The sequence below is a fragment of the Fistularia commersonii genome, chromosome 4 (assembly GCF_037954325.1).
Source record: "Fistularia commersonii isolate RoL2024-O1a breed Wild chromosome 4, RoL_Fcom_v1.0, whole genome shotgun sequence".
NCBI lineage: Eukaryota > Metazoa > Chordata > Actinopteri > Syngnathiformes > Fistulariidae > Fistularia > Fistularia commersonii.
Genome location: NC_141287.1, coordinates 19,840,392 through 19,912,480, shown reverse-complemented (window position 1 = coordinate 19,912,480; position 72,089 = coordinate 19,840,392). Strand labels below are relative to the sequence as shown.

General features: G+C 43.6%; 1 protein-coding gene across 3 annotated transcripts; it reads right to left on the bottom strand.

Annotated features, from left to right (window-relative positions):
• Positions 1-49,215: 49,215 nt before the first annotated feature.
• nr4a2a (nuclear receptor subfamily 4, group A, member 2a) lies at positions 49,216-53,751 on the bottom strand. Of its 3 annotated transcripts, none has more exons than XM_086144674.1 (8): positions 53,412-53,751; positions 52,933-53,028; positions 51,920-52,791; positions 51,358-51,487; positions 51,112-51,200; positions 50,540-50,742; positions 50,238-50,416; positions 49,216-50,089 (listed from the first exon to the last, which is right to left on the bottom strand). In XM_086144674.1, exons 3-8 carry the CDS (start codon positions 52,787-52,789, stop codon positions 49,833-49,835), a joined length of 1,728 nt encoding a protein of 575 aa, XP_086000800.1. In that variant the 5' UTR covers positions 52,790-52,791; positions 52,933-53,028; positions 53,412-53,751; the 3' UTR covers positions 49,216-49,832. The 3 variants fall into 3 exon arrangements, with proteins under 3 accessions (XP_086000800.1, XP_086000801.1, XP_086000799.1); XM_086144673.1 differs by having other exon boundaries at positions 49,219-50,089; positions 51,037-51,200; XM_086144675.1 differs by lacking the exons at positions 52,933-53,028; positions 53,412-53,751 and having other exon boundaries at positions 49,218-50,089; positions 51,037-51,200; positions 51,920-52,789.
• Between the last annotated feature and the right edge of the window lie 18,338 nt (positions 53,752-72,089).

Below are 72,089 nucleotides of genomic sequence, written 5' to 3'. Positions count from 1 at the left end.
GAAACGTGTTTCACACTTTGAATCTCAAAGTGGTATTTAGAATGTGCACGGATGAATATTTGGCCTCCTAGGATTCCGAGCTCTTTGAAACAACGCCATCGGGATCTTCCGCGGGCGGATCGAAATTACGTCGAGCCTTTATATAGCGATCGCCTCGATGTTGAGTACTTTGACTAACAGATAGACGCATAAGATGCTCTGCCCACGAGCGAATGTATTACCAAACAAAAAAGCTGCTTGAGGTATCCTGTAAATACCTAACTACTGCTAAAGTAATAGGCTATAAAGTGATCTGTAAGTGGAGTTTTAAGCACCCCCATAATGGCTTTGGCTGCCTTTTAGCAGACCATGTGACTCCCCCAGAGTAGTGATTATGAGTCACGGATGAAGAGGTCTTGTGTGCAGGTCAGCCCGTAAGCCTCACTTTCACCTGCCAATCTTTACTTTCCTCAATACTCAGAGAGCCTTGTTCTTTATACAGATAACTGTCATACAGCAGGTGGTAGCTTGTAAATTATGTCTACAAAAACACTCGGACAAAACTTGGATGTAGCCCGGTGACTCCACTACGGTGCAGAAGCTCATAAACAGACATTAAATAGCCACATTATCAAGCTCGCTCTGGTGTATTTTCGCTTTGACTGTTCTGTAGATATTCACTGGAATTTTTCCATCCATGTTTCGTGGAGATATTTTCTGGAAACCTGTTTTTTTTTTTTTTTTTCCCCTTTCCCCCCCCCTTTCTTACATATCACAAGCACACTGATGCATGGTGCATTTTGAACGTTGTATTATGTTCGGGGTCCGGGGGGGTCAAGTTTCAGGAAGTGTCCTTAATTTCACAGGGTTAGGGCGCAGAAGATTCACAAGGAATACAGATCACTTAGCACGAGCCCTCGCCCGCCTCCGAGCCGGGGAGATTTCTCCTCTGTTTGTTAACCACATCCTCGGGGCCGCTGAACCGTTGAGACTGGCAAGGTGAACTTGTGGTCCCAGAAGAAGGCTTCGGCGTTACAGATCACTGAAAGTTTGGGTTGGTTTGTGCACGCCGTGTTGGATTCACGCCGCGGGACGGCACTGACGAGCATCCCCGAAGCCTTGATATCACGTTTATATCGACGCCGGTTTTGGAAATCGTATGAGCTTCGAACGAAATTAAAGGTTGTTTTCTTTGTACGCCGGAATGATAATATTTGAGATGAGATGAGAACAACTTTATTTATCCCGAAGGAAATTGTTGTGCCGGAGTTTCAAGTAAAAACATAACGGTAATAGATAATGGTAGAAAGGAGGAAGAATAAGAAATACAATATTTCTGTGCAATATTTCATCTCATAACAGCTACACTACAATTTTACCTTCCATCATACTATTGTGCACTCCTTACCTCACTTGTTACTAAGACACTTATAGTTTTATCACTGTTTACCAAGACACTTTATAGTTTCACTGAGACACTTTATAGTTTATTTTTATTTCTAATTCTGCCTTTTCTTTTATTATTTATGACTGTTATATTTTCTGTAACTCTGGCACAGCAATTTCCTTTGGGATTAATAAAGTTGTTCTTATTCTGATTCTTATTCTTACAATGCAATATAAATTGTCTTAACTGTTAACTGTAACTACAAAGATTTGAAGATTCCCTGCGGCTGAGGGAAGAAGATTTTGGTTATTTATTTTGGCATGTAAAGTTTTTAAAGATAGTTGTCGTGCATTTCAAGAACATTTTGTTTTGCTGAACAGCGGCGCGTATCTGACAAAGCTACCGTCCTCTTGTGACGTCTCCCGCCCGGGACCGCCGTTTTCATCCGTTTGCCGCGCGATTATTTACCAAATCCAGGAAACGTGTGTAAAATTGTTCCTCGGTGAAGAAAAAAAAAAAAAAAAAAAGAAAACGCACATTGCGATAAAACCTTTTGTATCTCTCAGCAAAAGCAAAGTGAAAGCGAACAATAACATGTTAAGCCGTTTGGTTTGATCGCGCCAGAATGCGACCATTATTTCCCCAAACTAAAAGGAATTGTACATGTATCGGTGATAATCCGATAATCACGCGGCTCCTAAGCTTTTAATTTGATTAAGTGTGTGAAAATTGAGGGCAAAGAGTCTCTGGGAGGATAACAACACGGACCGCCTCGCCTAATTGACGCTGTAAAATTTACATATGGCTTCCTTGTTTAATGTTTTACCACTTTTTAATCCGAACGGCTCTGTGATGTCCGCCGTCAGAAATCTGCGCGCCGGGATCGCGTGACGCGCGATTATTCCAAATGCTCCGAGGCCTCTTTTGATGAAATGCGGTAACAATTCCCGGGACGGCTAGATTTGGAAAGCGTCTCTCGTGAACAAAAACCGCCTCCGCAGGATTTGAGCCGAGGACTTCTTTTTCTTTCGCTTCTCGCCATCATTGTCTTCTTCCGGCTCACGCTTTTCCCCGCCGAAACACGACGGACTCAAGTTAATCGAGATATTCCTCGTCCTCGTGTCTCACGCCGTATTAATTGGAAAGCTGTTAATTGACGACGGACCGCTCCATCTCGAGGCCCTTCGGCCGGACGTGGATTCACCGTAACCGGCGGCATATGAGGTCATATCCAGGTTTATTACCTATAAAACTGTTTTTCCCCTTTTGTTTTTCTTCCTCATTTCCCCTAATCCTCGGCCCCACTGTTGTTTGTTTACCGCAGCCTTATTCCCCCCCCCCACCCCACCCCGTTTTGTTTTTTAATAGGCCGAACCAAACCATTTTTCTTCTTTTTACAGGCGGCTTCACTCTTTCTTTCCGCTGTGAATAAATAGCGACTTTATTTCCATGAAATTCTCAGATGACATAGATTTTACTTTTGCATAAAAGCATGAAGAATGTGCCTAATATCTGCGGCGCTCATCTGCTAAGTGGACATTTGCATGGGTGCGAGGGGGAGAGGGAGAGAACCGCTAACCTCCTGGGGTGACAGCAGTGCAGGGGGATGACATGTGACAGCTGTGACAGTACTGAAGGGGGGTGGGCAGGCGACTTGCTGCGCCCCTGATCCAATTACGCCACACGGCCCCCTGTCAGACCCAGCAGCTTGACTCCAGCCACTCCGAGGACAGTATTGATCTCTTGTCAGGAGGACCGGTTGCCCTCCCCGATAAATCCGGCGCCGCTGAACTTTCCGACCATCCCGCCGTAACACCCCCGCTTACACCCTCCGCGCGAGCGGCTAGCCGCGCTCTCCCCGCCGCCGCCAGCCACCCTCTTTTAAAAGATCGGCAAAATGGGGTTACAGCGTTCAGGTGAGGGGGGGGGGGGGATCTGCTAAATATCCCCCCGCGGTAGGCGAGATGTTCGTAACATCCGGGGAGCGGCGGCGGCGGCGAGCGTTTCCACTTACAGTACCTCGCTAATAGTCCGAGCGGATGCCGCCTCTCCCGGCTCGTACCGGAGTGTTTGATTTGAGATGATGAAAAGGCCATTGCAATTAGCGGGCCCCGGTTCATTTTGTCGGGAGCCGGGACGGAGCGGTTCAGACAGTGGCAGCTGCCAATAACATCAGCGAACCGAGAGCAGACAATTAGGCTGAGTCCTGTTACGGCTACGAGTCCCACATCTTCAGACCTTTGCACCGGCCCTATACCTCTTGAGTGCCTGCAGGTCAATAGACAATGATATTGTGCGGCGCAACAGCTCGGAGCAGAGGTTAATCAAAGCACAGCCATTCACATCACTTCCAGTCAGCTTATTATTCTCACCACAAAGGCCAAGAGCGGGAGAGGAGGAACCGAGCGGGAATAGCTGTGAATTCTGCACGACCGGCGGGGAAAACCAGGCCGTCGAGGTTTCCTTTGCCGTACGGGATTATGTTATACCGAAAAGGAGTGAGTAGAATTTAAGAGTCAAACTTACTCTCAAATGTCATCGCTTTGCCCGATAAGGCTCGGCGTCGACGGTACAAAACAAAACAGCCAGTATATGGTGAATCAGTGTGATCGAGCCCGTGCCTCGTGTGAATTGCACCATGAAATTGGGCACAATCTGGAAAAGAAGCTCAGAGTCACTTTCATGGTTACACGCGATGTGTATCCAATGTGGAGTGTGAACATTATCCCGGTCGCTCATGCGTTCACTTGTGACACCGAAGATGTTTAGTCAGAGGTTATGGAAAGGTAGGCTGAAAACCCCGAGACGAGGCATCGGGAGGAGCGATCCGTCCATTTCCCAATCTCTAGCGCCTAACCACCATGGGTTGTTTTTTTTTTTTTTTTGCATTCAAATAAGAAAATAAGTCAGTAAATGACAGTAAATAAGAATCAAGTGCGATTTCATAAACGGCGCCGGCCTCATCTGCAGATTGATGCGCGTTCGTTAGCTTCTCCGTTTACGACGCGGCGCTGAAATGGAGCCGATCGCAGCTCGGCATCCGACACGCGGCGGAGTTTTTCGGCGACGCGGACCGAAATTCCGACGCAATACCTTAATATTGATGAACTGAACATCCATCGTCTCAAAGCACAATTGTTATCGACATTATTTCAATGCAATCGCAGCATTTCCTTCCCTCCCATGTTTCTACGGTTAGATTTTTCATGCAAATGTGAATTTTGAAACCGGGATAATTGGAAGGTTTCGCTGAAATCTTGTCAATTTCAAGGACGACGCAGTTAAAATATAACGTATCGCTTTGTCGCTCTTTCCAATCCGACGTTTGTTTTTTGGACCGATTGGAGTAGCGTTGTGATTTTCCTGTATCGCCACTTCTTCGCGTTGCCAGAGAATGAGCTGGAATAAGCCGTTACAATCATCTGTGCTCACCGTTAAATACATACGGACACTTTTACACCTCCAAAAAAAATAACAATTTATTTCGCCCATTAAAACAGGTAGATTTTGAGGTTTGACTTTTGTTTTGTGATCCACTCGTCGGGATTCGATTTTGGCGTCGAAGCGAGAAAAAAACGGCCATTTTTCAGCAACGATTCAGAGCAAACTTCAATTCCGGCCTCCGTTTTCTTTGCTTCCCTCCGAAGCGGTCCTCGCCGTGTCGTGCGAAACTCCCGCGTTTCTAGCAGACTTACGTTCTGCACAAGTGTCGCCTTTTTCAAAGCAAAGTAATCATTCATGTAATTAATCCACAGGAAACTCGTGAAGGGGGAAAATGACCCAGTTCTATCACGGAAGCACCGAGAAACCCCCATTGTGATATTTGATCCGAAGCATTCGGGGACGTGAAAAGGGGGATATTTCTGCGCCGCGTCTTTTCTTTGCAGACATCTTGGATGTAGGTTGTCCGAGGGAAACCAGAGTTGAAGTGAATCACAGGATGTGGACGGATGTCCTATCAAACACGTTTTCTATGTTTGTTTAAAATGCGACTGCTTACTTTTGGTCAATTCATTGAAAATCCTCCTCCGTTGTGACGCAATTACAACAATAGACTCTCGGGGGAAACACCGCGGAGCAACTCGGGGCGCGCTTTCCATTTCGGGGAGCGCCGATGCGAGTGTTTTCAGGCGCCCGGTGACACGTCATCTCGCGAGCCAACACACCAATGGCGCCTGTAAACGAAAAGATATGTGTCACACCTACTGAGCACCATCACATCGCTTAAAAATTGGTGTCCTCCAGAGGGGCCCAGGAGGGGAATCAAGGAATCTGTCGAATTAATACACACAGCGAAGATTCCCCCCCTGTCATCTCGGCTCCCTTTTTACCAATGGCTTTTAAAAGCCATTTAAAGGCAGCAAAGTGAACAGGACAGACAAGCTTGACAGCGACTCTTAAAAGAGCATCTGTCTCCTTTAACACTTAGATAAAGCATGATACCATCTTTAACACGGGCTTAATTTTAATTAATGAATTGATTTGTTTTGTCAGTGACAAAGCCAAATTGTTTGAAAAACGCCAGAAGCAACGGGCTGCATACATTCCTTTTCCTATAAGAAATGTGCCAGGCTTCGCGTCAATCTGCCCCAATCCTTTTACTAATTAGACGTGCATTTGAGAACATTGTCAGCATCATCGTAGGTGTTGCTCTACGACGGGATTGTTTGTTAAGTTGTTTTGGGGAACGCAACGGGAGCACGGGATGTTAAATCGCCGCGTCTACTGGTAAAATGTAACCAAACGGCGTCGATAGAGCGAAGAGATCTTTCTCGCGTGAGCGTTGCCTCCAGCCAAGAAGGAGCCCGACTCGCCTCGTTATTTTGTTCTTCCTCGGCTGGAAGTCGTCGCCGCGTTGCATCTAATAAGAACCTAGAAAAAAAAAAAAAAAAAAGTCCTCCGATACGGGAAAAAGATATCTATATTTTCCTGTCTTCTCCGCCCGCCGTAAACTTCCTGACAATTGTTCATTAAGGATTCCCAGTAAATTCCGTAAAATGGTAATTTGTCATCCTGTCACTTCATTTGTGACCCAAAATTCCTCACTAGAGGCATCATCAAATAAATTAATCACTACCCAGGATCCATTTCTCCCTCGTGTGTGCTATTATACCCGACTCTCTTGTGTTTCTCTTCATTTACATATATTTAATGGCCCAGTTGCAGTCGGTTGTGCCGCGCGACGTGCACAGTTCACATCAGATGAAATATTCCGACCGCCGGAGTCCTTAACCGTGCAAAGCGTGTCTTGTTCATTGTCCCGGAAATACCTGGAGCACCAGAGAACGGGAAATAGATAGATAAATAAACGAAACTGTAAAATCGAACCTGCACTTTACGCACTTGATTTAAGAACCCTCGAGTCAAATCTTAATCCGCCGTATTCACTTCGTGTTAGACGCTTTATTAAAAGTCCTTCTAGCAACAAGAATCGAGTAGATGCATCGAGTTGTCGGGACAATTTGGTTTGATTTGATTGCATCTCATTATGGTACATGTGTACAGTACATTACCCACCAGACAGACTGCTTCGCCGCAGACCTTCGGGGAATTGAGATGCTTTGTGCGAAGAGCTTAACGCAGACATCCAGCCACGTGGCCGCGCCGACTCACGACTGCACGCTCCCAAATTATGAAAAAAAAAAAAGAAAAAGAAAAAGGGATTTCCTCTAATCATAATCGCGTCGCTTAACAAAATGATGCTTTTCTGTAACAAAAATGAAAGCTTCTCCCAAAATGGTGAAACCCTTGAGTGTATTTTAGATGTCATTTTTAATTTTTAAATTAATTACTTTATTCCTGCATTTTTTTTTTTTTTCATTTTTTTTTGGATGGGTAAAAAAAAAAAAAAAAAAAAAAAAAGGGATCTCCTCAAATCATCATCCCGTCGCTTAACAAAATGATGCATTTCTGTGGCAATAATAAAAGCTTCGCCCAAAATATGACGTCATTGTTAAAAACCATTGAGTGTATTTTAGATATAATTTTTAATGTTTAAATTAATTACCTTATTCCTGGATTTTTTAATTTTTTCTTTTTTTTTTTGGATGGGTAAAAAAAAAAAAAAAGAAAAAAGAGATTTCCTCAAATTATCATCCCGTTGCTTCACAAAATGATGCATTTCTGTAACAAAAATAAAAGCTACGCCCAAAATGTGACACAATTGTTAAAGCCCTTAAGCGTATTTTACATGTCATTTTTAAAGTTTATATTAATTACTTTATTCGTGTTTTTTTTTTTTTTTTTTTTTTTTGGATGGGTAAAAAAAAAAAGAAAAAAAAAAAGAGATTTCCTCAAATTATCATCCCGTTGCTTAACAAAATGATGCATTTCTGTAACAAAAATAAAAGCTACGCCCAAAATGTGACGCAATTGTTAAAGCCCTTAAGCGTATTTTACATGTCATTTTTAAAGTTTAGATTAATTACTTTATTTGTGTATTTATTTATTTATTTATTTTTTTGGATGGGTAAAAAAAAAAAAAAAAAAAGAGAAAAAATAAAAGCTTCGCCCAAAATGTGACGCAACTGTTAAAACCCTTGAGTGTATTTTAGATGTCATATTTTTTTTGGCTTAAATTAATTACTTTATTCCTGGATTTTTACATTTTTTTTTGGATGTGTTAAAAAAAAAAAAAAAAAAAAAAAAAAAAGCAGCCCAATTATTCTTATGAGCGGAGAGCATGTCACGTATGAACTTCCGTCCTCATTAAGGGTCCCTGACACCAGAAGGGATGTGAATGTGCTAGAAGCATTACCACAGAAAACAACAACCCCATGTCGCCAAAAGGGTCCTCGCTTACCCGGCCACCCTATTAGAACCTCGCACGCTGTTTCAAATGAAATTAGCATAATTAAGAATTAACATCCATTAATTGTTGCACTTAATAGAAACTGTAGCCAAAATGTGTCACTTGCTGCGGAGGAACCGCTAAATGCTTCGTCACCTTTTGCTTCGGGGAGTCGGGACGACGGGCTCCTCGGCCGCGAACCCGGCATGGCACGCAGTCGTGGGAGTTCAAGGCGGCTACAAGCGAGGTTGTTCCTCGAGGAAGTTTGTGATGTTCTCAAAGAGGAATTCAGGACAGGTGTAGATTGCCCGAACCTCTGGGTCCACCCGGCAATAAAGTCTGGCATTTGCAGAGAGCAAAGGGCCAGCGGGTTCTCGCGCTGTGGTACTCTTGATGGAAGTGGAAGTATCCCTTTTCGGTTTTACCCGCTGTGCTGTCAGATGGAAGGACAATCATGGAGGATCAAAAAAGGTGTCGCTTCGAACCTCAGAAGAAGACGCTTCGTTCCTCTGCGGTAGAATTTAATGGGACTTTCCAGTCGGACTTTCTGGCATTGCCGTGCAGGGAGAGGCATGTTTTGCAGTGAGATTGCTCTTCCTGCTGTTTTGGGTCGTAATAGCACCTTTAAAGCATTCCTCTACGTGTAGGTGTTGCCTGGAAGAAGGCCGGAACACGACGTCATTCAAAATTTACAGGCACGATCCTTAGGTTATTGAAATGTAAATGTATTTTTCCCTTGTTTACTCCAACCACTAATTTTACTCCAACACCTGCCAATATCTTGGTTGGCAAAGTGTTAATTTTTTTTTGTTTGTTTTGTTTTGTTAGCGCTCATGCTTTTTACTCACATTTCCTAAGTTGGGAATGGATCATCTTGGCGTGAAGTACAAGACTTATCACATTTAATACCGTTTGTTATCTTTACATTCACTATCTGGTGCAACATCTCCAACAGTACTACTCTTTCTACTCAACGTCTCTTTATTTTAGCGGTATTTATTCAAACTTTATACTTCACTTTTTTGATGCTATATAGTTGATATCCATCCATTGTTTGTGTAGTTTTGGAGTCATCTGGAACAAGAATTTCCCTCAGGCTAAATTAATTGTTATCATTATTTTTTTTCTATTAAATTCATTTTAATTGGAATTTGAGACTTCAATCATTATTTAAGTGCTTTGCACAAAACAGACTCATCGTGTTGCAATGCAGGAAGACCATAGGTGGGAGAAAACAACAAAAAAACATGACCGTGGATATGTATGTCACCTGAAAAAAATACAAGGAGGATTCCGATCGGTTACATTTTCATTTAAATGATCCCTTTATTAGATATTTCCTCATCGTCACGTGGGCTTTTTTTTTGATCCTTTGCTGCTGTTTCTAACAAAGAAGTCAACATTTGTTAAAGACCTGGGCAGTTTTCCGCACCAATCTAGATTAAATGCTCATCTGGAAATACATTTCCCCTATTAATTAAAAGTAAACCATGTATTGTATGGTACATTATCCTCTCTAACGGCCCCATGTGGAGATTATGAAGTGGAAAACTAATGGTGTAGATTTTAGCATTTGTGTATGGCCCGAGTCATTTACATATCTGCGCGTGAATGTGGATGTATGTGCAAATAAGCAGAACTCCGCGGGCCCCTCGCTTTCTCCATCACCACCCCCTTCCCGCCTCCCTCGCCGGCTAGTTTACGGAGGAAGTCAAAGAAGAAGTGTCGCCTCTCTCCCCTCAGCTAGAGAAGGTAATGAGATTCTGCGTACCCTCTATTACGAGGGAGGATGAGAAATCTGATTATTAAGGAGAGGCATGTGGCAGTAAGAAAAATCTGTTTGTTTATTTTTTTTTCTTATTGTATCACCCGCAGAAACAAAGGTGACCCCGCGTTCCGTTCATTAAATCCTGCCTCCTCTAATTTATCAAGGTAAACTATCACAGGTTCTGCTGAGCTAATCAGAAATGGGCAAACTTGTTAGGTGTGTCTCAAAAGGACATGTCACCGGATTGGGATGTGGCGTCCGTGTACTGAGCGGAGACTAATCCGCGCGTCCCGTTGTAGCGATAAAGGTGGGACGTTAACGCGGGCCGGGGTTTTGTTTTCAGTCGGCAAAAAGTTCAACCGGGAAAGTTCAGGGCGAACGGGGTGAATTATGACCCCTCCACCGCCTCCACCGGCACGTCGCGTCAGAAAAGCTTTTAATTATTCCAAGGACACGGAGTGGTTGCAAATGTAGCTTCTCAGCAAACATCACACGCACATGTAATCCACGACCCGCAGTGCTTTGAGTTATCCAACTTCTTTACAAGCGTCACAGTCTCTACGTGGAGACTAAACACGTCAAAACGGCGCAAATTCCCGGATGTGAATTATTTGCGGGCGAATAATTAAGGACGTTATTATAGGGCGACAATTTTTTTTTTTTTTTCAGAAAAACACGGAGCGTCACTCTTATCTGAGTAATTGTTCCGAGGTATTTGAAGTTGTTTGGTGCGAGGGGAGTTTGCCTAGAGAGATGTGAGAAATGTCCCACACATCAGCGAGCTGAGTCATCGCCGCTCGCCTAACCAGCCTCGACTCACGCCAGTCCCCCCGCCCGGACGTCACATACGCTCACGTCAACCGGCTCTGGTGACAAAAGGCACGACGGGCCGGGCAAATTGAATAGATGGGTGTTCGCGTTGCAGCCGGGAACATGTTGCAACGCTCCAAAATACAAAAACCGAAATCGTGCATTTAGTGCTTTTGACTCAATCTGACAACGGTGGGTCGGCGCGTTAAGCATGCCCAATAATCAGTCGCCGGAACGTGCTTATCCGGAAAAGATAATCCCGTCGGCGTGCTTAGATACCAAAGCTGCGCTCCCACTTCAAATGTCCCGTCTTAAGCGGCGAAGCCCAACCCCCCGACATGACAAAGCGCTCGTGTAATTAACACGCGCGGTGAAATGCTCCCCACACGGCCACTAAAGGGATAGAAATCATGCAAAGACAAATATGATTGTTGATTCTGCACGGTGAATATCTTAGCAAAGTGGCATGTGATTGCTGGCTTTTTTTTTTTTTTTTTTTTTCTCCCCGAGCCCCATTTTTAACATCCTTTAAGAACAAAATTAAGACTTTCCTCTCAAAGATGCAAATGAATCTCTAAAAGGGACATTTTCCAGCACGGGTAACTCAGTGGGGTGACACCGCGGGGCACCGAGTTCATTTTCATCCCTATGGGCATTTTTTACTTCCAAATGATATCCTGAAGTTAAATCATGTTGACTCTTAATTAATTGTAACACCACATTTAAGGCCCGGGAGTCTCTTTGTCCTCCTGGAGACGGCGCCGTTCTTTCACAGGACGCAGTGGTCTCGCTGATAAGGACGCTTTTGCTTTTGTATTAATTATGTACTCATTGTGTTTTGTTGTTTCATGTTCTATCTGGGCGGCTCTGCGTGTGATGCGCGGGGACTGATTTCGATAAGATGAATTATCATCAAGTAATACATTCTGATGACATTTCTTTATCTTTTCACGGAATATTTCATGTTTGGGCTTTTCAAGCTCATTTTCAAGCCGAAGATAGCGCGATGAAAGAGAGCGGGGGTCTGGAGATATTATTCGTCAATGAAATCTACATTCCTACTTTTTCGGATTTGACAGCAGAGTCCGTCTGATACCGAGGGGGGGAAAAAAAAAAGGATTTTGGGGAAAAACTGACTAAAATGTGAAGCAAATCAAGTCATATAAGAGATATAAAGATAAGATTTGAGAAGATACGTTATCCAGCGTGGCTGCCTTGAAAGTTTTCCCGAAAAGACCGGTTTTGAGATTCTAACTATCCACATTTTGTTTAACATAATCTAAATATATAAGCGGCTTGTTATTAAATGTGCTTTTAAAATGATAGAATAAGGCCGCGGGGATCACGTCAGACGTCTCCAAATACTTCCTGTAATTAAGATCGCTTTTACAAAAACCGGGTAATACTTTTACACGGTGTAACTGTTACTTACCATTATTTTTTCGTGTTGACAATAGGTTAACCGGCAATTATGTACATGATTTCAAGGACGGTCTTATATTTACCAGCAGGCCTCCTGAGGGAACTGTTAACGTGGCCTATTATATGATGAAATATTTTTCCGTGTCCTCCCTTTGTTCACTTTCCCAGAAAGACTCGATATGCGGTGTATTGGTCGACAAATGCTTATAGAATTTTCAACGTTGAATTTTTCCCATTTGCTTTGGTTTCAAAGTGCACGGCAAGGAGGGAGGAACTCATGACGCACATAGATGTTGGTGAATTGATCGCATTGACCACTGTGCGCTGATATAGTACATGTTTACCACCCTCGTTATGATGGGGATATAATATTTTTGCAATAGACGCATTTATGGTGGCAAACATCAAATATAGTTTCTTTTGTTTCTTAGTGTGTGGCCGAGATTATTTACAGCACTGGGGTTGCTGTGTGTTGTCTTTCCTAAATACTTTTATTAATGATGTGTGTGTGTGTATGTGTGTGTGTGTGTATTGTTTCTCATTTTTGTAATGAATGTATTACTGTATTGTCACTTGGAGCATTTTGACAAATAGGTGGGTGGGTGGGTAGATAAAAAAAAAAAGAAAAGAAAAAAAAAAAAACATACATTGGTCGCTGCCAAGGGGTTAGATTTTGAATTAATTGAGGGAAATGAATTCAGCAGTAATAGGCTCTGACAGCAGACTGTGGCAATTCTGATGGCAATGATTGATGCTTGATACACACACACACACACACACACACACACGCAGACAGGTTTATGACAAATAATGCTTGTTTAGCTCCTGGTATATTTTAAATCCTACTTGTGTGTTCATTAAAAATACATGCATCAAGTGAAAAATAAATAAGTAAGAAGAAACGAACGGGCGAGATGCTTTGTTTTGCCGATTCCTCGCCGCTAAGAGGGTGTCGAAGCGCCGGAAGGGAAGGACGGCCACCTCCGTCTTTGACCCATTTGCAAGAGGCGGCCCCTATCGCAGCTCTCGTCACGCCGCTGCAGTCGGAGCCGCCTGACAGCGGCGTAATGCTGATCAGATAGCCGTGTGGAGTCACTGCTTACATGTGTCACAACGGCCGTACATGATCATGTCAGAGTCATGCTGGGCGTTAGACCCAGACTCGGGGCTCGGCGGACCCGGCTGGTTTCGTGGCTGACATTTCCCCAGCATGACCGGGCTAGCGGAGCTCCAGTCGCGGCCCCGGCTAATGCGGCTCTCCCGGGCCCCGCAGCACAGCGCTGGCAGCTGCAACGTGGGGGCACAGGTGCCGCCAGTCCCTGTTAGCTTTACAGTACCTCCCGGAGAGTCACAAACAATCCCAGCACGTCTCTGCTCTGATACCTCAGTTTATCAAGAGTCTAATGAATAAACAAGGCCTTCGTGTGTTGGAGCCGGATGCCGATCGCGCCGCGAAAGCGCTCTTATTCAAGCCCGTCCTTCGAATCGAGACGCCAAGCTCTGGTTTTGACGTGCATGAGTAGAATCTAATGTGTCACACTTGGGATTAATGTCGTATTTTGGAGCGCGCTAATTTATTTTCTTTTTCTTTACCCTTACGCTCCTTCCCTGGGACAAAAATATACGGTAACAGTGACAGTAGTCACTTTTGATGTTAAATAAAACAGGCGAAAAATAAGGATTACACTTGGGGCTAAATTCATTTTTTGGTTACATTTAACTTTCCTTTCCGTTGACGTGATCCGCCCAATGTTTTGGCGAACGGAGGCCCGACACATCGGTTCAATTGAACCGATGAATCGGTTCTCCGCACCGGACACGATTATCCCGGGATCAACTCGTGTCCCGACAAGAACCCGGTCCCGCCTCGCCTTCATGATGGGTAAACTGTTTCATTCGAGAGGTTTCCCCCGCCTCCCTTACCTTTACCGCTTGGCATAATTGCACCCCAGAGGAACTCCAAAGTATTACGAACCTCTCTATTTCACGCTTCTTTGTGGCACCTAAAAGTGAGGGGGGGGGGGGGGATGGGAGGGTCAGCGGTGGAACATGCTTTCATAAAATGGAGCGCTGCTGAGCCGGCAAATCAACAGCTCTCTGTTCATTAATTGTCGCCCATTAGTCCCGGTAGCGAATGAAATACTCAGATGTCCGTGTAGAAATACCGTAATCTTGAAAGTCCAAAGTGTGTTTATCATCAGGCGTCGTATGTTAAAAGAATAACATCGTACCTATTAATAAAAATGCATTTTAAATGTACTCCGTGCCAATTCGGAGGCCGTGATGCGAGAGTATAAACCGGTTTTCGGCAGATGCGATCTTTCGACGTCTTCGGCGGAATCATCGATATCCGTCGCTAATGAGGAAATATTAGCTTCGATGGACTAAAACAGATCTATTTAACGCGTATAAAGATTCAGCTGGATGTCAGATTTAAATAATACATCATATCCTCCCAAGCCGTATCATGTGGTTCATTAGTTCCCCTACCCAGAAAAGACGCCCGTGTTATGACAACTCCCAGGCCAGAGACTGATACTGAACCTTTCCGTGAACTGCTTGAACTTATTAACAATTATTAAAAGGTTAATCACCTGCATAATTAAAGTCCTTTTCAAGGAAAATTCCCTCTCAATCATCACTTGGATGCTCAGAAGCTGCGCTTAGCTGTTTTAAGCGCAGGTGTATATGTTGGAGAGGATCTCTGAGCGGCTCCTGCGGCGCCCGCCGTGGTGTCACGGAGGGGAGGGTTACTCGCCGACCATCGGCTACATCCTATGGCCTGTCGGCTCCGCCGCTAATGTGCGAGGAAATAACTCTATTTCTTAACCCGGTAAAAATCACCTGCGCCGACACGGCTCGGAGTACGCATTGTTCGGATCGTAAAAAGGGGGGGATTTGTCTCAAAAGGCTCGTGCGGACGCCGCGAGCACGCCGTAATCGCTCCATGCGATTAACCCAGGCGCTAATGTGTTTTTTGATTTTTTTTTTTCTGTTTTTTTTTTTTAAAAAGTGAATGGGAAAAAAAATATATAAGCCACTCTGAATTTGCAACATCTTTAACTATAACAGTAATGTCGTCTCTGTATATTTATATGTGCACAGTAAATCATAATGGAAATGTAAACAGATGGCAACAGATTATTATAAACAGATTATTACTATCACATTCCAGGACTCAATAGCAGAATAGCGATTGGGTTTCTGTTTTAAACGTATAAACAAAAGAGAAAAGAACTCTTTTCATGCCAAATGAGTTTTATACGGCCATGGCGGCATTTTCATTTATCGCTACGATCAAGCCATCTCCGAATTCAAATCCGCGCATGCGGAAACGCGCCCGGCCATTCCGACTAAAAATGTAATAATCTTTTAAACGGGGACGCTTTTCTAAAAGCGACTTCTCGGAAACGACGCTAAATACGCGGAGGGGAGTGTAACATTTTTGCACAGCTCCTGCGTCAATTTGCCACGAAATAGATCTCCAGCGGCGAGTTCTATTATTTATACTGGAGTGTACATTTTAATCGATGTATTACCGGCTTCTCTTTGTATACGAGTGCGTTATAAGGCTTGTTACCGTGCGAATTTCCCCAATCGTGGCATTTATCGGATCCAAAACCGGCAGTACTTTTCTTGTAATAACGCGGGGTGTTAAGTAGAACTAATAAATGACCCTCTCCACGCCCGTGCAGCGTGTTAAGAGGCGCGCAGTGGGTGGAAGAGGTTTGCGCTGAGGGTTTAACCCCTGCTGTTCCAGGCTGTCCATCCACAACCGGCCCGACCCAACCCCCTTTCTCCCCTCTCTGTGTTCCTCTCCAGCACAGAGCCAATACAAACAGCATTATTTATGCTCGGCAAAACACCTTTAATTACTCATGAAGCGGCGCCTGCTCCGGAGGACCGTCGCTCCCCGCCGCCCGGCGGCAGCCATTAAACACTCCCTTAAAAACCCTCACCATTTGATATTAGCACATTTGAGCCTTTGAGAAGAAATTAAAACATAAATAAATACGCCGGCGATTTACATATCGCGCGGCGGGCTGATATTTCCACCCCGCCACACGTCCCCGAAGGGATTGTCTGATTAGCTCCGTCCTCAGGTCTTTGCTCTGAGACCAGGGAGGCGGGCGGGTGATTAATTCGGTACCAGGAGCCGCCGCCGCCGCCGCCGCCGCGTAAGCAGGGGAGGATTTTCCGCCACGTTCTTGACTCTTCCTCCGTTGTCTCTCTAACCCTATCGAGCCCGGTTGACTTGTGATTTAGCGACGTTGAGGAGCACATGGAGCTCCTACGCTGCGTTATATCTGTTGACAAACATTGGATTTATGGCGAATCGGCCGATTCGTGCCCGAGGGTTCGTCTGAAACGTCACGTATCCCGCGCCGTCTCCGAGGACGATTTTGAGCGGCCGCCATCCTTGACGCTGTACTTGACAGGGTTCGTGACGCGGCGTTACTTCCGTTAAAAGAAAAAGCCCAACGAAAAGACGATGCGTTTCAATACAAACAACTCGGATCGTCGAATTTCACGACGCCTTTGTGTTCTCGGGCTGTTTGTGCTTCAGCGTAAAACTGCACTTTACTGTTTAATTTGCACTCTTTTATTATTATTCTGTTAATTTCATGTCCCCGCGGGATTGTCAGAAACGTTTTGATTTGCATGTCCAGCACATGTGGAGAAATTGACAGTAAAGCTAAAAAAAATACCAAAATAGAGTCCAACGCCGTGGGAGAAGAATTGCTCCCGATACTTTGGGTTTGCTGGAATTTAAATACTTTCTTTTTGCACGACTTTGTCAGGATTTTGGTGATTCTCCGGCCTTTCCTTTGTAATGGCTGTGACTTTCAGTGTGGTAAATGGTCCAATTAGCCCGGACCACCTCCCTGTGATATTTACGCCTTTTCAATGAATTTTCCGAGATAATTGATTCCGAGAACTGAATTATCTATCACAAAAAATTAATCTTAAAAACATCCGCTGTCCTTTGGCGCGTTTTTTTTTTTTTTTTTTTCTAAATAATGATTTACATAAAACACCGTCAAAAAGGATTTTCTACATTTTGGCCACGAAGCCGCGCGGCGACCCGGAAAAGGTCCGGGATTCGTCCGGTTCGTCCTTGAAAGCGGTCAAAGTCTGGCCCGTTATTAAATAATCAAACCGGAGTTGTTGAGCCGTCAGCTGATCTACTCTTTTAAAATCCCTGCGTCTAATTACTTCTTTACTCCCATATCTCCCGATGACATTGCGGTGATAGATCATTATTTTCCCCCGCAATTTGTTACATTCTTCGGAATATAATTGGATCGGATTAATTATTATGATTAATGGAGTTGTGGATTTGTGTGTGTTGCCATTAATAAGGGAGTTTGAAACACAGATTTAAGGTGCCAGTGCTTTACAAGCTGTCACGCCGAAGCCTTTGGAAACCTTTCACAGAGAGCGTCGGCGTGATGGATATTTCCATTAGGTATCAACAACGTGAAGGTTTTATTTTGCCCGATGCATTTTTTTTTGATACCGCGATGAAATAACACAGATATCGCGTTTTGTTTTCCCGCTAACTTGGAGAATATCGCACGGACGATAAACAAAGCTTTGTTTAGCGGCCGACATTATTGTTTATTAACGAGAAGCGAAAGTGTTATCTAATATCCGTAATCCGAGCCCGGGCTGCAATTTAGCTCTCCCAAAAAATACTGTCCGGTTATGGCGGACGGACACTAGTCAATTCCCTGTGCATGGGAATGGCTCATTAACGGGGCGAGGCGAGCGGGTTGCGTTTGTATATGGCTGCCGTTGGCGGACGTGTAGAATGGATTTATGGTGTCACTCAGCCCTGGAGAACGACTAATGAGGGTGCGCCGGCTCCGAGCGTCCGAGTGGGGTAATTCCGCCGACCATCCATCCAGCGGAGGGGAGCCGGAGCGAGGGAGGAGGAGGAGGAGGACGAGGGGGAGGGGGTTATGGAAGGAGGACACATCCCTCATTACGTGAGAGTGTCTCAGGAGCTTTCTTTAATATTTTAATAAATAACATCAGCCCAACAAGAAATTAATGAATAGTATCATTAATAATGAGCCCCGGCCTTGTACTGATAGGACAGATATTAAATTGAACCACTGTGGGTAGATCTCCTGAGACTCCGGGGTTTTTCCAGCAGCAAACAAGGCCGGCGTATGAGGCGGCCGTCCCTCTGTGCCAACAGCTTTTACAACAGGTTGAAAGTAATAAAGGAGGATTTTCCCGGCGATATCGTTAAGCCCTTGGAAATCTGCTCATGTAGATCACCGGGAGAAGCGCAGCCAAATGTGATCCTTAATTAAACTTTAATCATGATAATGCTGTTTGCGGGCGGGGGGCGGGGGGGGAAGTAGTTTAGGAGAGGCGTCCCCGACCCGACGTTTTCCGGACCACCGACACCCGCCGGCCCGCCGTTCTGCATCGTCACGGTCGGGACCCCCGATAATCCGCCTCTCAAACCCCGTGCCTTTCGCAAAGAGTGTATCTTTTTAGTGCCGTTTTGATTGGGCTCGACGACCGTCCGAATTCCCGTTTTTTTTGCTTGTTTGCTCGACTTAAAACTGACGTTTATTCATTTCTGATTTCTTTCTGACACCCGCACGCATGGTTCCCACCTGCTAAAAGCTCGAAATTACCGAAGAGACGGCTGCGCGGCGGCGTAAAGGCTACGGATGAGTAATGGCGGTAGTTTTCCAGCTTAAACGCTGCTTTTATGAATACAAATTATAGTAATAATTCTTTTTTTTTTTTTTTTTTTTTTTTACATTTTAATCACTTATACGGGGAGAATTTTCTCTGATCCATCTCGCTGAAACGTACGCCGCTTTTATCTGAATCTGCTATTTGTCCTGCGAACACGTCGCACAGATTGACTCATGGATACACAACGTCTTACACAAAAGGTAAAATGCATTAATTTACATCGAGCAGATTTAGGTCATGTTCATTTACATAATAGTAAGGTGCCTTATCAAGGCGGGTTTAATCCAGAGTGAATCTAAGTGCTTATACTTCATCATTAGAGTATTGCTTTATTACCTGAAGAGTTCATATACCATTCTATATCATTTGCAGTGTGTGTTCTTCGCTGGCGTATCGTTACAGATATGTGACTATTTTTTTTTTTTTTTTTTTTGCAACAAACCCACTCAGTTTACAAAAAAAAAATAATAATGATAATTTTCCCCGCACCGATCCAAAACCATCCCCCAACCGAACCGTGCTTTGAATATTCTTGAACATTTGGTTAATATCTGCTCTTTTTAAGACCATATGTCCTCACCAAAAAAGAAAAAGAATACCAGTATTTCTTTGATAATAAAAAGCGGATTTACTGTGAGTCGCAGGAAACCGTCGCCAGCTGTCAGGCGGAAATGAGAGCGTGCCGGCCAGCATCGGCGATGGAAACAATAAGCGATTAATTAGCAGATCTGCTTTTAAATGAAGTACAACAGTATTACCACTCATTTCCAAGGTCTTTGAAATGTCTATTACAGTCATAAATCATAATTATTAGAAACCATGTGAAACGTGGCTATGCGTGCAGCGGCGCCGCCACGCTTTATATTTGCTAATATTTACAAAAAAATGTGCTAACTTGCCACCCGGCCCTTTTCGACGACATGTCTAGTTTAAGAGTCGGATAGAAAAGCTTGAAAATATATATATTGTTTAAATTTCATGAATTAATCCACCGTAACAGCCGATCCCAGTTCGCCCATTTTACACCTGAACAGGGATTTAATTAACATTTACATAATGTAAATGTTTTTTCTTTTTCCTTTAATAAGTAAACAGGAGCGTTGTCATGTTACCTGAAGAATTAGCGGTCATATATGACGGATTATAGCGCCGTGGTGCTTGTTTTCGGTCGGCTCCCCCGAAAGTGATACTCAGCAGAACATGGTTTTTTCTTCATGTTCACTCGGCGCTCGCTTCGTGAGTAATTACAACACGGACGTCTGAGGAAAACAACAAAAAGTGGAGGGAGAAAAAAAAAAAAATCTAGGATTGATACACGGTTTTAAAATAAACACATTTCGCCGCATCGAATAAAAACCAGAAGAGGAATCCAATCTTAACGTATGAATAAAGTTTAGCGTTACCCGGGTGATCCGACGCCTCGCCTGGCGTATAAAACCCGCCTCCGGCATCAGTTTCCGCAACTTGCGTGGAACGCTGAGCCCCGAACAGACAAAGACAAATCACGAGCTTTCTGATTTCCATAGCGCTGTACATCTTTTAAAACATAATGGCGAAACAATGAACCGCACCGGGCTGGTGGCATTAGATGAGAGGGAAGAGTGGGGCTACCTTCCCCACCCTCCCTCTCCGAGCTGCTGGGGGAATGACTAATGCAGGGAGGGTCATGGTGTAAAACTGTTGCCCTCGGGTCAACGCACTGACACTTAATTGTTTGTCCTGTCATGTGTCACTTCCTAGAAATTTCATATCTAACCCTTGTTAGCCCTTTGTTTCTGTTTTAATCCCCAGTGTGGCAGAAAGATCAGGACTGTGCCGTGATCAAGATGTGTCAGATTACTCCTGTTGGGTCCTGTCACTGAGAAGGAAAAGACGGCTGTCGGTCCGGCGAAGACCGAGCCGTTGTTTTGGTCTTTAAGGAATAAATTCTTTTTTTTTTTTTTTATTCTCGTACGCCTGTATCCTTAAAAACACAACAAAAACCCCTTGACATTCAGGAGAAAAACCTCGTAATTCCATTTTTCAAAGTGAATTATCACCGGAGGAGTTTTAACCGCACGCAGCATCAATCAAATACTGACTTTTGCAGACTGAGAGTAAAAATCTTATTTTTATAGAGGTTTAACCCATCTTGTTGCATAAGAATGTTCATTTTTTAGATTTTTTTTAAATTAATTTCACACCATATGTGATGCAGAAACACACATAGTGACCTCACTGTTTTTTTTTTTTTGTTTTTTTTTTGTGTTGGTTTCATAAACGGCTGATTCATCGATGCACCCGCTAACAGAGCCGAACGATAAAAAAAAAAAAAAAAAAAAAAATAGAATAATACACTGAAATAACCTTCCATGTGAACCTCGGGTTTTGCATCTGAAGTTTTACAGCGCAGAAATGCAGTTCATATGTCTCTTCGCTCACGTGTCCCATTCTTCCGCCACCTGTTATACACTTACTTCTTCTAATTTTGAAGAGCTGTGGGATTTCAGAGAAGCCAATACAAATGAGATTAAAAATGGGCAGGAACATCAGTCACTGCTCTCCTCTAATATCGCTTGTTTTCCACTTTACGCCGCAGCACATCAGAGCATGAATCTACAGTTTAATATAACTTATAAGGCGAAAAAAAAATGTTGTTTTTTTCTCCCTCAAAGATATTCAGTGAGTGTTTTGAGTCTGGATTTCTTCTTTTGGAGTGTTTATTTTAACTCCTACGATGACGTTCAGCTACGTTCAGGGGGATTCTTGCGTAAGGAGACAAGTTCTCACATCAGATTTGATCTCATTTTAGGAGTAAAATGTAAATCTTAAATTCATTCTTCATTTAAACCTCTTATCCTGTGCTCAGGGTTGTTTCCAGCTGCCAAGAGGTGAGCTTTGGTTACACAGAGACGTACAACCATTCAAGATTCAAAGTGTTTATCGTCACATGCACTGTGTAGAAACGTGTTTCCTTCCCACTTTGCTGTCTGCAGTGCATTTGGATCCACCGTATGGACAAAAGTATTGGTTCAGCCATCTAAATATTTGGAATCAGGTGATCCAATCACTTCCACGACTACAGGTGTGTAAAATCAAGCACCTGGGCACAAACGTTTATGAAAGAATGGGTCGTTCTCAGGAGCTCAGTGAATTCTAGTATGGAACTGCGATCCAGTCGACAAATTTCCGCACTCCTAAATATTCCAGTCAACCAACAGCTGGACTAGAAGAACACGGGAGTGTTTGGGAAGGACGGCAACCCAGCCACTGCATACCTTTAACTTGAGCTTCATTAGCAAGTAAAGCTAATTTGAATACAAGTCTGTAGAATACTGGATTATAAACTGCATCATAGGCAAATCTAATGTGTCAGACGTCCATTTCGACGAGTGGATTGGAGGTTGGGAGAGTGTCCATGTGAAATCAGTGGGCCCTTGAACCGCTCTTACTTATTAGTTGTGAGGATGTTAATGTTTGCACATTTAAAATACAATTTTAAAGGACACGTAAACTGACGGAGCGGATGCTGAGCGAAGAGGTCGCCAACTTTGGGGGCCACTGACCTCCAAACTTCATGCGTCCTACAGATGGGCTGAAGAAGAGTTCGAAGAATGGCTTTCCATGGACGAACAGCTGCATCCAAGCCACACATCAGTGCAAAGCGTGGGATGCAGCGGGGTAAAGCACGCCGACACTGGACTCTGGAGTGACCAATCGCACTTCTCCGTCTGGCAATCTGATGGACGAGTCCGGGTTCGTCGGTCACCAGGAGAACGCCGCTTGTCCGGCTGCATTGTGCCAAGTGTGAAGTTTGGTGGAGGGGGGATGGTGGTCTGGGCTTGTTTTTTGGCCCTTTAGTTCCAGTGAAAGGAACTCTGAAAGCTTGATTATACCAAGACATTTTGGACAATTCAATCCTCCCAACTTTGAGGGAACAGTTTGGATCTGGACCCTTCCTTTTCCAACGTCGCCGTGGTCAACGTGCATGAAGACATGGATGACACAGTTTGGCGTGGATCAACTTGACTGGCCCACAATGAGTCCTGACCCCAACCCCGTAGAACACTTTTGGGATGAATTAGAGCGAAGGCCGCGAGCCGGGCCTTCTCGTCCAACATCGGCGTGTCACCGCATAAATGCGCTTCGGAAAGAATGCTCAAAAATTCCCATGAATACACTCGAACGGCCTTCCCAGAAGCGTTGAAGCTGTTCCAGCTGCAAAGTCTGGACCCACATCATATTGAACCCTATGAATTAGGAATGGGATCTCACTTAAGTTCATATGAGCAAATACTTTGGGCCATATAGAGTATGTATTGATAGGAAGAGTGTAAACATTATTATAAATATGATTATAGATATGAATAGAGGAATAGAACAGTGACGGTGAGTGTCAGCTGTTTAGGGGTCTGATGGCGGTCGGATAGAACAAGTTCTTTAAACATGTCGTTCTGCATTTTATCCTCCTGTTCGTCCGGCCGGAGGGTTGGAGCATGAACAGGCCGTGTTCACACACCTGGGAAATTTCGGGTCGCCAACGAACGTCCTGCTTGTTTTTAGAGTGGGAGAACACGGAGACGCCACGACGATTGTCGGGATCGAACGCGGGAGCTTCTTGCTTGTAGCAAACAACGGGATTCTCATATTCTAGGTTTCTGAACTTGGGGAAATTGAGTTCAGATTCCCTGAGGAAAGGCCTGATGATTGTCAAGGGTTAATTTTAAATTTCAAAGATTCTTTTTTACTGCTGCATTGCAACAGTGTTGGGTGTTCCCAGATCGTGTCAGTCATCCAGGTCACGCTGGATTCTTGTTAAAATCTTCTTGTCGTGGCAGCTGGACTTGGATTTCTTCACTTGAATACAAGTGAATTTTCCAGATCAGAGTTTTATGGAAATAAAATCTGTTTTTGCTTAATCCTGATCATTTCCACCCACGTAGATGACTGCGGTGATGATGCCGCATTGCTTTTAGGTTTTGCAATAAAGTGACCAAACCCATTATAAATTGTATTTTAAATGTGCAAACATTAACATCCTCACAACTAATAAGTAAGAGCGGTCCAAGGGCCCACTGATTTCACATGGACACTCTCCCAACCTCCAATCCACTCGTCGAAATGGATGTCTGACACATTAGATTTGCCTATGATGCACTTTATAATCCAGTATTCTACAGACTTGTATTCAAATTAGCTTTACATGCTAATGAAGCTCAAGTTAAAGGTATTCAGGGGTCCCTTAATATACTGTACACATTTAATTCATTTAACACATTTAATTTTTTTTTTTTTTTTTTTTTTTTTTATATATTAAATGAATTTTCCCCATTTAAAATGACAGAAAACTAATTGATATGTCCCAACGTGTATAGACGTCTGTTTTTGCGACATAATAGAAACACCCTTGGAAGGCTTCTCTAGACTCTAGATCAGGGTTGGGCAATTATTTTGGCTGGCTGGCCACATTTATTTTTCATGGTATCACGGAAATTGAACAAAATGCAAATTGAAATCTAAATACTTACAATTTTTGGAATTTTATTTCAACTTTGAAATTTTTAATGATCATATAAATGTACTGACATTATTTTGTATGTAATTTTCCATACCAAATTAAAGAAAAGGAAAAAGTAAAGAGTTTCTAAATTCAATATTGATTGAAAATTTTTATTAAAATATTCAAAGAAAATAGTATGTTGCGCCGGATGTGGCCCGCGGGCCGTCAAATACCCGGGTCTGCTCTGGATAGCTTTTCTAGATTCGTTTGCTTCGGAATGGTACATATTGTGGATGCATTGCGATTATCGGTCGCAGATACACCACATTCCTGCTTCGCTTTTATTTCGTGCCTAATTCCCATTGAAAGCATCTTCTTTCTTGGTTTACCGCTTGCTTTCTTAGGGTCCATGATGATTATTAAAAAAATACAAAAAATAAGCACAAAGATATAAAATGATGCCACACAAGAGATAGGAACACGACACGAGGTTTGCGTACTGTTCCAACTGCCCGGATGAAGCAGCCAAGGCTTGCTGGAAGCAGCGATGGGGTTTTTCGATGTGAGCGTATTCCAGTTGCGGTACCGCACGAATTTCGAATTTTGGTTTTCTCGCTCTCATATTCCTATCGTGACGTTTTTTCCGTATTACAAGGATAAAATTTGCACAAATCCAATTCCTATCTTAAAATATTAAGTGATTGTTGTCTTCACGGGCCACTGTATTAGATCTGAGACATTTGGCCCGGCGAGTACCTGAACGTTGAATAGGTTTTATCCTTTGTGTTGACAGATCGTACACCCACAAAAAATAAAGAATATAGCTATTTGCCCCGTCGATCCATTATCTGTTGAGTTCCTCTAACTGATATCAACACGGGCACATCCGACCGCAGAGAAGATCGGTGTTTTCTGAATCACGTCATTTCCGTGTGTCCTCCAACCTGTCTGCAGAACCCCATAACTTCCCTCAACAACAACAACAGTGATATATTTAAAAATACTTTCCGATTTTTTTATTTTATTTTATCGGTTGACTCGCAGAAATTGCATTTTGCAAAGTAATATATAGACTCAGGCGCATAGTGCATTTCCCGCTCGTGGACAACAAATCATCGCAAACACTATTTCCTGTAATTTATGATTTCTTTTTTTTTTTTTTTTTCCCTACCGTTTCCCCACGTGCAACATTGCGAGGTTATCACCCGAGCCTTTACAAATTATGTGCTTGTGTTTGTATGAAAGTATTGATCAGCGCTGTATTTGGGCAGATATCTTTCTTTATTTGGGATGGCAGGCGCACAGGCAGGGATACTGTCTCTCCTTCATGCCAGGTCTTCTGTTTCTTTGCTTCAATGAGTTTCCTAACTGCCCTCCTTTATTGAATAAATTCCAGCTGTCACTTCCTATGCGGGCAGAATAACTCAAACGCTACGTATAATAATACAGAAAAAGTAGGATAAAATAATCTTGTCATGGCGGTAAAAGTGATCGCTCCGAGCTACTGTCAGCAATCAATATACTAATTCCGTAATTTATACTCGCCGCGATCGAGCAGGAAAGGAGCCCTGATATGGTATTTCTTGGCTCACTGACCAACTTTGACCTTCAGCCGCGGCGAGCGCGGGATTATTGTGCCGTTCGGCTCAAAGAAATCACCAACAAGAGTTGAGAGGCAGTGCCTGACATTTTCTGCTCAGGACCAAAACCTAAACTGATTAATTCTTGGTAAGCACCGGCTCTTGAGCCTCCGCTGTCTTTATGACGGCAAATCCCTGACACTCAGCTGACAGAGGGAAACATAAAAGCTGGACAGTGATTCCCTTTTACTTGTTTCCTGTCTTTTTCTGGAGGAGGGGTTGGTACTTTTACATTTCAGCCCGGAGGTTCTTTCTTAACTACCATTAGAATACATTAAAGGCTCCCGATTCCGTGAAACTGCAACTTTCTGTTGCGTAACATCGACATATTTCTGCATTCCTATTCTTCTTACGACCTTTATTCTTTAAGTGTGATCGCAGCATGCTTTTGTGGAACACATACGCTCTTCTATTATTTTGCTGCCCTCGGTAGCGTGAGATCTCCATCGCTTCGACAAAAAAAAAAAAAAAAATCCATGAAAAACAGAACACGGAAAGCATCCAAAGTCGCTATGAAAAGAAGCGATTGATCGCAATTACCGCAGAGATTTTTGTTTTTCACGTGTTTTTGTGCCCCCCTCTAGTGACATAAATAACTTAATTATTCCTTGAAATGCGTGCAATTTGCCTCAACTGGAGTTTTCTATATTGGTTGCATCGCTGTTAAAGATTTCCAATCACATACATTCTACAAATAATGACTATATGAATAAATCTACGATAATAGTGGCAACAACGGTCAATGGAATAGTTTTATATTATCAAAGAAAATGTATTTGATTGTAGGATAGCTTTGCTTTGGATGTTGCAAATTTGTGATTGGTGATCTAATGACATCACCATCAGAAAGCGTCAGTTTTTAAAGAGCTTTGGCCGCCGAGTTGCGTCCTGCAAAACAGTTTTCCCCAAGAGTGCTTAAAAATTACAGATAATTTATTTTACATCGAGTAAATAAAATGTATTATAGCATGACGCTCAGACTCTTACCAAAAAGGGTTTAAGTTACATGTTATTGTGGCGCCATATTTTGTTTTCTGTAAAAAAAATTTCACCTCTTGTTAGATACATAATTTCATTTTAACATCATCTTCATGTTTTGAGAAAAAGCCATAAAAGAAAAAGAAAAAAAATAGGAGGAAAACACATGATTTCCTCTATAAATGGTGCCATAGTCAAATGATTGTTAAACATATTTTATAAAATATCCTAAGAAGAGTGGATATTTGCTCAAATGTCTTGCTATAATAAATTTTCTTGACTATGTAAAATAAATTATCTTTGATTTTGGGTGTTTTTTTTCCCCCAATCCTAGGTTTGGTGGATACTTTTGATCCAGCGTGTTTTTCCTTTTTCTCAAAGTCTATTTATATCCATTTACATTATATAAACAGTTACATAATGTAGTATGGGATGAGAAACCAATATCAGCGTAACTTATTAGTGTTCTTTACTTGATAAGATGATAAGTTGTTGTATCAGAAGAAGTTAAAGATTTGGAAAAGACTCGAGGCTATCGTCTCACGTCTAAAAACAAGTTTTTTTAGAGATTTTGCAAAGACTGAATCTTTCAGGGTCACTATTATAAGACTACAACCGGATTTTTTCAGGAGTTTTTTTTTATTTTGCTTTTTTCCCACCACGCAAGGTTTTCAGTCCATCGCTTTTCTTTCTCCGCTCGATACGTCGGAAAGTCGATACGTCCAAGTCTGGACGCTCCTTCGCCGTTCCCGTTCATGCATGCTGCCAACAAATAGACAAATATGTTTGTCTGCCAGGTTTTCCTGTTTCCGTTTTTCCCGGATCCTGTTACATCACCGTAAAGACTGAAAGAGTTGCAATCATAACAAACGTGTTTGATTTTGTCGTAACTCCAAGACTAAGAAAAGACTGATCATCTTTCACCTTTATAATTAACCAAACAAAATAGAACTCCGGTAAAAATATCTGTTTGACTTTCAGTTTTTAGTCTGTGACTGTGAAAATCTTTTGATCAGTCAATGGTTAATTAGGGGGGGTTGTTGGTATGTGTCTTGTTTCCTACAGACACACACACACACACACACACACACACACACACACACACACTATCTAATCTTCAAAATCAACACCAACAATCTCAAATCCAAACATCATTAACGCTCCCTTCTGTCAAACCAGAGGTCTTTTTTTTTTTTTTTTTTTTTTTTTAAACCGCGTCCTAGTCAAGCGGGTAATCCAAACCAAATTAGCGGGGTTAGAAAACCCCGCAAACAGTGAGAGGGACTGGCTGGTCTGAAGCCGGACGGAGGGTGGTCTCGCCCAGCGGGGCAGCGCTGGCCGGTTGGAACCCCTGCCAGGTTATTGGGAACAGAAGGAACCGCTGGTGTCATAATGATCACTAAATGTCTGCGCTGTTCAGGTACAGCAGGAGATTGGCACGGATGCGGATGACCTTTGCTATATTGACCTACCGATGACTCTTGGTGGAGTGCAGACACAACACCAGAAACAACATTCATCAAAATGGGAGCTGAAAACCGAGAGCATATAGATGAGCAGTGTTGTGTGTTCTATTACTCTACAGTGTATGCGCTGGTACACTGATATTAGTCCGAAACGCTCTTGTATAGATATTACATGCATGTTTTTTTATCCATGTATCAGAATCAGGAAAAAAAAATTCTTATTTGTTTCTGACGGGCAATTGGGGAGCATATGGAGTAACAGCAACAACCAATGAGCAATGTATGTATATGTGTATATGTACATATGTATATATATATGTATATATGGATATACGTGTATATATACGTATGTATATGTGTATGAATGTATGTATGTGTATATGTGCATGTATGTATGTGTGTTTGTATATATATATGTTTGTATGTATATGTGAATACATGCATATATATGCATGTATGTGTGTATATATATATATGTGTGTGTGTGTGCGTATATATGTATGTGTGTGTATATAAATGTATGTATGTATATGTGTATATATGCATATATATATGCATGTATGTGTAGATATATATGTGTATATATATGTATCTATGTGTGTGAGTGTGTGTGTGTGTGTGTGTATATATATGTGTGTATATATGTATGTGTGTGTATATAAATGTATATGTGTATATATGTATATATATATATATATGTATGTATGTATTACTGTACAGAAAATGTAAAATAGCAGTGCACATTTATATCCAGTGATGCACATTTATATTTGGAAGCAAATTATAAACTGCTTATTTCTGATATTTTATCCAGGTTGATTCAGGTTTGCAAACTTTTCTTCATCAGATTTACAGATTAGATTGTTTTGAACATCATGGGAGGAATGGTTGTCCTCAGATTTGACTAAGCCAGAAATCCTAATCGCAGGTAAATTTCGTCCAATTTTTTTTATTTAAATATTTGAAAAAAAAAAATTAACCGAAACGCATATTGAATCACACTAAGGATCCAATCAGCAACTTGCTGAATATCCACACGCAGCTGGACAGGTCCAAATTTAAGAGATTTAAGATCCTAAAATGAATTCTACTGCATGCTACCCAGCCCTTATTGTGAGTGCATCTGTGCGTGAATACAGGGGCCATGTGTGTGTGTGTGTGTGTGTTTTTGGGATCTTGGAGTGGGGGTGGGAAGCGCTGTGACTGACAGAGGTCTCACCTCGCACTGTATGTCCCAAATAGATTAAAAGAAATGTTCCCGGATTCCTCTTTTCCTGCGGCAGCCCGGAGCAGAATGAGCCCTTGTGAGGATAATTAAAATTGATGATATAGGATGACAGAGACATGAATTGTGCCTGCAGCGAGAGGTCTCGCAAGACAGTCTAACCAAACTGTCATGCCACCACAATTCTGTTTTACATGACTGTTTCACCTTACTAAACTGATCGTGAGTAAATACTCTATTGGATTAAAATATGATACATCAGTCTGGGGACTGAAGGTTATGTTCTTTTTGATGGAAATTGTCCTCTTATGGCTCTTTGTCATAGTTAGGTTCGCTCAAGTGATTACTTTTTTATTTTTTTTTCCTCTTTCTCCATCCCTCTCTCTCTCTTGCGTGTAACCAGCGGACGGGCGTAGACGTTTTGCTTTTGTATATCCGTTTAATTTTCTTCATTTCCCTAAATACGACAGCGACGACTGTCGAAAGTCATCCGATGTTTACGTGTCATCCGAGGGTGAAATCTCGTCGAGAGCTCTCGGCTTCCTTCTCCCGCCGCTCGTGCGCAGGTGATATAATGTCAAAGTAATTATCGCCGAGCAGAAAAACAAAACAGGGACGCTCGGCTCTCTGATTATCGAGGAGGTCTTCAAATTCCGCAAAATTCCGTTGATTCCGGTGAAAACGCCGGAGTGACTAAACAGATCCGCGTCCGAGTCCCGTCGAAGTTGCTCGTCGCGTTTTCGTCCGAGAGACGATATCCTTTTGGATTTCTCTCGACACGTGTCACTTTTTAGATGGCCGGACGGAGCGGCTGTCGATGAGAGGAGCGGGAAGATATAGGGCTGGACGGGCGGCGGGGCGAGGGGGGGGATGGGCAGGCGCTAAACCCCCACCAGGATCCCTCTAAAGATAAATATTGATTGTGGACAGTTTTAATTACTTCCTTAAATTGAGCAATTTTGGTTTTCCCAGTTGGCTCCCTGTGAAAATCCATGTAGGATTCCACATTGAGGGAGAGGGAGACGGTTGAGCATGGCGCGCCATAAATCACGGCAGATACATAATTCATTGGAAGCATGTGAAAAGGACAAGACAAGATGCTTTAGATCATTGAAAACAGCATTTCCGGCGTTGTCTCCGTGCCGTGGGATCTCCCTCTGGTTGCATCGTAAATGCGTTACTTTGTTCAACTTCTCTCCACTTTTGACGTCTAACTTCCTTACGCTTTATTTGTTATTAATCCATCTATTCACATCACATTAATTTTGTTTGTGTGTGTGTATGTGTACACACAATATATATCATTGCCACTTAATTGTTGTAATCTTTGTATTTGCAAGTGTTTGCAAGTGTTCTTACATCTTACAGTCCTTACATCCTCTATTGTAAGTCGCTTTGGATAAAAGTGTCTGTCAAATGTAATGTAATGTAATGTAATTGTTGAGTGGGGATCTGTTTTATAAAAATGATATTTTCTAATTTTATTTATTTATCTATTTTTAATTTTTAATTTTTTTTATTTTTTTTTATTCTATTTTTGTTTCTTTGTTTTTGGTTGAATAACATAAATTCAATTAGCTGTTCCAGGAATAATTTTACTCAGCGGGCTACCAGTTGCCAACCATACATCTCCCTCTTCCTCTCTCTCATTATATATATATATATATATGTGTGTATATCTATATATCTTTTCCTTCTTCCTCAGGCTGAGGTCATTGCTTTATTAACATGTCAGACTAATCTCATTTTGAGTCATCATTTGGCTGGCGGTACCTTTTAGAGCACAGGAAACACTCGCTGGCACAGTTTCTCTTAAATGTAGAGCATCACATCTTGTTATAAAAAAGAAAGGGTTGAAAAAAAAAAAAAAAAAAAAAAAGTCCTTGACATGTGGCTGCCCTACCATTCAAATATATTACCGCTATTAGTTTCAATGTTGACCGCGGAAGATATCACTTATTTCAATAAAGATAAGCAACAAGGGACTCATTATCATCGTATCACTCCTGTGGGGGTTATCTGACTGATGCCATCTGAGGGAACCACCTACCGTCCTGCAAAGATACACACTTCTGTCATAATTCTGAGGGGCCTTAATGCACAAGATGCCTCCTGCCCCCTTTTATCAGCCACAGATTGGTTCAAATCAGGACGATTCCGCTGGACAAGTCAGACTCTCCGAGGTAATCCCCCAGGCTAAATAAATCTCAAGAGGGGGAAAAACCCATTTGTATTTTGTGCGCAGGTTCACGCGTGAATCTATACGGCTCCGGAATACATCAGGTAAACTTACAGGAGATATAAAATAGGACTGAAAGGGGTTTGTGACTTGCAGTTTTGTTGTGTCCGGGTTAAAACGGCAGCAGCGGACGGTGATTTATTTGAAAAGATGCACAAACGTAACTGCATAAGTCACCGTTTGTCAGGGTGCGGTCATTCCCGTGCTTGTGTTTATCTTTTATACCGATGAAGCTTATTTGTTGTCATTTTTAATGTCCTGGAAATGGATAAAGTATCCATTCATTTTATTGATATATAATCGTGCACTCTGGAGCCCGTCTCGACCGTTGGGCAAGAAACTGTGTTTCCCCCCCATAGACCTGCGTTTTGTTTTAACATTTCTTTCTGGGAAAGTTTGTGATTATTTAAATGTTTGTATTTTGATTCTTTAGATTTAAAAATGAAATGTACTCAGTTTCTTGTATTCAATATTTACTGCATTCAATGTTTAAACAGCAGGGAAATAAAATGTCAGTAAATAAATAGAAGAAACTCCACTGCTAAAAAAATAAAAAATAAAGGAAACACTAAAATAAAACATCCTAGATCTGAATGAATGAAATAATCTTATTGAATACTTTGTTCTTGACATAGTTGAATGTGATGACAACAAAATCACACAAACCGCCACCATGACGAATACAACTTATCCATTTTAGATTGCAAATTTACATGCTTTTTGCATGTGATGTGCAAAAATCCACATTTTGTTATAACATTTCTTTCTTTCAAATTTTGCGATTATTTAAATGTCTGTTTTTTGATTCTTTGCTTTTAAACTGAAATGTAGTCAGTTTCTTGTTTTCAGTATTTCAATGTAGTTCAATGTAACAGCACGGAAATGAAACATTGCTAAATAAATAAAAGAAACTACACTGCTCAAAAAAATAAAGGAAACACTAAAATAACACATCCTAGATCTGAAAGAATGAAATATTCTTATTAAATACTTTGTTTTTTTCATAGTTGAATGTGCTGTCAACAAAATCACAGAAAAATGATCAATGAAAATCAAATGTATGAACCCATGGAGGTCTGGATTTGGAGTCACACTTCAAATGAAAGAGGAAAAACACTCAACTTGGATGTAACATCCTTAAAACATGTCAAAATGAATCAATGTTGGTTCCTAAGTGAACAGTTTGAATGACCTGGGGTTACATTGTGTTGTTTAAGTGTTCCCTTTATTTTTTGGATATATATATAATATATACATCACAGAAAAACGATCAATGGAAATCAACCGTATGAACCCATGGAGGTCTGGATTTGGAGTCAGACTCCGAATGAAAGTGTAAAAACACACGCCAGGCTGATCCAACGTTGATGTAAACGTCCTTAAAACAGGTCAAAATGAATCCTCGTTGCTTCCTAAGTGGACAGAAGTGTGATTGACTTTCAGAGTTACTTTGTGTTGTTTAAGCGTTCTGGTAGTTTTTACACGGCCGCCGTCGATGGCGACACCGTCGGCAGACGCCGTCCCGCGAGGCGCGGCCCTCCGTACCCCCAAACAGATTGGCCGCCGGGATCGCACGATCGAGGTTTCTCAGACATTATTTTGCATCCCGGTACCAGAGGCACGGGAGGCGAGGATTTTTACACTCTGTTTATTAGCGACGCCGCAAACAAGTCGCTCACAGTTTTTCATCCGAGCGGCGAGAGCGGGCGGCGGAGCGCTGACCTTAATCTGAAGGGTTGCGCTTTTATAGACAGGGGTGAGTCTGGTCAACTGTACCACGCCGGCCCATTGTCCGGCCAACATGTGACATCAGCTGGGGGAGTGCATACAAAGTGAGGCATTAAATGTGGATGGATGGATGGATGGATGGATGGATGGATGGATGGATGGATAGATAGATGGATAGATGGATAGATAGATAACCCAATTTTAGAGCCTTGTTCACATGGGAGTCGGTGGAGCAGCTTCGGACGTCTCATCCGCCCAGTTTTTTTTTTTTTGGTCTGAAAGTGTGTATCGGAGATGCACGGATAAAAGAAACGTCCAACGCGCGTTTATCCGATCCTTCCCTACATTATTAAAGCACGGCAAACAGAGGCGGGTTGGTTTGTATGCGTCCGTCGTCTCTGTTTTGAAGGTTGGGCTATTTTTTTTTTTGCGCGCAATATCCGTCCCTGTTTCACATTGTCATTCACGCCAGCGGATCAGCATATATTCTATACATACATCAACAGAGTAAACACTCCTCAACACTTTGCCTCGACCCGCAGAAGGATGAGAACGGCTCTTAAACAAACTCAAATGAATAAATAATAATTCGGTCGCTGCGCTCATATCCATAAATTTCCTCCGCAGGCCCGGCGCCGTCCTTCCCCGCGCGACACCAGCGCGAGTCCCCGTCCGTGATTACATACCTCTTCTTCTGACAAGCCTGGGGAAGTGTTGGGGTGCGGGGCCAGACAAGCCCCTCGCTCTGAGTGCTAATGGATGATTGGAGGCTGGATAGGAGGCTTCAGTTCTTTCTTTTATCCCGGCCTGCTTTTGACCCAGAGAGCCGGCAGTAATCGGCCCAGCGGAGGGGTAATCATTTCCCGCGTGCAGACTCTGATAAGTTGGAACACCTTCCCCCGGCGGCGGAGGGAGCTCCCGCGGCCTCCGCGGTTATCGCTCTTCCCGACGCCCCCTTCAAGAGGCTGCGTTGCCTCTCCTCTCCCGGGCTCAAAGGCTCCATCAACAGCTGCTCTCCGCTCGCTTTCATCTGACAGAGCACATAAGCCGGTGAAAGGGAGGGAAAAATAAACCGGGTTCTATCTCTCAAATTGTGATCTTATGAATTCGATTTGGTCACTTTTAAAATGTAACCGCGCAATTTGTTATTTTCCCCTGTTTCCCTTTCTCCATTAATATCTGTGGCGATAAATGGCTTCGATTGACAGGCTCATTTTTTTTTTTTTTTTTTTTGTTGTTGTTCCCGATAAGGCGGCGGACGGTGGTCACCTGAAGGGGGCCCGAGAAGTTTCTGGAATACCTTTCATGTGAGACGCTGTGAAAATAGTTTGGTTTATTCCGCCGAGGAAAATCCCCGTGTTTTGCTTGATTACATTTTGTTATGGTTTTCCTCCGTGCTCTTTTTTTTTTTTTTTTTTTTTTTTTTTTTTCAGAGGGCTCCTTAAGCCTTCTGAGATTACTGTTTAATAGGGATGATATTGTGCCGGCTTTATTGGCTATTTGCAGCTGCAGCGCCGATTCATTTAATAGCCCCTTTGGCCGTTAAAAGGATTACACAGCTGCCATACTTGTGTGTACAGCGGCCCTCCGGTGGGGGAGAGAGAGACTATCGCCTAAAACGAGAAGATGAAGGGAAAAATCGTCTTTGTCAGAAATGCGTGAATCATACATGCAAAGTTTGCCTGCCACATTCAAATTACCTGCCCCCACCTCCTTTGTGATCCAACTCTGATGATTTCCCATTCCATATCTAAGTGACCTTTAGAAGGCCAGAGGCACTACCCGGCATTGATTAAATAAATTGATCCCCATGCATTCAAAGGATATTAATTAGACATGGAAAACAAGTGAATGAACACAAATAGCTCTTAGTTTAAATGCAATAGCAAATAAAACATCGGGGGGCCCGAAGCCAAGCGACCCATGAGGGGGTGAATTATCTTTTTTTTTTTTTTTTTTTTTTTCTGAGTATTTGAGTTACGATTGAACCAGACAGAAAGAGGGGGGGGGGGGGACCAAAAAAAAAAAAAAAAAAAAAAAAAAAAAAAAATCATGAAAATGCATGAACAATATCGTTTAATGCCATTGTTTTTTTTTTTTTTTTTGTCAATTAATACCCTCCTCTTACCGGCGCAAAACAAATCAACTGCTCTCGTCCCTCCGGATCGATACGCCGCCCGCCTGAATGTGTCATCTTTGAATGAGGACACACGCTGGGACGTTTCACCGCGGAGGCCTGCGACTCGTCCGTGTCAGCGGCAGCTGCCAAATAGGTTTCAATCGAGAGGGCAGAGATGCGATATTATGCGCCGAAGCTAACAGCTGTTAACTACACAACCCGGAGGCTATGAACTGCAGCTCCGTCCACTGTCAGTCTCGCCGCAGTTAAATATTCCAGGAGGAACATGTTGCAACAAGACCATACATAACGGGTGAAAACCCTTTACACCAATATTGCTCTCAAAATTGGCAGCATGAGAAGGAAGGACATGAGGGATGCTTGAGAGTGGTAACCTATCCCTCTCAGTCCCCCTGGGAGCCACTTGGCCAGCTTTCATCCACATAATTATAATAAATTTGACATTTCATAGATAATATTGATTTCTTTATTTTAGCATTTCACCATAGGTGACAGTCTAGTGTCAAGAATGAAATTTCTATTGATCTTCTGCGCATTAATCCCTCATGTGTATGTGATCATTTTTATAAGACCTTTTACTGCACATAAATCAATATTTCATATTTTCAGCCATGCCAGAGGAGATGTCATATTTGTAAACTGTGTCTTGACACTAGCAATTCCTTTCTTGTTCAGCTGCAACTGTGCAAGACTAGTCAATTTGGGATGGTGGGAGCGCAGACACAGGGGAAGAGAGGGGTGGAGGAGGGGGAGTGCAGTCTGAGGCTCGGGTCTGGGAGGCGCCCGGCTCTCCTCCACGTGCAAACTGCAGCGGGCGATGATGAAATACCATTTTTAGAATTCATTTCCTCTCAAAACTCCAAGGGGCTCTTAATAATGAAAATGACGTGTTTCGGGCTAATTAACAATGCGCTTCAAAAAAAAAAAAAAAAAAAAAAAAAAAAAAGGAGCCGTTCTGAATTCTATCTTAATTTTTAAAATAATATTTGTGAGGGAAATGAAAAGCAAAGACTTCTGTGACATTCAGCTTTTTTTTTTTTTTTTTTTAATGTTTGTGCAACAACGCGATGAGACTTTTCGCTTATTTTTCAAAGAAGCGACTCGCCGTTGTGCTGTGATAATAACGGACTTTTCAGACAGGTTTGTCTCCGATAAGACTTTCCGCAGGAAGCGTGTCGGGTGTCTCTGGCCGAGAGCGCCGGAAATGGGATTTCTCCGTATACAGGAATGCCGCTCTTAGCTGCATGTAACATGCATGAAGGATGCGCAACTGTTTGGTGAAAAATATGATCACCTGAATGGTGCAGACACCTGACCTTTTCTCAGTCTCCCTTAACATGTCCCTTCCATACAATCAGTTTGAGAACGCCGCACAAGAAAGGCCAGTCCATTAAGAGAATATGCTAATTTTGCCATCTGCTCCTAATTGATGCCATTTTACCAAATAAACAAGACTTCTGTCTACAATGGATGTGTTTCTGCCAGTTAAAAGGATATGTCAGATCGGCTTTTTCCTGTAATTTTCTCTCCGAGAGCTATTGGTGTGCCATTATTGCAAATTATAAGTCTCTCCTTTTAAAGAGAGGTGCTATTCTTGCTGTGTGTTTTTTTTTTTTTTTTTTTTTTTTTCTCTCTCTTCCTCCCCACCCCACCCCACCCCGGCCCCCTCCTCCTTAAAGGCCATCCACTATTTTTTGTCAGTCACTGCAGAATTTTCATTCAAGTGAAAAGGTGTCAGTGCCTGACTGTTTGAGCACGATGACGGATACGCTAGAGAAGTGTGAGTGACTGCTTGACACCATAGAGGTTTGTCAATGATGTCAACCGCCGGCTAACGCGGTATTGTCCCGGACACTCGACAGGACGGCGCCCGTAATATGGGACGCGGACGGGAGGGGTGTGTGATGTGTTATCTCCACCACCTCTTCCCCATCCCTCAGTCTTTACCGCCAAGCCCCGGCTGAAGGTCTATGAGGATCCATGATGCGCAAAGTTGCCGAGATTCATCTTCCCTGTCAACCCGCGCGATGCTGCACGAGCTCGTTCCTCCGCACAAGTAATGCTGATGAATCTGCTGTCCGCGTGCCTTTTGCTCCACAAACAAGGAGGGGGGAGGTAGAACCATCACGACCGAGCCGCGGGTCCGATCATGTAGCATTTTCCCCTTCGCCGTCCTTACGAATTTTTCTTTAGCGACGGGCCATCAAAGCGTGTGCGTGTTAGTGACTACATGCATGTGTGTGTGTGTGTGTGTGTGTGTGTAGGGTTGGGCAAGACTGACTGGCACCCAGCGCTTAACTGTCTCTCTGAGGAAAGGGCTGTTTAAAAGGCAGGGGCTGGCAGCGGAGCAGACCTCTCAGCTCGCTGTCCAAACACTGCCTCTGTGTGAGTGACAGCGAGGCAACGGCGCGCTGGCATTTCTCCTTTCAGACGCTCGGCAACCCTTTTAACAAAAAGCCACTGGATTTAACATAAAACTCAAAAAACGGTGTCACCCGATACGCCGTCACGGCTCTTTTAAATTATTTAACATGACAAGCTGTCCTTTTGTTGTTATTGCCGTGACTGCGGTACAAATGTTGTTTTTCATAAAGTTGACGTAACATTTTAATGAATTAGAATTGTGTCAAAAGGCGTTTTTACATCCGTAATTACAAAATCTCAAGTTTCGCGGGACGATACTTTGGCTCTCTAATGTGCCGGCCGATGAAAAGTGTGGCCCTGTACTTTCGAATTACTCTCTTTTAGAAATAATACGAATCTTCGTTTTTGATTTATAGTTATTTGCTCGGAGAGCGACCTTTTCGAAATTCAATTTTTAAACATATAAAACGTTCTTTCCCCCATACGAGGGGACAAACGAGAGTCATCAACAGGCAAAAGAAGACATTGTAAATGTTTCGAAAGCTTAATAGCACAAAATTAACAATCTGTGCGGTTTTGCCGGATTCAATTAGAGAGATTTCACGATGCACTTTGGAATGACAAAGCACAGCCATAAGTATTGATTTTTATTTATTTTTTTTGTTCCTAACCAGACCAACAATATGTATATGTAAGTATTTGCTGAGGCAAATTGAATCAAATGCACATATTACATTGAGGGCCTTAAAAGACTGACAGAAATTGAATTTGTCTGTCAAAAATTCGGTTAAAGACTTAAAGACATTTGATCCGCCGGAGGACGAAATGATCCTCCCGTCCAGAGGAGGAGATATTAATGGCTTTTGTTGCTCTCGTTCTGATTTTTCACATGGAATATTTTAAAGAGAGACATTTGCACTCTGCTGTGTTTCTCCACGACTGCGTGTATTCGTATGTGTGTGTGTGTGTGTGGGTGGATGTTTGTTTGTGCATGTAAATGAACATGCCAACATCAGAATGACTTTATGTGCATTCCCGATGCTGTGTGTGCGTGTGACTGTGTGTGTGTGTGTGTGTGTGTGTGTGTGTTTGCTGTGCACGCTGCTGCAGAGCAACCATGTTGGGGCAAGTGTGAAGAGGATTGTCTCCATGTGCCAGAGAGGCGGCAGAAAGAACGATAGCTATGTTTGTGGATTAATAACAATTAATTCTCCTTTTGACTGTAATTGATGCTTAAATGTGTGCTCCCCTCCTCCCCTCTGCAGACCTCTTGTCCCCCCGTCAATTCCTGCTTTCTAATAAGGGCATTATTCCGAGGGATTTCATGCATTCTGATAAATCAAACGAGAAGGCCGGTGACTTAGATAGATTGCAACAAGTAATTAGAGAATCCTCAATGCCTTCCTCGCTGCCACTCATTTACGAGAGTCTTTGTTATCTACCTATCTCGGCGCCGCGTGAGGCGGTGTGTGTTTGCATGGCTTTCCCCCCCCTCTTAAAATTCCTTCCTTATGTCACTGGAGAGACAGATCCCAGACCATATCTTGTCACTAAAGCTCGCCGCGCTGCACAACGGACAGCGCAGTGGGACAGCCATTAATTGGAGCAACTTGGGATGGTAAGTACCCACGTGTGTGTCAGTGACAAGCAAGAACACGGAGATAGGATGACACGTGGAGACAAGGGACAACCTTGACCCCCCCCTAAATAAAAAAAAAAAAAAAAAAAAAAATCTCACACCCGCACCTCCCACACAAGCAAGCACACACTCATGTACACACCTCCTCGTGCCCGTCGCCTTCTTCCTGTGCACTCTGGAAACAACATGTTCCTGACTGAGTCATTGGTCACTATCTGTGTGTGTGTGTGTGTGTGTGTGTGTGTGTGTGTGTGTGCATGCCTGAGCACTCCTAGCTGGCGAATTAAAGCAGTAATTGTAAATAAAAAGCCTTTTTTTTTTTTTTGCTGAATTAATCTGACTCATAATTCAGATGAAAAGGAGAAATGACTCAACAGAGAGAACCATCTGTGTAGCTTACAATCATTCTCAATGTTCTGGCAGCTGCAGTTCCTCCTCATCTACCAGCCCACCCCCTCCTGTCTGGCATTTTTCTTCCTCTCTTTTCCACCCCCACTCCCCCCCCCGCCGCTTGTACCCCTATCACAAACCAGCCTGACAGAGTTCACTTTTCTCCTTTAAAAGGATGAATGAAGATAAAAAGCAAAGCAAAATGGAGCATGAGAGGCATCGCTTGTTTTGATTCATGGTCCTGTTGCGGCCCGGCTTGCCGACCAACCGGCCGGCTAGCCGGCTGGCTCGCCGGCCACCCGACTCTCTGCTCCGCGGTCTCGCAGTGATGCCGTCAAACCGTTAGGAATTGCTGATTATGGCGCTAAATATTGATCCCTGTTTCACACGTGTCAAAATTCCCCGCACACTTTAATTAGAATTTCCCCGTTGCACCGTTGCAGGAACTGACCGAATATATTACGGGACTTCCCGAGGAGGAGGAGGAGGAGGAAGAGGAGGAGGAGGAGGGGAAGAAAGCTGGTGGGGCATAATTGTGACCTCTTGTCTTGCTTCTTTCCTCCTGAGTTTTGAGATGACTCCCAACTGTCTGTCTAATGCTCCCGGCCTTTGTGATAATAAGACTTATTTTCCTCATCTTATCACAGTATGATCGGCTGAGTGCCTCCTCGCCGTCCTGCATATCCTCGTCTTCTCCCTTCCTCTGCTCCTGCACTTTAGGTTTTGTCTCAGTGGCGAGATCGCTTTCGGACGAGGCTTTTGATTTACTATCGGTGGCGGCTCGAGTACTTTGACGCCGTTCGACGAAATATACCTGCGCCGATAAACCGCGCGCTTTCAAAGGCACGCAGCATTTCTGTATTTTTATCATCGCGGGGGGAAATAATCCCACTATTTGGTTGTTAGCCACGTTAAATTGGGCGGTGCTGTACGTTAAAACGGGAAGAAAAATATCTAAATCTTACATTACATTTTTTTTTTTTTTTTGGCTCTGCGACAATAATTATGACGGGGAGGAATCGTTTTTAAAAAATATATCATTATTGTAATCATTACTCTGATTCCAAAGTTATAAAAACATCAAATACACCTTACCTGACTTCACCTGGTCCACACGCATGAAACATGTGAAACGGAAACCTTGCAGAAAATGTCACTAATAGTGATACAATAAGGAATTATAATCATGAGAATTTGTCTGTGGTTTTTATGATGACTATTATTATCATTATTATTCATAGTAGTGGTGGTGCGAGGAGCAGCTTTTGTCCGCGTTGGTTGGTTGAGTCTGGGACTGCACAATGCGCTGCCTGTCACCCTCTTACTGGGGAAAAAAATTATAAAATAAAGGGAGAAACTGTTGTATTTCTCTTGCATATCTGATATCTGTTCTCCTAAATTAATGTTGTTTTTTTTTGTAATGTTGTGTGTTTGATCTGGCGAATCAGAAATAACCTACAGTTACACACATCTGCCAAATATCTTGATTGTATTTATTTGTTTTTCTTCCCAACACGACCCCAGATGATAGTTTCCGTTTCTTTTGTTGATAAAACGTATTTCATGTATTTATCTAGAAGAGAGTGTTTCTGTAAATCTACCGGTCCCTTTAAGGGCCAATTTAAAAATCGTGGTCCTTTTGGCGAGATGAATTGACATCAATGGAAAAAAAAAGAAAATAATGGAGAGAGAGAGAGAGAGCGAGATGTAAGAAACATCCCAGAACTGATTCATTGCACTTCCATCTCTTGACCCCTAAATTACTGGGCTGCCTCGAGAGTCCCAGACTCAAGTTCTCTTGTTTGCTCAGGTCACAACATTACACCCATAAAAATCATATAACACTCATCCCTGAGAGGAAAGTCAATACGCTCACAGTATCAGGCGCACTTGAAAGCGTGTCATTAAACTTTTATTACGCCGCATTCTCCGGTTATCGTTTTTTTTTTTTGTTTGTTTGTTTGTTTGTTTTTTGAGACGCGGTTTAAAATTCCCGTAATTATTCCAAAAAATTTTCTGAGCAGAACTACATTTCCCACCTCTTTTTTTTTCTTTTTTTTTTTTTTTTTTTGGATTACATCCACAGAGCATCTCAGGCTCGCTCCCCCTCTCCCTGCCTCATCGCCCTCCAATCTTTGGTTAGGCACCGGTTGTTATTATAGGTCGCTGGAAGGCTCGCTGGCGGTAGCATTCTGGTGAGAGTCAAGTGCCACAAGGTGCCTTTTTCTATTTGTTTGTTTCATGCTACGCTGCACCAGCCGCTGACCTGCGGTCGCCACGAGTGACGAGGGTTCATTTAATCAGACGGCCGCTGAAAATTAACCGCTGATTTCTCCGTTCCTGAGGAGGAACCGTGGCGGGAAAAAAAAAAACAAAATCACGGATATATAGGTTTTTGCTTTCTCTTCCTTCTGCTAATTCTCTTTATTTTAATTCAATGCATATGGAAGACTCTAAAACAAATGCATTTTTCCTTAATCCTCATCTAAATCAAGCCTTGTCTTGAAATATGTTCCTATAATATCACACTTTGTTTTTATTTATATATATTTTCCCAGCCAATTCAATCCGATCCCTGCAATGCAGCACATGCAATATTCATGGTTGATCCATTGACTGCTATTCAAGCGGGAACTATTTGAAGAGCGAAAGTTCATGTGCATTTTTGATGGATAGTGCATGTCTTCTCCTACTCTATATGGATAGAGAGCTTGTTTGAAGGTCAGTGATTCTCTTCAGTCAGAGTCGTCCCTCCACGCTGCTTTTTTGGAGGATCGCTATCTCCAGTCTTCACTCCATATTGTTCGAGTGCTTCCAGGACGACTGGGTTGGATGACCTTGAATCCTGCCGCAGATAAATCTCTTCGAGTCTCCTTTTCCGCGGGAACACCGTCGCCGTCGCCTCTACCCGTCGGATTTTTGAAAGCGCCCCCCTTTTTCCCGGCCTCCGGCCTTCCCGCACCTCCGCTGTCGCGGCGGCGCTTCGCCGCGTCGACGTAACACGCGCGACAAAACCTGCATTTAATTTCTCGCCCATCGACTTCCCACGGTAAATACAACCGCGTGAGAATGTCAATTAATTTCCCGCTGATATTTAATTATTCTCTTCGATACACGTTTGGAAGTGTATTAATACTCGGAACTTTTGTGTGCATTAGCCTTAGCGGTAGCATGTAAAGACAAGGGGTTGAACAGGGGTTGAGTAGATCTCCAGAGCTGGCAGGTGCATTATTGCAGCCGGCTCTGCTTTGCTTGACATGCTTGCGTTCTTAATCTCCCGGTGATATGACAGAGCTGCATAGAAGCCCCGGCTGGATCTCGTCTGTCTGTTGTGACACTCAGACGCACACACACACACATACACACACACACACAAACCAACGCCCTGGCCCCATCTCTTTTGTCCACACGCACATTCACACATCCCCTATTGAACCTTGGAGAAATCCCCCATCAATACTGCACGTGTGTGTATGTACATATGTGTGTGTGTGTGTGTGTGTGTGTGTTTTGTAAAACTCATCACTCCCAGCTATTTCTGCTCAGACTTGTGTATTCACACATGAACAAGCTGCAGATTTGTTTACCTCCGATGTGCTGGTAGAAAGTGGCGAATTAAATCAGACTTTTTTTTTTTATTATTATTATTTTCTCCCCCTCCCGCCCCCGAACTCACAGTAACATTTGAAAACTTTTCTCGTTTGCGACGTAATCGCTTTCCCGTGCTCGTCGCCCAAACTGTTTTTCATGCCGGATTGTCAAAATAATCACCCGGCCTGGTGTTTATCTCTACGGTGGCCTCATCAACGCCAGTAATAGATTTACTGATTGCTTTATTCCAGACACCGCGGGGTCATATTATCAAAGAAAGATTTGACAAAAATTAAAAATGCAATACAATAGAAGGGCATCTCGGAGATAAAAAAACGCTGTCAGAGCGCGGGGGATGCGGACCGCTTTCCTGGGTGTCGCCGAGTCGGTCGGTGTGGTCTCACCGTCTGTCTGACGCCCACGTCTACAAATTGAGCGTCTTTAAACGGCGGCGAGGGCGGGAAAATTACAACTCACCGGGATCTCTCGCGCCGCCGTAACCGGGGGGGGGGGGGGGAGTTACGGAGGCGTGACTGCTGTTCTAAGTTCCTGAATCCCATAATAAAAAAAAAAAAAAAAAAAAAAAAGTTACAAAATGCACTAATGAGCAGATGATATAAGATCCTCCCCCCAAAATACACACACACACGCAATTTTCCACGCGCATGGGTGTGTCTAATATGTTTCACTCGGTGTGGAGCAGCGGCACAAACCATAACAAGAGGTGAGGGCATATTCTCGCTGGAGCCGAGCCAGCGCGTCTGACAATGCTGACATTTCGCTCGCTGACATCAGACGGAGGGGACGGTTTGCATCCCCTCACTTTCAGCCGCGGCGTGAGGCGTAAATTAGCAGGAGACGCAGAGAACGGCGACCATCCGGGAGAAATCTGAAGGCTTGTGAAATTACGGATATACCGCGAGGTGATTAAATGAGAGGGGAGGAGGACGATTCCTAACCGGTGTGTGTTTTTACGGTTTGCACGTCGCTCCCCGCGGCCTCGCCCCGGAGACCCGATGCATCATTTGAGACTCATACAATTCACCGCGTCCCAAACCTAGCGGCTTGATGGAGGCGTTTTTCGCCACTTACAAACACTCCGCCGTGTATCTGATCCCTCCCTCCTTAATATGTCCTCTATTACTATCAGGCATTTATGCCTGTTCTTTCTACTCCAGTAACCACTGAGCACCGGCTTCATTAAAACTAATTGAATCGGAAACACGTCCGCCGGAGGAAGCATTAACTCTTTCCGGAGGGGAAATTTCCGATTTCATTTTGTCAATAAGGTCAAAGGACCGAGCTCGCGCGTTCAATACGGAAGACGCGCGGCACTCATAAACTTGAACCGCCGGCCTCTTTAAATTCGGTCAACTATCAATCAGGCTCCGCGCATTCTTGTTGATTAGACGATCATTCGGAAAGAAATCGCACGATTTTTCTTCTCCTTTTTCCAAAGATATCCCTCTCCTGGAACAACGGCCCGTCCGTCCCGCGGCGTTATTAATTGTCACGGCCGGCGTAATTGAGTCTTGGTAAAAGGATTTCGCCGGCCGCACTTGAAACAATAATTTGATGGCATCCGTCAGAAATCAATGTGCGATAACGGAGCGTACACAGCTGTTTAAATCCGAAGTAAATATTTATGAGTGATCTGACGAGGCGTCAAGTTCAGTCAATCTTCTTTGAGGGGATCTGGGCGAATGATTAACCTCATTTTACTGGTGCTGTCTGGGCTGGTAATGGCCATTAGAGCTGAGAAGGAGTGAGGCTTTTGATTTTTTTGGGCTCCTCATCATTCACAGCTTGTCGCATCCCTTCATCCTTCATACATGGCTGCTGAATTGATTGTCTGCTTAGTCCTATGAATGATAAAGCCGCTGCGGGCCACAGGCTGAGAGGGACGGACGCAGCTCGCTTCCATCTATATGCAAGGTGGATTTCCTTTCCCCACTCGCTCCGTGAAAAGATGCTTTTTTTTTTTTTTTTTTTTTTTTTTTTTTGCGTGCATTATTTATCGGATAATCAACAGCATTTCAATGCGCTCGCTCCGACAGTCGCAGGAATAGAACTACGGACGGGACGGTCACATCCGGAACGCTATCGCCCCGGTTCCTTATTCATTCCTTTTTGTTAAAGGCGATTGTCGGGCGTGACGCGTGAGATTCATAAATTGTGTGATCAGCATGCGTTACCGCGGCGACACCCGGCGAGCTCGGACGCCCCCGGCGGAGCGAGGGGGACAGGAAGTGACCCCCCGGGGGTTTGCCGAACGCCGTTATTGCGTCACCTGAGCGATAAGAAGCCGGACGGCTGAAAATTGATAAACGCAGCATCCGTCGTTTTGAATCTGAGATTTCAGTCCGGGTGGCTGTAACCATGGCGATAGACTGAGACTGACACAACTTTCTGAGCGGCGGCACAAAACACCCATATATCTGTCTACAGTGGAGTAACATCCAATAATAACTCAACTTATGAACTGCTTTCATGCAGCTTCAGAGGTGCGACCAGAGGTATGCAGCGTGACCCCACACACACACACACACACACAGATCCCCGGGTTGAGAAACTGCAAAAAGAGTTCTTTCCCTTGCTCAGCAGACACAGTTTTGTGACGAGCAACCGTTTGTCGCAGCCCTCTGTGACAAATACGTGGCGGTTCCTGTGACTGCGCCGCAATAAAAGCCAGCGGGTGTTTCGCCAGCTGACTGCTTTAGAATGACAGGGGGGTTCATATTTAATGCAGATGAATGCTATAGGAGAATGAACAGCAAACATGAGGGATTCTGTAAATTGCTCTGCTGTATGATGGCTTTTGAATGCAGAAATTAAATGTGTGTGTGTGTAAAATGTAAATGCAATATACCACCTACATGATGTTTGTTTTTTTTTTTTTTTTTTAAATAGAGCTGATATTTTGCTTCTTTTGCTCTGAGTTACATTTCTAAGTGAATAAGTGAAAGTCATTTCACACAGCTGTGGAGATGTTACTTCCTGTGTGTGTGTGTGTGTGTGTGTGTGTGTGTGTGTGGTTTTATCCTTTTTTTCCCACGGCTGTACTGCTATGTCCATCGACGCCACGATTTCAAAATCAAATCGCATTCGAGTAGAAACTGGAGCGGCGGGTTTCCTCTTTGGAACGACTTCCGAGTCTCCTTCGCGGTGCAAAGGTGAAAGGTCAAGCGCCCTTTTTTTTTTTTTTTTTTTACGGGGAACATTCGCCGCGTCACAACTTGCCGAAAAGAATCAGCAGAATTGAAGCATCTCGTCTCTAAATTTCTCGAGAAAATCTCAAATCCGGACTCGAAGAACAGAGACGTCTCCTTCTCCGAATCCCAACCCCGTCCCCGGTGACACAATCACCCTCCCTGTGAATGTCAAGTGGAGTGGGGGGGTGGGGGAAGAAATAAGGATCTTAATGAAATTAGACTCCATCGTATATAATCAGCCGCTGACAGAAGTATTATCTTTTAGGAGACACGTTTGAAAACCTTACAGTGCTTTGAGTCAACACAGAGAAGTTGTGACAATGTAATGCACCATTTCCAGACATCTACTAAATGTCAGCAAACTGGTTCGGAGTGAAATCCCAATTTGCCTTGGAATTAGCTCTTTGCGGGGACGATCTAATTATTTAGACGGATCGTTGACTTGCCGCTGATTCTCCTCAGAATACCTACCCAAATCCCCACCCCACCCCCGCCCCCCCTTCTCCGTGAGAAACGTGGATTTCCCGTGGGATGAGAGTCGCAGTGCCCAGGGACCTGATCGGCTTATTTCCAATAGAAATAAATGACTTCCCCGCAGGGTTTGACGCGTAAAAGGATCGGATCTTCCAAAAAAAAAAAAAAAAAACGCGCACTTTTTGTTTACGGCCTTAAACGAATTCCGATGCGTGGGTATATTTAGAAGAAAAAAAAAGTTAGGATATAAAGGGTCACGGGTGGACGATGACGCAGACGAACCGGAGGGACTTGAACGCAACGGAGTTTGGCTGTGACGCGCAGGACCGTCGGTTGTGCGGGAGAAATGACGCACTGCGTGTTTGATATAACTTGGACTCGGGATTGTGTCTGTCTTAAAAGTTAAAATTGATTATCATTACCAAATGAACGATTATCATTCCGATTTAAAAAGCGCCCGTCCCGTTTTATTTTCTTAAATTCATATCAAGCCATCTCGTCGAATGACGGTGACGAACGTCCCATGTTCGTTTGGAAATCACGGAGGGAAAAAACGTCTTCTTCATCTTTGTCCTCATCTTCTTTTTAAACTTCTAGAATTATATCCGCCGCGGCCTTTTGTTGAATTCAAATCCACCGGTTGAGAATAAAAACACACACAAGTTTTTGCAGTTGTTGCTGGGTTGATAACTGAATGTTTCGCAGCCGAATATATTTATATTTGCATTTTTTTATGCGGGATATGGTTCGATATTTGATGACATTCAGTGTTTAGGTGTTTAGGATGGACGTCAATCAAAGAGATGAGAAGATATGAAGATGGAAGCGATGTGTTTTCATAGTAGCAGGAGGCCTTTTCGACCATTTCTATCCCATAATGCTTTACATTCGGGCAGAATAACGATTCGAACCGAAAGCAGCCTGGAGAAGAGTCGCACCTGTCACACACACACACACACACACACACACACACACACACACACACCGGCCCTACAGATCTCTCTGCGAAAAAGGAATATTTGAAAATTTCGAAGAATAAAAAAATTTATTTCAGAGAAATTCTTTCGCACGGATTTAAAAGTTTTATTTGTAAACATTAAATAATTCTTTTTTTGTGTCCTCTAAAGTTTTTTTTTTGTTGTTTTTTTTTTTTTTTGGAATCTGGCACCGAACGCGTCACAGAAGTTGTATACATCATGTCGTGGGCCTATCACACACTCATGGAGCTCTTATGTAAGATGGATTATTATTATTATTATTATTTTTGTTATTATTATTCCCTCCCCAATCCATTTCCAATGTGAAATCATATCTACCTAGACGTTCAGAAGACATGGGACATAAGACATTGCGTGCTCAGCGTGAAACGCGGGTGATTTTTTTCTGTGTGTGTGTGTGTGTGTGTGTGTGTGTGTTTGGGGGGGGGGCGTTGGAATTTGCGCCATGCGTCCAGTAGCTTCCCCGGCGATAGAAATAATAAATATATAGAAACGTTTATATTCAACAGCAACAATACTTACAGCACATACAAACAAGGAATGTCTGACAGATTTTTTTTTTTTTTTACAAACACCATGGATCCCTCCTCTTTCTATACAGATGAGATAGTTGTTTTTTTTCCACGTACGCGTCAAAAGGATGTCATAACTACGAATCTGTATCAAATCTAGCAGACTACATAGTGTCCGGTATATATTATATATAGACATCACCTCAGCAAGTGCCTATAAAAGGAAAAAAAAGGGGGTATTGGAAGGGGGTGGGGGGTCTACATGCGTTGTCTTCTCTGGATAATTTTGGGAGGGTGGTGGCGGGAGGGGGGGGGGGTCCTGTCAGAAACACATAGGCACGATTCAGAAAAAAAAAAATTAAATATTTCCATTGTAAACAAACTTTGTACAGGTGTTTTTATAAACCGATGCGTTTTTTTTCCGGTGGCATCGCATAATCTATTGTAATATACAGTGTGTGTTTACGTGTGTGTATGTGTGTGTGTGTAGGCGTGTGCGCGCGTCCATATATATAGAGAGATATTTATATATAAATGGAGTATGTTACATCTGAGTGCGCCGGTTATTTGTAGGATCGGATTAACTCGGGTGGTCAGTCTTTCCGTTTTCTTTTTTTGAAGGGGGGGGGGGGAGGAGAAGGAAAGATCGAGAAATGAAATAAATCAAAATACATGGGAGGATTCGGGAAGGCCTTTCTTTCCGGGGTTCGTCTTGTAATTTTTTTTTTTCTTTCAATCCTCATTCTATAAGCCTATGCAGATATTCAGAATGAATGACCTTTTTAAAATAATTTAAAAAGAATTAAATTAAAAAAAAAAAAAAAAAATCGGCCCGGGGTCTGAATGGAACAGTCCGTGGGAAGTTCTCCGAGGCCTCAGAAAGGGAGAGTGTCGAGGAAAAGTTTGTCAATTATTGCCGGCGGGGGGACGAGATCTTCTAGTTTTAGGTAAAAGATGCGCTGCAGACCTTGGGTGCACAGAGTGCGCAGTTCGGGCAGCTTCCCTAAGAGTTTCGACAGGTAGTTGGGTCGGTTTAGTCCCCCGCCGTTGAACGTCACTTGATCTTTCAGGCAGTTGACGATCTTGTTTTGGAGATCCTCGACTCGTTTGGGTTCCTTAAGACCGTGTCGCTCTAAAATAAAATAAATGATCATTGAAAAGAAAATAATAACGGAGTGAATAAACGAGAGAGATGTGTTTTCGGGCGCCCATTCATGCGCGCTTTACGCAGCGCGTCATTCCCCGTTGTTATTTGATTTGATTTGATTCTCTTTACGCACCTGTTACCATCGCCAGCGCCGCGATGCAGGAAAAAGCCGAGATGTCGATGTTCATGCTCTGCAAGTTGGAAGAAAACTCCACGATGGCGTCCACCCACTCCCCGAAGCCGCGGACGCACTGGAGCCGGTGCAGCACCACGCCGTTGCAGAAGATGAGCTTCCCTTCCACCGGGTTGGACCTACGAGAGGAGGGAAAAGAAAAAAGAAAAGGAAGAAAAGCATCCGGGCTTGGAAGGATGGAAGGTGGTGGTGATCATCACCCATCATCTGGAGATGATCGCTTTCCACGGGTGACGCCTTACCTGTACGCCAGCCGCAGCACGAAGAGCTCCAGGAAGGCGGACTCGAAGAGCAGGTCCTGGTCCTGCTTGGGCAGCTCGCAGAAACCGGGGATCTTCTCCGCCCAGCCTCGGATGATCTCCATGGAGCCCGTCAGAAGGTCGTAGAACTGCTGGATGTGCTGAGTGTTGTCACCGGTCATTTGGTAGTCAGGGTTCGCCTGGAACTGGAATTTAATTTAAACGCGCCCTTAATGAGGCCCCTTAAAATATATAATCCGTGAAATTGCAAATGCCTATTTTCCGAGAGGGCATGAGAGCTTTTTTACAATTAATGTCTCCCCTTTTATTAACTTCTATATTTCTGCTTAGAAAGAAATACGCCGCATTAAAACAGAGGGGAGAAAAAAGCCGAGGAAAGAGTTGTTTTCACTTCACAATATATCCCCTGTTTCTTTTTAAAAGTCGCGTTATGTTTTTTTTTTTTTTTGTTTTTTTGTTTTTTTTTATTTCGGACTTACTCTGGAGTAATCCAGGGCGGACATGGAGGGGTTGGAGTCCACATGGGCCCTGACAAGGGCGCTGATGAGGCTCACCGGCGGCGACGGGGGTGAGGGCTCCTGGGGGCTTTTGGGTTTGGATGGTAGGCGTCCTCTCCGACCTTTCAGATTATCCGTTCGTACAACTTGGATGGACACACACACACACACACACACACACACATGCGCAGTCAATCAGTCCTGTTCTTGTGCGTAAAAATGTTGCATCGCATAATCCACGCATGGTGTGATTTTTTTTTTTCCAAGGGATGTGGGGAAGGGGAGGGGGGCTCCACGGCCTACCTTCTCTCACCATTCCGACGACAAGGCACTTCTGGAAGCGGCAGAACTGGCAGCGGTTTCTCCGACGTTTGTCCACAGGACAGTTCTTATTTGCTAGACACACGTATTTTGCGTTTTTCTGCACGGTGCGCTGCGGGGAGGAAAAGCATTGCGTCACTGCGTGGGGCCTTTTTTTTTGCTGGTCACAAACTGTGGATTTATCCAAAAAAAAAAGGAAAAGGAAAAAAAAACTGTTCTCAAGTAGGCATTTCCTGTTTGACACCCCATCTCTCTCTCTCTCTCTCACACACACACACACACACACAGACAGCTCCCTGTATACCTTTGAGATCATTAATGTGGCGATAAATTAAATGCCATAAAGTTTTACGCACGCGAATTAAAGCTCTTATTTGGTGTCATCACTCCGCCCCCGATTAAACGTGCAGAATATTATCATTCTCCGTGATAATTGCGCGGACGTGCACGGAGTGACGAGCACCCACGACGCATTTTGGGTAGTTTTTTGGGGGGGAGGGAGGCGTGTTAAAAAAAAAAAAAGATCAGGTCTGCGGGGCCCCACCTTGAAGAACCCCTTGCAGCCTTCGCAGGTCCTCACGCCGTAGTGCTGGCACGCCGCGTTGTCCCCGCACACCGCGCACAGCCCCTCGTTGGACGGCGAGCCGCGGGAAGGCGGCGACGGCACCTGGCTGTCCACCAGCTGGTGCCCGTGGCCGAGCTGCAGCGAGTGCGGGAACGCCAGGCCGCCTTGTTTCCGGATGGCGCTCGGCACCGCGAAGCTCTGGCCGTCCAGGCCGCGGTGCGCGCCGGGGCCGTCGTGCGTCATGGAGACGTGCAGCGGCCCGTCGAAGCGCATCTGGCAGCTGGACGCCGGCGTGCCGGGCGGCGACTGCTTGAAGGAGAACAGGGAGAGCCGCGACACCGGGTTCTTGCGCTGCTCCATCATGTGGGACGTGGCGGCCACGTAGTTCTGGTGGAAGCTGTGCAGGGAGCCGGGATCCTCCCACATGTGGTTCGGCTGCACCTGGAAGTTGGGCGTGCTCGGGGCGTGGGGCGACGAGGGCTTGAAGTACACGGGACCCGAGTGGGCCATCATCTCGTCGGACTGCGGGGCCAGGTGGCCCTGCTGGTGGTAGCTGTGCATCTGGACGTCCTCCACCTTGATGGAGGTCTGCTCTCCGGAGTGGGGCATCTGGTACAGGCACGGCGGTTTCACGTCGTAGCTGCTGCTGTAGTTGTCCATGAACGTGCTGAAGCTCGGGAGGGACGTCGTGGCCGTGATCTCGGTGTTGGTCAAGTCCATGCTAAACTTCACGAACTCGGGTGTTAAGAAGTCGCAGCTGTATTCTCCCGCGGCGTGGTAGCTGTAGCTCTGAGAGGCGGGACTCGCTCCTTGCGGTGATGATCCATACTGAGCCTGGACGCAGGGCATGGCTGCAAGGCGACACGGGGAAAAGCGTGAGCGTTTCCCCGGTGAGACTGTGGGCTTTTCCACGCGGGGGACATCGCACACACACACACACACATGCGTCTTCATTTTTTTTTTTTTTCTTCTCTTTTTGAAGGGAAACTTACCTCAAGTCTTCTGACAGTGTTCCGGCGACACTTGAAATAGGAAGATGCGCGGCCGTGCGGGTGCAAGCGGGCGGTGGTTCCGCTCTGGATCTTCCCCTGATTGATGAAAATAAAAGAAACGACTTGGGTATTTTTACTGAGAAGAAATGGCGTAAAACTCACGCATTGGGCGCACAAGGATCGGATGCGTAGGAGAAAAAAAACTCTCGATATTAGTGAGTGACAAAATATGCGCCACTTCGGCGCGCAACTTTGCGCACTTGGGAGCGTGTGTGTGTTGGGGGGGGCGACTTGTCCAGAAAAAAAAAAAAATCCAAAGAAAAAGTCAGTATCCGCGCCGGTTGTGTTCGCTTTCTGTTTTTTTTTTTTTTTTACATTTAAAATTGTATTTTAAAAACAAAGTTCCGGGTGTGTCCGAGGAGAAGAGCGGAGCGCCGAGCCGAGCCGAGCCGAGCCGAGCCGAGCCGAGCCGGGCTTACCTCTTTCTCCTCCGGTAAGTGGCTTTCAATCCATGCAACCAGCCCACGGGTGGAATTCATCAATTTCTGTTCCCGTTTATGGTTTCAAAAAAAAAAGTAAAAATTAAAAAAAAAAGAAGCTCCAAAGTCTGCGTGGCGTGGCGGCCGAAACCCGCGTCACTCCGCGCACTGACAGCGACACCAGCGTGGACTACCCACTCCTTCCAATGTGGCTTTGTTTATGTGAGCTCCGGATTCCGTGGCCCACGTGTTTCACGACACGACGTCATCTGCGTCGACACGTCCACGGACCAATCAGTGCCTGCGTTTTCTCGAGCCCCGTTTTGTGTGTGTGTGTGTGTGTGTGTGTGTTTGTCCTGTGGTATGTGATCTATGTTGCTTCCCACATGGACATAAGCGGGGGATGCGGTGGACATTAAAACCCGCCAAAAAAGTCCTTGCAGACACTTCTCTGTTTTTCCACGTCACGCGTGTTTGTCTGAACTTCACTCGTGCACCTGCAGAGTCCCCCCCCCCACATGTCACATGATCAGCAGTGCGTTGATTGCGGGTTTGTTATTTAAAAGCGCGCGTTTGGAAACTGCGTAATGTTTTTTTTTTTTTTTTTTTTTTTGCGGGCACCGTTATGTCACCGCCGGAATCCTGTGCCAGACGCACAACACTTGCACGAAGCAGGCATTATGAAGGGGAGGGGGGATGCGGGGGGGGGGGGGGTGCGGGAGTTGCGGGGGAAGGGGGGGCCAGTATTATTCTTCGTTATCGTCTGACAGCCTTTTTTTCTGTATTTCAATTGTGTTCCAAATTTAGATCTCATATGGGCTCGGGTATGTGCAGTGGCTCGCCTATTCATAGCACTGGGAGTGTGTGTGTGTGTGTGTGTGTGTGTGTGCTGAGGGAGGAAGAAGGGGAGGAGGGTGGGTGTAATTAGTGGGTCTGTAGCCAGTTGTCAAGGGGTGGGGGTTGGAGTGTATGTATGTGTGTGTGTGTGTGTGTGTGTGTGTGTGTGTGTGTTGGGAGTGGAGGGGGTGCAATATAGTCCCCAGAGAGGGAAACGTGATAGGACGGGGCAGGATGGAGAGTGACGCAGAAAACGCACAAGTTGACGCAGTCGCCAAAATAATCTTGCGGCCTTATTGTTTGTGCAGCGATGGAGTCCCTGATCTGAGTGTAATCTTACACCCGCACCTTGTATCCAATCAAATCGGCCCCTAAAATGTTTCATGGATGTATATTGGCTTGGGCGGCAGGCCAAGGTGGTGGTGGTATTGGGGTATTTTCATGAAAAAAATAAAAAATAAAGCTCCACGCAGCACGCCTGAAACAACAGCCCGCATCTCCACGCATCCTGGTAAAAATGCACTTTCCTCTCTCTTTATATATGTGTGTGTGTGTGTGTGTGTGTGTGTGTGTGTGTGTGTGTGTGTGTGTGTGTGTGTGTGTGTGTGTGTGTGTGTGTGTGTGTGTTCCCTGAGCTCCTCGGTGCACGCAAGGACATGGCGAGCTGTATTATTACACTCGCCTCTAGAGGGCGCTCTTGTTCACTACCCATTTATCAACCAGCCTCTCCTCTTGCAATTAACCTTTTAATTAACCCGAACCCATTAAGGCTGTGTGGCCACGCCCACCTCGTTATTTAGGTGAGATTTCGGCCAGGCTTCTCTGTGAAAACCCATCCAATATTCTCCCAACATTGATTCTCACAACTGTGAGCGGCCCGAGTGCACCTGTGCTGCTTCCACACTTCCACAATCCCCGTTCACAGGCCACGTCCGAGACTCTCTTATCCTTGTTCGTCCCAGCCGACACACACCCTGTCTATTTTTGTTTATTTATTTTATTCATTGTTTTTGTATTCATTGTTTCATTGTATTTTTTCACCCTCACTGTTCCTTGATGTTGCCTATTGTTATCCCTGATGTTGTTGTTGTTGTCTGCTATCCATTTATTTGTGGATGTCTTGCTATCTTCTGTCTTCTGCTTTTCTGTTTATATTTATTCATGTCTATATTCATATTTATTTTCCTTTTTTTGACATTATAACTGTTATCCTGCTGTGACAAAGGAATTTCCCTTATGGGGATCAATACAATTTATCTCTTGAGCTTATTTTTTTTCTCCTCTAACTCCTTATATTTGTGAGAAGACTCCTGGTAATAAGATAAGATTTATTGATCCCCATAGGAGGAATTCTTTTGTCACAGCAGCGTAACAGTTATAGTGTCGAAAAAATAAATATGAATAGAGAGACAGTTAGAGGACAGAAAATAGCAAAGACATCCACGAATAAATAGACAGCAGGGAGAACAACAACAGAATGGAACAGTAAGGGTGAGTGAAATTTGTTTGTTGACAGAACCCACTCCTGTATTGCAAATAAATACTTCAAAATTTAAGCGATGAATCACAATAAGTAGTTTAACTGGCCATTTTTCTTAAAAACGAATCCCTTCCTGTTTCTGTTCATACTAACTGACTGGTTTAAAAGTTGTGGGAATTGTTATTTTTACTTGAGTGTAAACACATGCAGAGTGTGTGTGTGTGTGTGCGTGTGCGCTCCATGACGGACCAGTTATTACTGCTCCTGCAGGTTGGCCAGGGGAAGTCTCTCCAGGAAGTGAACTTTTATTAGTGGACAGGCAGTGACGTAATTCACCGGAGGCTTTACGGATCCCGTCACCTCGGAGAGCATTGAGGAGGACAATGATCCCGTCCGTCCTCTGGGGACGTTCACCCCGTTCTCTGACACGATGTGGTCATTTTCCACCGTGGCAGGTGGATGACCGATGATGGGAAATGAGGCAAGAATTTAAAACCCATTCAAGTTGCCTGACACTTCTCCCCCCGATCAGTTCTTTGGCCTCTTCGGGCTCCCAAGACGATGTCCCACAGATCCCAGAGCAGCAGCATTTAACGGGGCTGGTGTTTGCATTCTGTAAGTCAGAGGCGTTGCCGCGAGAGATGCATTTGCAAAATGAGAAACCGAGTGTCTTTCAGTCGTCCTCACAATTATCATTTTGCTTTATTTTGGTCGTCTATTGATTTGTTAGATTATGCAGACGAGAGCGTCATGCAGTTAAAGTTGGAAGTGCTACTAAAAAGTAGTGGGGATGTACATTTACTTATTGAAATCTCTGTCTACACATGCACACAAACATTATACACCACTTTGGTTATGATGAGAGGTGGGATTGGCCTCGGAGCGGTCGCAAATCCATGAAAAAGGGCCCCACATAGAGATTTACAACCATTTGCCCTCTCTTTCACACGTCGTACAAAGATATACCGTCATTTCTGGACTATTGGGCGCACCTGAATATAAGCCGCACCGGCTATAGAATATATACGTGTACATAAATAAGCCGCAGGTGTCCACGTTGTAACATGAGATATTTACACAGAAAGATGTTCCACAAACCCCCCTTTTTTTTTTTTTTTTTTACTTTTCTTTAAATACTTACTGGTAACATCCATAAATACGTACTGGAAATCCTTTTTTTTTTTCAAACAGCGCCTGAAACATGCCGGATGAAAAAGATTTATAATAAATTACACAAAGAAAAGTCAATCGATCAGTTTTCTATCCCCGCTTTGTCTCTTCTCCAGCTGATCGTCGTCTATCTTGGCCTTCCTCCTGCGCACAAAAACTATTAGTCGTCTTCTTCGGTGTCGGAATTAAACGGACGCAGAATTTCACGGTCATTTCATCGGTCCGATGTGACGAGGGTAAATATTTGGCGGCGTGAAGCTCGTCAGCACCAAAAAATCTATAAATTAGCTGCATCATTGTTTAAGTCGAAGTGTTCAAAGCGAGTGAAAACAGCTGCGGCTTATAGTCCGAAATTGACCGAAATATCCGTAATCCCACGTCTGCCTCTGTAATAACACCTCAGGGGATGGAGTGTTATATCCTCTCACAAAGGCTTGTGGAAAGCAACTCTATGCCAAAATAATCCAGATACATTTAGAGCCTTGGACCGTCAAGACATATTTAAAACACCCAAACATGAACAATTGATCACAACTTTGGCTACAAAAACCAAATTATTCAGAAATAATGGGGTGTTTCCAGTAAAGGCGGGTCATTTATAATTATATATTGCTAATCATAGATTCTCTGACCTTGGTTACTTCACGATACCAACAGTTTGGTCCGGTGAGGCTACATGTGAAGCTCGTCGGCACAAAAGAAATCCATAAATTATAAGCATCATTGTGAAATTAGCCAAAGCGTGTGAAAACAGCTACGGCTTATAGTCCAGATACTGGTCCAGATACTTAGGAGCAACAACCTCACCGAGAAGCCGCTAATGTTCTTTTATCGCTGCACTGTGGATTCTGTCCTGTGGTTCGCCAGCTGCACAGGAGCAGGAAGGAAACTTCCTCTTGTCCCATCACCTCATCGTCAGAGATCCATCCCACCCCGGCCAACATCACCTACTCCAACTCTTGCTATCAAGGAGACGGTTTAAGAAAATCAAAGCAAAAAAAAAAAAAAAACAGTTTAAAGTTTTTATACCCAGAGAGCTCATCGCACTAAATTCAGCTTGAACACTTGAACCTCACAGCAGTACAGTGCCATAAACCCTTCTTTTTTTTTCCATTTTTCACTTTTTTACTTCTTTCTTTCCACATATTTATTCTCCTAGTTAAGATGAGATAAGATAAACTTTATTGATCCCCATAGGAGAAAATCCTTTTATCACAGCGGCGTAAGAGTTGTAGTGTCAAAAGTAAAAATGTGAAGATAAATATAAATAGAGAGACAGTTAGAAGACAAGATAGCGGAGAGATCTATGAATAAATAGACAGCAGGGAGAACACCAACAACATCAGGGATAAGAATGGACAACTTAAAGGAACAGTAAGGGTGAAAAATAGTCGACCGAAACTAAACGACTCTATAAACGGAGTGACAATAGCGACGACAAGCATAAAATAAATCAACAAAAATAGGCAGGATGTGTGCAGGCTGGGACCAACAAGGATAAAAAAAAGACTGCAGAGTTAAGGCTTGATGTGTGAAATGGGTGAGAAAGTGAGGTTGCGGTAGTGCAGGTGCACCTCGGGCTGTATTTGCAGTTGTTATTCATATTTTTTATATTTTCAGCCTTCTATTTTTCTCTTATATTTCCAACCCAGAGAGGCTGCTATCGTTGTGTTGAGTCCTGCCTTTTTAAGGCAGTTTTTTCGTCTGTTAGGAGCTGCTCTCTCTAAATTTTGTCACATTCTGTATGATAACAATGAGTCTTGTATCCTTGAACGTCATACATAGATGTTTAACCATTCACACACGTTTTCACACGTCATATAAAACACAACTTTAGGGTCTCAAATGAACAAATTGCATGTTTTTACGCAGAAAATCCCCCTGCTAGAATCCACCCCCAAACATAATGATCCTCTTGAAATATGGAGTCAAATAAGGCAAATATCTGACTTCAGCTGGTTTTTCGAATGTTTCTACATGTTTATCTATAAACATTAAGGAGAAAAAAAAAATGCACTAATATAAAGTTACGCATAACCTGGCATAATGTGGTAAGTGCAGCGTTTCCAGTGTATGTGCAGCATTTTAGCTGAGAAGGATTTTGAATGCGAGACAGTGAGCTCTGGGTTTTTAAGCGCGGCACAAACCACGCAAACTTCTGAATGAAGGCGGTGATTTTAATAACGCGAGTCTGGATCCGAGAGGAAGGTTTTGGCGCAGGAGGGCAAGGTGCACCCCGATATTGCGAAGACCCCCCACTACCACCACCACCACCACCACCCCCGAGATGTGTTTAATTCGAGCGCTTTCTGTCTCCCTTTTTTAAGTTTCATTTCACAGCTCCCTCTTCGAAACGGCATTGCGAGTGGGAAGATCCTATAAAGCTCATTTCAGTCGAGAGCACCGGCAGGTATCGAACTTTCTGAGAATTGAACAGCCCGACCCCGAAGGCATCCCTTTGCTCAGTGTCTTCTTTCCATTTCTAGATTCCCACTTTACAAGCTTAAATGTCTACTTAATATGCTTTAATGCCTGCTCTTTAGAGCCAGGGAGCACTTCATCACTTTTATACACCTTTATATAACACACTGTTAACTAGCAATGCCTTATGGAACAGCTTGTCTTGCAGCTGGAAGGCGCCTCCGTGGCATGATGGAGGTACCTGTTCACCATTCACAATGAGACAGTAAAATGGGAATGAAGGCCTCTGCACACCGCTGCTGTCTATATCAGTCAATGATGAATATTCATGAATCACAGTGTCATGACATGCTCTGTAATTGGCAGAAACATTAGTAATGACACTGCTGGTATCAAGTCCCTGCATATTCATGTGGCAGGGCAATATTTCCTCTTGGTAATGTTTTTTTCCCACTGCTCCCGAAAGTGAAAATGTATTCTGAAGCTGCAGGTGTCCCCGGTGCCACAATCAATTGCTGGCTGGATTGTGCCCGGGTGAAAATCAGACAAACCATTAGTTTCTTTGTCAATCTCTTTGATTAATATCATATCTAAATGATAAAAGCTTCAAATGACTCCGAATAGTTAAAAGGGAATCTCTCCGTAATAGTGATGAATACGAGGCCCGATAGCGCCGAAGCGTCGCCGCAGGAAATACCGCACATTTAAAAGATTGTTAGTAAAAGGTATCGATTTCTTCGGCCGGCGGAGAATCCCACGCTTCGTTTTCGTCGCGTGATCTGAGACGATGCGTCGGTCGCAAGAACTTTTAGGTGTCACAGTTTTTTCCAGCCTAACAGAGAGAAGGGAAAAAAAAACGCCTGGTCGTCCACAGATAGCGGGGGGTTCTGTGACAGATTTCTTTTTGTTCAGGAATTTGCAGCGACTCCGCTCCGGCCCCGCTAAAGTGTCCTACAATGGATGATGAGGGAATTGGATAAAGCTTTGCCTAAGCCGCGTTACTTTCTTCTCTAAGAAGCTGAATGGGAGGATTTTTACTCTTGTGGCTTCAGTTTAGCGCGGCGCACAATCAAAGCTATGGCGGCGGGAGGCAGACCTGCTTCTTGACCACTTAAGAGGGTCATATTGAGATGGTTATATTGTCTACAATAAACTGTCTTGTACAATTTGCGTTTTCCCTTTTACATAAAGACCTCACAAACTTTGGGAGAGCTGTGAAAGGATACAATCCATAATCTGAATGCAGCTGCAGCTTAACCGCCACACTAAGCCTGCCTGCTGCATGTAGTTTGCATCAAAGGATTATTTCAACTGCGTTTTTTTTTTTTTTTTTTTTTTTTAATTTTTTTGGTTTTCTCCTTCCTCTTTCTTCCAGTTGATTACTAACGCGCTGCGCTGAGCGTCTGCCCGTTGCGAGGAAGTACCGGGAGCACAATCGCCGCCGGAGGAGGCTTGTTAGCATCTCATGGCGTTGCTCAGTTGGCCGGCAACAAGGTGAGATTTTGTTATTGTCGCAGAGCAACATTTTCTGCAGTAACAGTCATGTTGTGCAATTTAGAAGACTCAAATTGGGAAAGTTGTTCCATCTGTATGTTCTGTAGAATTGTTCATAGAACATCTTTTTATTATCCCCTCAGTAGAGTTACTGTATATTTGTAGTTCCATCCATTACATAATTGTAAAAAAAAAAAAAAATGCATTCATTCTTTAATACTGCATTTTTCTGTAAATACTGCAAATGCACTTCTGCTTTTTGCACTTCTGATAAGATTTCGTTTTTCTGGATCCTTACATGTGTGATGACAGTGTACTTAAATCTAATCTAATCTAATGTTTACATGAAAAAAATGAATCTTGGTCGGCCTGATCTCTCCTCTCCCGTTTTTTTTTTTTTTTCTTGACGGGATAAACTTTGTGGCAACATCATCTTTGACAATTCTTTCATTTAGTTTGTTTGTCGAGATGTCTTACCGCGCACCACATGCAGATCGCGTGATTAATCTAGAAAGACAATATTTGGAAATGTTATAAATAATATAAATAAGCGTATGATATATTGCTTTTTATTGTTTGACGGTGCTTGACAGCTTCGTCGCAGAAAATGCATGACATCTTTTTACTGAAATCCATCACGAGGAGTACAGAGACATATGCATAATAATGAAACGCATTTATTAATGTGCACTGTCCCCCGGAGTCATGTGACAATGAAATGGATGGTTGGTTTTTTTTCGTTTGCACGGATGCTATCAGCTATCAGCTTTTGCAGGATAGAGGCGGTGAAACAGGTGAGAACGGTGCACGCGGAAGGATCTGCCGTCGGGACGGACCGGGGCGGCGTTCTCAAAAAGCTCCCAAGGGGTCACAGTTGAAGGAGAAGCCGCCGATCCGGGTTCCGGACGAGATTCACTCAGGAGGCATAAAAGTGCAGCTAATCATATTTATAGGTTTAATTTACATCGCAGACATCCTCTGTCTTTATGAATATATTTTACAGAATAGGTGATGCGATATACGGTATTTCTCATATAGTCGGAACTCGCAAAGTCTTAAATAAACAACGTGTACGCCTAATTCATCTTATTTTGTAGCGGAGATCTTATTGGTGTCCAAACACTAATAAAACAAGCGATCAATAAGCCACAGCATTGCACTTGGTGACCCTCTACTCATTTGTGACGAACATAACCGCCATAGTTTATCTGTTGAAAGTATCCACAGAAGACGTGTTCGAGAATTCAATCGATACAGATATTTAGAGATGAGAAGCATTATGAGTATATTTGTACACTAATAACTATTTCATGATCTACAGTTCTATTTTCAGTCGCCGTCGTTACCGGTTACCACGGTGATGCTACCTGCTCGGAACCGAGTCTCTAAAACCAATTCCTGACATGCAGTGTTGCAAGTCTGTACCCCGATATGGACGGGATGCTTGTTTAATACGGACGTGACATAAAATGGAAATCCAGCGGACCCTCGCTACGGTTCGGCTTTTACTTTGCAGATTTTTTTGTATTTTTTTTTTACTAAATATTTGTTCCAGTATTTGACTTTTTTCTAAAAAAGTCTAAAAAAAATAGTAAAACGAAACTAAAATTCATTTCATAAAATAAAATCAAATACAAGATCTCCTTTGGTAGGCAAAATATCCAGCATCGCAAACTCTCGCAAGAATCCTGTACCTCCCGCTCTCATTCGCTCTGCACAGCAAATTCATCAACATTCAAGTTTCGGCGAGGCAAGGTATTTTCAGTGGTGAGTATTTCCATGTTTATTGTACTTTACGATTAACCAAAAGTGTTAAGTGTACTGTATAAGAGTGTGGGAAGCGTCATACAATCGATGGTGGCTTGATAACAGTTTGCGGGAGGTTGGTTGTGGGTTAATATATCTGGAAATACCAGCAAAATCTCTATTTCGCGGAAATTCGCTTTTACGTTCCAAGACTCCAAGTTCCAAGAATTCCAGGAATTATTTGAAGATAATTTATTTTCAATAGAAATGATCTGTGATTTATTATTATGTATTATTATTTATGTTTGATAAACATTTTATTGTGCCGCCATTTATAAAGGAAATAATCCATTTTGTTTGTATTGTTTTTGTTTTTTTCTCACTACTCGAGGACTGTTGGTGAGAAAGTAAATAACCTATAGACACGGTGATGATGACAGTTCCAGGTTGACAGACATTTTCATCAAAATATATTTTTTTGCAAACCTATGACTACTGTATTTTCCGAACTATAGAGCGCACCAGAATATAAGCCGCATCCACTCAAGTTTAAAAGAAAAAAATATTTTGACATATATTATCTATAAGCCGAACTATAAATGTGAAATGTGAAATTACACAGGAAGATTTTATAAATGTTACTTTACATACCTAAAAGCACTGAAGTCTTATTCTTCGATGTCGCTCGCAATGTCACTTTCATCTCGAAGGCAAAGTTACTTCTGAATTAGTTGAATGAAATAGTTACTGTATTAGACATCTGTATATTTATAGTTGTATATCGCATACTGATCTCTACCTATCTGTGCATAATCTGCACATAACAATAATCCATCATACTTGCAGTAACTGTACTTATTCTGCTCATATCTTACTTGCACTAGCTGTAAGAAAAAAATGTTTAAATTGTATTCATTCTGTAAACACTGCATTTATCTTTAAATACGGTGCATTCTGTACATACGCACTTCTGCTTTTTGCACGTCTGATTAGATGCCAACTGCATGGCGTTCCTTTGTATCCTTACATGTGTAGTGACAACAAGTGTGGTTCTCTTCACGCAGCTTTCCAAAACCCGTTGGTGATCGTGGTTTCTTTCACGCCGCTGTCTCCAACGTCTTACCATCGATTCATTAACACCAAGCGTTACGTGCAGCAGCTCTTTTTCCTTCCAGGATAGACACACCTATATAATATATCGCGCCAAAAACTAGCATCTTCTTCCTATTTGCATTGACCTCTTGGTCGGTCTCGTTTTTGGCCGCTAGCGGGAAAACTCCATAGATTAGCCGCATTGTCGTGTAAGAAAAAAAGAAGAGGAAAAAGTAGCGGCTTGAAGTCCGGAAATCCAGTCCAGTACCTGTCTGTCTGTTTTCAGCAAGTGTTTTATTGGACAATTGAATCTTTCATGAAATTGCCGTTTTGAACTTTTCTACCGCAGCGATGAGCTTTGAGAAATGCTGCGCAGATGGACGTTCTCGATCCTAATGTTGCATAACCTACTTGCTATTCCGAGCCACCTCTCATGGGACGGACAACTTTGCGCCTCGGTCCACGATGTCTGGAGAAGCTGGATTTTGATCGTGTGGATTTATCCCGTGAACATGGGCCGGAGCCCAATCCTACAACGGCGGCGAAAAAAAAAAAAAAAAAAAAAAAAAAAAAGATGACTCTTCCTTTCTCCTCCAGTGAGGAAGAGCCTCCTCTTGTGGTTACCATTACATACGGAAATCAATTATTAATGCCGCTAGTTGGAGGCTTCTTAAATATGGTTTGTCCCTGTATTTACACTGGTTGTCTAATGTTGAGTAGCGGGGGTTTGGAACCCTTGCTTCTAATCCTCAGTTATTCCTCCATTCTTCTTTTCAAAAGTGGGATTTACAGGCCATCTGGGATGGCAAAGAGGCTTCCATTAGACAAAGTGAAAGGGGCTCTCAATGTTAAAGAAATTATTAAAGTCATGCGATTTCTCTCTTAAATTCACGGGGGGGGGGGGACCAAAAAAAAAAGAATCAATGCATTTTCTATTTCTGTGGCTCTTTTAACTGTGTTTTTATGCGGTTCCCTTTTTGTGATTCATGCTGTCATCCCGGGGAAAAGGATTGTTGTTTTTAACCAATGGAATATGTATGGCCTCGCTATATTGTTCTCATCATGAATATTACAGTGGAAAGTTGTGCATATGTGAATAGCAGCGGATCCATTCCAAAGATTTGGGACAATAAGTACCCAAATGTTGATGTGTTTCCCGGGCTCTCTCCTAGTCAGATCTCAAAACTGCCCCTGTGCAGGGGAGGCGATTTCTCATCAGGCACCGGCAGCCGCGGCACCGAGCTCATTCGTGGAGGAGTCCGATATCTACACAAAGCCATCATGAAATTGGATTACAAACAGGTAAATGCTTCATTTTTTCTCCGCAGCTGACACTTATCCGCAGAATTCCTAGTCCCTCTGGTCATATTGCTTTATTTACCCTCCCGTGTTCATTTTTCATTCAGGGGAAGCTGTGACATGTTTGCCTTGAATGACTGCCTGCCTGATTTTTTTTTTTTTTTTTTTTTTTGTTGTTATGAAATATTTTGTTTTAAACTCACAAATTCTGTGTTGGGATCATTTTGTGCCTTAATTCATGAAATTATCTCTCGGTAATTCGTGGACCAAAGCCTCTGTCTCACCCTTGATGTGCGAATTGTTTAAGACAAGTCACCCAGGTTCAAACCGAAATGTCACCATTTTCTGTTACATTTCGCAGGATTTGAAGAATCTCATTATTCTCGGCTTGTGTTTTCTATAGGAGTCTTATTTTTCTATCTGTATGAACATGCTAGGGTCTCGGAGGTGAGCAGCAGAGGAGACCAATTAGTGTGATTGCAAGAAATGCAACTGCCATGCCGGGCTCGTTGCTAAAATGTAGGCTGCGCGGCGTCTCCGATGGAACCGGCTCGGTGAGCGTTACCTTCAGAATGTACAAGTTGATTTTAGTCCATCAAACCGCCAATTACGAACACGATGGAAAATTAAGTTTCAAATAAACCTTTTTTTTTTTTTTTTTCCATTGAGTCTCTTCCAATTTTAAATTGAAGGGATTTAGGTTTCTGACTGCCGGCTGTCAGATGCTCTCAACGTTCATTAAATTTGTATTTTCTTTGTTTAGCATCAGACGGTCGCCGTGCAAAGCACTTGAATAAATTGTGACGAAAATACGGGTTGAAAAATAACCGTCACGCTTCCCGCCAAATTTCGAACGCAACGCCGATTTCCCGTGCCGTCTCGAATTTGTATTTTCCCGACCCCGGTCTTTCTACGGATTTTGTCATTTTGCACCTCATATAGCACGCAGAGCAGTAAACCTTTCCTTTGATAAAAGCTGGGAGTTGGGAAGACGGAGAAGTTGAATGGTAGTAAACTTTACAATCACCTTTGGGCTGAGAGACCCGGTGAAGTGTGAGCGAAAGGAAAAGGGGTCCATAACGTCTCCGTGCCATCTCGCCTCTGCTCTCCCAGACTTGGGTGAACTCAGGGGCCTTGATTTGATTGGTGCAGCCTTGAATCATAAGCTTTAATTGCACCTGACATTTAAAGCTTCTCTCTGGTATTTAAAGCAGTGTACAGGTGTGGCTCATTACTGAGAGGGGGAATCGGAGATTTTCTGATTTGTCTCATAGCCGGGCCGCCGAAGCGTCTTAACTCATCATGCCGCCTGTCAACATCCCGGGCCCCCTCCTTCGCTCGCGGAAAGCCGCCTTAGCCGAGCCGGCTACTGTCAGGCAGGGCACGTCACCGTTTCGGGGAATAAAAGAGTGTGACTCTTTGGGCAACACATGATCCGAAGCCCATATGACTGGCACCACAGGAAGGAGAACGTTTGCGGCGTTGCGATCCGATCCTCTCACCAGTCGCATTGTTTTATATGACGCTAGAGGTCTTAAATCACGCCATTTTTCATTTAACACTGCATTATCTCGGTGAATAAAAGACCCTTTAACAACATGTGATCCGGAGTGCATATGACTAACCACAGAAATGTTGTATTTTTCTTGCTTTTATGAGCTGTTTTGTAATTCGTCATCGCAAAGGCCGATGTTGGTGGGACATTGTTTTATGACACTGCCTGAAGTCACGGTGTTTCTCAGTGCGTTGCACAATGCGTATCGTCGGCGATTCCGGCATCCGTCACGTCGGTCGGCAGAAATCAAGCTTTTCGATGATCTGACAGGCGCGCCTTCCCGGCTCTTCTTACGGCCGCTAAATTCGATACGTTTCTCCTCGTTGATGTTGCATGGAATTGCGAAAATGAAGGTTACACTTCGTATTGGAGCGCCTTCACACAAGCTACCTCCTAGCGTGCATCAAATTAACATTGTTGCTCTTTATAATCCGCGATTAAGAACGTATTTATATATATTTTCTTGCATGTTATGTGTACGTGTTTAAGAAAGAGTGGGAAAAGTGGCATAGTATCTAATTTATATCACGCCATGGCATATGCTCTCTGATATACCATCCATCAGACTGGTGATGTGCTGCCTTTTGCCACAAATAGAGCATATAAATATAACAATTCATCTAATATTCATGCATAAATATGACACATTTTAGAGTATATTCACATGCAGACTCAGGTATCAATAAGTGTCTTTATTAGTTAATGCAGATTGTTAAAAAAATGCGCACCAGCAAATTGTTTAATCTATTGCACGAACCGAATCACGTCATTCCTACGTGGTATATTGGATATTTACACCGACGGATATTTCTGTACAACAATTGACACCAAACAGAGCATCTTTGTTTTCAATAACAACAATAATAGTTATAATACAAAAACAAACAAAGCAAAGCCGCCGACGACCGGCGGAGATTGACTTAGCTGAGTTGTCTAAATCGGCACGATAGCTCTGTTTATGTCTATTGACAGGACGGAAATAATGAATGAATTTTCAGTAATATCATGCCCTAGATCATACTTCTGCAGTATCCTTAGCCTCATGTGACCGTGTAATTGCTGTCTATGTGAGCGTAAACAAATTAGAGACAGCATTTTTTTTTTCCTTTTTTTTTTTTTTTTTTTTTATAACCAGAAAATAGCTAGTAGGCATTGCGTTCCAACCAGTCCCAGGATCCATCTTTCTCCAGGCTATATGTGCCTTGTGTTGGCATCAGAAAAACAAAGCATATGTTGATTGTTAGCCAGGGTGTACATAGCATGTCCTGTTCACTCAAGGTCTCCTTAGTAGCTGCAAACTCCCAACTTTGTTTCTCCAGGCTATCTGTCAGACTTCATTTAGCATTTGAGGATATGTGGATTCCCATGTACTGCAAAAAGGCAACATACTTCTGAGGGAATACGGCCGCTATCTGAGCAGTGATCTGTCAACCTTATTCATTTAGCAGAAGTAGCTGAAGTAGGATGGAGGGGCGTGTTTATAACAAGAGCTATTTTTATTAGTACGCAGTTTTTTTGAACTTTGCTGCGAGGAATTTGAACATTTTCCAAAAAGCCATTCAAAATATTTCCAGAAGAAAAGCTGTCAAAGGGGGCGTGAGGAAGAAAAAAAAAAAATCAATAAGTAATATTTACATATATTTAATTTTTCTCCTCGAGCTGTCTTTCCCATGCCTTTTCCTATATGCAACCGGGTACATTATTGCAGTGACATTTTCGATCCTGACCTTCCTTACAGGGGGATTAGGCTCTGACTGCTCGGGTTTATCTCCTCGGGATTTTTCGAGCCATCATGGTCAGAGAGTTTCAACATATAGACATTCTCTCTAGCGTAAGAAAACGTTGTCTTTGCAAACATATGATTTAGTTGGAAAAGACTCGAAGATTGACGGTCTGTGTACATACACGTGCTGATAAATATTGTCATATGCGGCCTTTTTCGCAAGAACAAACATGTTCTAAACGTACGCTCGGTCGCGATTTTAAAACGCTCGTCCGTGGTTTTCGCCGTGTTTTAGAGGGATAATTGATAAACATGCAAGATAATAGGGCCGTTTCCCCGCCGTACCTGTAACAATTTAATCGGCCGAGTCAGCCCAGCCAAGCATCTCTGGCTCTATGACTGGGAGACATGAAATTCATTGTCATTATTGTCCCTGTCATTTTGCAGCATTTTGTCTCGCTGCAGACTTCCTCTCACTCCACTGAGTTTTGTACCTCCAGGAGGCGAGAACGGGTGTGAGCCGTGCCGAGGTAGGGGCGGCGTGCTTTGGGAGGGGTGGGGAAGGGAAGCGTGTGCGTGTGTGCATGCGTGTGTTTGCATGTGTGTGTGTGTGTGCGTGTGTGTGTGTGTGGGTGCTCCTGTCCTCCGGGGCGCTTTGATGCTCATCCAACTCTGCTCTGTCGTTCGGCCATTTTGGCTTTTAATTGCAGATGATAATTATCATCATCATTATTGTTATCTTCATCAGGGTGTCAGGTTATTAGAGCCGTGCTATGCTGTTCATTCATAAATCCTGTTACAGCGATCTGACTAATCCTTGAATTCCTGACATTTAATGTAGTATTAATGCTCCTGTTCTCTTGCCCAGTGCCAATCTGTGACAGGCTTACAACAGAGAGCTGTGAATCATGGGGTCAAAGGTCATTAGGAAGCTCAGCAATCACAGGGGATCAGACACTGCCTACCGGTGCCTGGCTCTTCTCAAGCTCGAGCCGTGTAAGAAAGTGTGTGTGTGTCTGTGTGTGTGTGTGTGTTACCGGTGGCATGAGTTTGCTACCCACATACTATAATGGTCACATTCACCCTACAGAGATGAAGAAGTGGATTCCATGGTCTTCCTAATACATCATGGCAGGGTGCATACTCTTGTATGTAATTCATTCTAAAATGTGGCCTTTAAATCTGTTGTTTTTCTTTGACTTTTTTTTTTTTTTTTCCCTTTCTGTTTATTTATTTATTTATTTTCCCTTTTCGTGTGTGTGTGTGTGTGTGTGTGTGTGTGTGTGTGTGTGTGTGTTTCGGGGGTTGGTTGGGAGGGTGGCGGTAGTGGCGGTGTGTGTGTGTATGTGTTGTGGGGTGGGGGGGGATGGCTTCCAGCGTGCCGTAGCATTAAGCAGAGCCCCACTAGCTTGCTAGCCTCGAGTCGCTCAAACGTAAAATAAATCAGGGCACAAAGGACCCTCCTCATTCCTGCAAAGTAGCAACATTTTCCCTGGCCAACAATGAGGACTTGAACTACCTTGGCAATAACAAATAGAAAGAAAGTCAGCCCAGACACCAACATTAAAAGTGATTAATCATCTCTATTCTCTCCTTTCTTTTGAACCAAGGGATTGTCCAGCAATAAATCTTCAAAGATGTACATAAGAATCACTTTCTAATGAAATAGGGCTTTGTTCATTTGTCACCTTTTAGACCCTTTCATTTAAATTACAAAACTTGTGACCTTGTGACTCGGAATATAGATCTCTGGTATTTTCGAGAGGAAGAGGGATTAATCCATAAATCTTGATACTAGATTCCCGGGTTCATTAAAAGAATTTCTCAACGAGATCCTCCGCCGCAAAAGCAGAGATCGGTTTCCGTCAGGAGCTGTTTGCATTTGTCGGAGATGCGATGACGGCGCAGCGCCGTCATACGTGTTGGCATTTTATCCTGTAAGACAGGGGTGGGAAATTATTTTGGCCGGCGGGCCACATTTCCAATTTAATTTTTATGCACGGGCCAACTAGGCATCATGTAAATTGAACAAAATGAAAATTTCTATTTAAATATTGCAATTTTTATTTAGATATTTGATATAGTATCTTATACCCAGCTTACTGTTCTGTATATTTCCTGTGCATCTTCTATTCGCAAGTGTTATTTGCAGTGCTTATGTCCTCTATTGTCAGTCGCTTTGGATAAAAGCGTCTGCCAAATGTAAGGTAATGTAATATTTTACTTATTTTAGTATTTTATTCCCCTTTTATGATCATTCACGATCATGGAAATGCACCGATATTATTTTATGCAAAATTAAACATAAGGAAAAATAAATGTCTGAATTCCACATCCATTGAAAATACTTATTAAAATAGTCAAAGAAAATAGTTCGGCGGGCGGTAAAAATGCCCGGGTCCGCCGTAGGATGTCCTACCGAGGCGTGCGAACACACCGGTGCGAGCGCGACGGACGCATATATCACACGAGGGCAATCAAATGAGCGTTCGCCGCCCGCCCGACAGCAGTTTTGAGCTCCAACCCCTGCGCTCCTTGCATATTCAAGGCTTCTCCGCATGTAATCTTTATCCCCGCGTTCCCTTTCCGATCCCCCTTCCCGGTGCGGTAAAGGGGGGGGTCGGAGGGAGGGCGGGCCCGTACTTAGGCCAAAGGGCCACTGTGGCTTTAAGTGCGCTCCTCGTGTGGCCAGAGCAGCCATCGCGCTGATGCAAAGTGACAGGGACAGATGTGACATATCGGTTCCGACACACTTCCATACCACCAGTCACAGGCTCGGGGTGACTCACATCCCCCTGCTCTGGTCCTGTCCCCCCGCTGCAGGACAACACGACGATGCTCGAATGAACCTCGCCGTCGCCCTCACTGCTGCCAGGTATGGGGCTGCCATAGCCAATTACACTGAAGTGGTGCACCTACTGAAGAGGGCAGACCCGCAGACGGGGAAGGAGAGGGTCTGCGGAGTGCACTGCGGGGATGTGATCGCAGGTAAATCCGACAAAAGCTGCTTCCTTCCCTCCTTCCTCACTCTATTCCCGCTCCCTCTCACCCTCACCACGGGGGCCCTCCCATCACCTCTTATTCAGTGCTAGTTTGCACATAGTCATTGCACATCTAATGCAGGGGCTTTTAATATTTTATAAGCGTTTTATGGCGAAGAGGGCTGCTTCAGATCTTGTAGAGAGGAACATAAGATAGAATTAGCGAACTCCAAATGGCCTTACTTATCTTTTAAATGTCATGCATAGGTCCGGCTTAGGGAAGAATAAAGCAGTTAAGGGTAAAAGATGGTATTCTGAAACATTTCATGAATAACCAAGATTTGAGGATCTCAACACATGACCACCCCCTGATGTTTTTAAAAGATGGAAGTGCGCTCTTGGAGGAGATGTCTCACTTTAATAATGTGAGAGGAGGGCCTCACATCGAGAGGGCTGAACGCGTCACAGGAATAGTTTTGTCATCGGTTCTTTTTTTTTTTTCCCCGTCTCTTCCAATTTTCGTCTCCCCGCCTTGTAAAAATATGAGTTCGACGGCGAGCCTCGTCGTGCCCGTTCCCGTCTTCTCCTCTCTCGGCGGCGGCGGCGGCGTCTCACGTCGAATGAGAAACATTAGCCCGCTGTTCGTCTTGTTGTCCAAACAGATCATTTGCTATCTTTTGATATGCGAGCCATTATATACTGTAGCTCGTCAACATCGGGCATCACATAACAAACATTTGCCTTCCACAATTTCAAAAGGCTCCCTCAGTCACTGCCACCGAGTTACTCCGTGACACAAAGAGGCAAGAGGGAAATTAGGTATGTCTGTTTCCTATTAATTACAATCCTGGGAAGTCTCCCATGGACACACTCGAGCCAC

Excerpts from the sequence above, each read along its gene's own strand:
- nr4a2a (XM_086144673.1), bottom strand. The coding sequence starts at position 52,789 with ATGCCCTGCGTCCAGGCTCAGTATGGATCATCACCGCAAGGAGCGAGT. Across the intron at positions 50,743-51,036 it reads CCGCCCTGGATTACTCCAGA|TTCCAGGCGAACCCTGACTA; the intron begins GTAAGTCCGAAA and ends ATTAAATTCCAG. Across the intron at positions 50,417-50,539 it reads GTGCTGCGGCTGGCGTACAG|GTCCAACCCGGTGGAAGGGA; the intron begins GTAAGGCGTCAC and ends CTCCTCTCGTAG.